The sequence below is a fragment of the Ovis canadensis genome, chromosome 3 (genome assembly GCF_042477335.2).
Source record: "Ovis canadensis isolate MfBH-ARS-UI-01 breed Bighorn chromosome 3, ARS-UI_OviCan_v2, whole genome shotgun sequence".
Taxonomy (NCBI): Eukaryota; Metazoa; Chordata; class Mammalia; order Artiodactyla; family Bovidae; genus Ovis; species Ovis canadensis.
The window spans coordinates 113,447,834-113,508,781 of NC_091247.1; the positions used below are offsets into that span (position 1 = coordinate 113,447,834).

At 40.2% G+C, this 60,948-nt stretch overlaps 1 protein-coding gene across 1 annotated transcript; it reads left to right on the forward strand.

Annotated features, from left to right (window-relative positions):
* The first annotated feature begins 22,842 nt into the window (after positions 1-22,842).
* RAB21 (RAB21, member RAS oncogene family) lies at positions 22,843-53,132 on the forward strand. Its single transcript, XM_069584017.1, has 7 exons — positions 22,843-23,283; positions 36,261-36,320; positions 37,087-37,194; positions 40,627-40,690; positions 48,076-48,130; positions 48,633-48,721; positions 51,499-53,132. The coding sequence occupies exons 1-7, from the start codon at positions 23,134-23,136 to the stop codon at positions 51,639-51,641; spliced, it is 669 nt and encodes a 222-aa protein (XP_069440118.1). The 5' UTR covers positions 22,843-23,133; the 3' UTR covers positions 51,642-53,132.
* Positions 53,133-60,948: the final 7,816 nt, after the last annotated feature.

The following is a 60,948-nucleotide window of genomic DNA, read 5'->3' on the forward strand; positions in this document are numbered from 1 at the left end:
TTCCATTTTTTTAAGTTATTGTTTATATAAGAAATTTTTCAATTTATTTTAGGACATGAGAATAAATTTTAAATATATTATTTTATGGAGGAAAAACTATAGTCTTATCTCACAACTACAAATGTATAATTCTCTTCCAAAATTTAGTAAATAGAATCTATCTATCTATCAATCTATATATATATATATCAAAAAAATAAAAATTAGGTTCAAACAAGATTTGTTTCAGGAATGCAATGTGTCTGAACATCAGGAAATGTACCAATATAATTCATTACTATGACAATTAAAGAGTGCCTAAGAGATCCAGTGAAATATTTATTAATTAATTTAAGTAATTAATTATTTTATTTTATTCAAAATAATAAAATTAAGCGATAATTTATTTAAGTAATAAAATAATACTTATTTTATTAACCAATAAAATACTAATAAATTATACTATTAGTCAGAGAAGTTAGTAAGGTGGCTACATATCAAGACAATATATTAAATTAATTAGGCTTTTAATTTTTGGTAACAAGCATGTAGGAATGAAGAATGAGAAAAATATTCCACATTTTATTCATAATAGTTGAAAAACTATAGAATTCTTAGAAATAAATTGGTCAAAAATATGAAAAGAAATTTATAAAGTAATATAAAAACGTTAGACCTAAAGAAGTGGGAAATATACTATATTTGTTGATGGCAAAAATTAGCATAAAAATAGTATTTCTCCCCCAATTAATATATTATTATCATTCCAACCATGTTTATTATATAACTGGGTAAACTGCTCCTAACATTTATATGAAAGAGTAAATGCTATTGGGGAGCCAAGAAAATTATAAGAAATAAGAACAATAAAGTCATTAAAATTTGACTATTTAATATAAATATGCTATCAAATCAATGTGATGTAATAGGAAAAGACAAAAAGGTCACTGAACTAGAATAGAGACAATACTTTATATATATTGAATTTAAGAGTCACAGAGATGATAGATTACCTGGAGTGAGTATAGATTTTGTACCGTTTTACATTCCCACCAAAAGTGCACAAGAGTCATCCTTTTAGAGTACTGATTTTGTTCAATCTACTTGAGGATCAACTTGATCCTTGTGAGGCTTAGTATTAAGCAGGGGATTCAGAGAAGACTTTGCTCTGGGCTGTTTATTCTCACTCCTGGGGCCTGACTCTCTTGAGGCTGTACCTAATGCCCTGTATATGACAAGGTCTGTGACTGGCGTGAGCACAAACTTCTCTGCCCTGTGTGCACGCCAGGAATTGTTTTGCTTACTCCTTCTCCGTGGCAGTTTCTAAGACTCCTCTCACTCGTGTGCATATCAGTACTCAGGTATTTGAGGAGACCCCTCTACAGTTCTCCAGACATCTCTCTGTGCCATGCCCTACTCTCAAGTTCTATCTCAGAAATTCTAGCAGCTTCTACCTCCCCAAACTCCCATATCTGCCTCCCCAACTTTTAAAATTATATTCCTTTAAAAGTTTTACAGTATTTCTTGATGAGTGTTAGATTTTGTTCTGGCAGGAAGTAAAGTTACTTCGAGGTCAACTTCATCTTTTTAAAAAAATATATTTATTTATGTATTTATTTGGCTGCACCGTGTCTTAGTTGCCCTACACCAGATCGGCAGTCTTCGTTGCCACATGGAGGTCTTTAGTTGCAGCATGTGGGATCTAGTTTTCTGACCAGGGATCGAACCCAGGCCCCCTGCATTGGGAGCAGGGACTCTTAGCCACTGGACCACCAGGGAAGTCCTCAACCTCATTTTTTGAGGTTTGAATTTAAGTGTGTTTTAGGTATGTGTGTGTGTGTGTGTAGCCTCTCCAATACTTTTGGCCACCTGATGCAAAGAGCTGACTCATTAGAAAAGACCCTGATGCTGGGAAAGATTGAGGGCAGGAGGAGACAGGGGCGACAGAGGATGAGACAGTTGGATGGGATCACTGACTCAACGGACATGAGTTTGGGTGAACTCCGGGAGTTGGTGATGAACAGGGAGGCCTGGCGTGCTGCAGTTCATGGGGTCGCAAAGAGTCTGACACGACTGGGTAACTGAACTGAACTGAAACCTTTATTTAGAACCAGTTTAGCTCCACTGCTAAGACGGAACCTCTGAGATCTCTGCTTAATGACCCATTTATTCAATGAGGTCTCTTCACTCTGTCTGATGGGCACTACAATCATCTCAAGGCTTGGGCAAACTCTAGGAATTGTCTTGCATTACAGAGCCTCTGTAAACATTCTCTGCTCAGCAGTGTTTTGCCCAATCTCATGGAGTTTTCCTTTTCATACACAAGACTAGAATTCAGTGTAAAAGAATCAAGGGAGGGACATCTGTGAACATTTCTGGGGTTCTCTTTCTAGTACCTTCCTCTCTGAGTCACCGTCCTGCATATTCTAGCTATCTTCAGTTCAGTTCACTCGCTCAGTCGTGTCCGACTCTTTAGCTATCTTGGCCTCCCTGGACTTTAATCTCTGTCTTCTCATTTTAATGAGGCTTTCTGGCACCGTGATGAAAACTGTCCTTAGGGAGAAAGTCAGGGCCTTCCTCGTGCTCACTTAGTTTGTTTCCCTTTGCTGAAGGATCACAGTCCTCCGCCAACTGTTGCCTAGTTGTTTCCTATTTCCCCTACTTCCCCTGCTACTTTTTCTAGTTGTTTCAGTTAGGAGAAGGGGAGTTCCAGAACAGCAGAAAGACAGCCTTGACTTAGTAACCAGATTCTTTGTAACAGTCCCTGATGTTCTTAAAACTTAACAGTTACAACATTTGAAAACAGTTGATAAAAGTTCCTTTGTTCCTAAATGTGAAAAAAGCACACAAGGATGGAAGAAGTAAAGATTCTATCACTGATATCAAGTCCACAGCTTACTTCTAGTTGTTTTCTGAATGAAAACCACACTGGGGTCAATTATAGGTACATGAAAAAGACAGATCTTTTTAGGATGTCTTCAGAGCATCTTAAGGGATCCCATTGAAAAAGAGAATGGTTAACTTTGAGCCAAGATTCACCTCCTTCTTATTCAATCATAATAACTAATGTAGCTCATAAAATCTGTGCCTGTGAAAGATTTTTGACTCCCTGTGAAGAGGTGAAACAAACAATATACTCATTATCAGTAAATGGTTTTCAATTATTTGTTGATTTAACAAGATAGTTTTAAATGCCTACAGTGTGCCAGGCACTATCATAGTCACTGGGCGTACAAAAATAAATAAGAAACAGCCTCTGATGTCAGGAGGCTTATGGGATAGTGAGGAGACAAGCTCCTGAGCATTTAATTACGGTGCCTTCAGTTCAGTTCCGTTCAGTCACTCAGTCGTGTCCGACTCTTTGCCACCCCATGAATCACAGCACACCAGGCCTCCCTGTCCATCACCAACTCCTGGAGTTCACTCAAACTCATGTCCATCAAGTCGGTGATGCCATCCAGCCATCTCATCCTCTGTCGTCCCCTTCTCCTGCCCCCAATCCCACCCAGCATCAGAGTCTTTTCCAATGAGTCAGCTCTTCACATCAGGTGGCCAAAGTATTGGAGTTTCAGCTTCAGCATCAGTCCTTCCAATGAACATCCAGGACTGGTCTCCTTCAGGATGGACTGGTTGGATCTCCTTGCAGTCCAAGGGACTCGCAAGAGTCTTCTCCAACATCACAGTTCAAAAGCATCAATTCTTCGGTGCTCAGCTTTCTTCACAGTCCAACTCTCACATCCATACATGACCACTGGAAAAACTATAGCCTTGACTAGGTGGACCTTTGTTGGCAAAATAATATCTCTGCTTTTGAATATGCTATCTAGGTTGGTCATAACTTTTCTTCTAAGGAGTAAGCGTCTTTTAATTTCATGGCTGCAGTCACCATCTGCAGTGATTTTGGAGCCTCCCAAAATAAAGTCTGACACTGTTTCCACTGTTTCCCCATCTATTTGCCATTAAGTGATGGGACCAGATGCCATGATCTTCGTTTTCTGAATGTTGAGCTTTACTCCAACTTTTTCACTCTCCTCTTTCACTTTCATCAAGAGGCTTTTTAGTTCCTCTTCACTTTCTACCATAAGGGTAGTGTCATCTGCATATCTAAGGTTATTGATAGTTCTCGTGGCAATCTTGATTCCAGCTTGTGCTTCTTCCAGCCTAGCATTTCTCATGATGTACTCTGCATATAATTTAAATAAGCAGGGTGACAATATACAACCTTGATGTACTCCTTTTCCTATTTGGAACCAGTTCCAGCCCACTGTATCTCATGATGTACTCTGCATATAAGTTAAGTAAGCAGGGTGACGATATACAGCCTTGACATACTCCTTTCCTATTTAGTCTGTTGTTCCATGTCCAGTTCTAACTGTTGCTTCCTGACCTGCATATAGGTTTCTTAAGAGGCAGGTCAAGTGGTCTGGCATTCCCATCTCTTTCAGAATTTTCCACAGTTTCTTGTGATCCACACAGTCAAAGGCTTTGGCATGGTCAATAAAGCAGAAATAGATGTTTTTCTGGAACTCTCTTGCTTTTTCCATGATCCAGTGGATGTTGGCAATTTGATCTCTGGTTCCTCTGCCTTTTCTAAAACCAGCTTGAACATCCGGAAGTTCATGGATCATGTATTGCTGAAGCCTGGCTTGGAGAATTTTGAGCATTACTTTACTAGCATGTGAGATGAGTGCACTTGTGCAGTAGTTTGAGCATTCTTTGCCATTGCCTCTCCTTGGGATTGGAATGAAAAGTGACCTTTTCCAGTCCTGTGGCCACTGCTGAGTTTTCCAAATTTGCTTGCGTATTGAATGCAGCATTTTCACAGCATCATCTTTCAGGATTTGAAATAGCTCAACTGGAATTCTATCACTTCCACTAGCTTTGTTCGTAGTGATACTTTCTAAGGCCCACTTGACTTCACATTCCAGGGTATCTAGCTCTAGATGAGTGATCACATCATTGTGATTATCTGGGTCGTGAATAATACAGTTCTTCTGTGTATTCTTGCCACCTCTTCTTAATATCTTCTGCTTCTGTTAGGTTCATACCTTATATAACCACAAAATTAGGAATGTAAACAGAGCACCACGGGAGCATGGAGAGGAGGTACTGGATGCATTCCCTGATTCTTGATCCCCCTTCCTACATCTTAAAGCTGGTAGTGGTGGGTCATATCAGTCTGATCTTGTTTTTCTCATCACATCTCCTTTTCTGCTTCCTGTTTCCACTTCTAAGAATTGTTGTGGTTACAGTTTTAAGAATTTAAGAAGTTTTTAGGAACTGTGGTTACAGGGCTCCCCTGGTGGCTCAGACAGTAAAGAATCCACCTGTCATGCGGGACACCTGGGTTCGATTCCTGGTTTGGGAAGATCCCCTGGAGAAGGGCAGGCAACCCACTCCAGTATTCTTGCCTAGGAAATCCCATGGACAGAGGAGCCTACAGTCTGTTGGGTCACAAAGAGGTGGACACAACTGAGTGACTAAGCACAGCACAGTGGTTACACTGGGCCTCCCTGGATAATTCAGAATAATCTCATTATTTTAAGCAACCTTAGTTCCATCTGCAACTTTAATTCCCTTGTCATGTAACCTAAGATATTCACAGGATCCAGAAATTAGGATAGAGACATCTCAGAGGTTGGGGACAGGGAGAGGTTGGACATTATTCTGCCTTCCACAATAGCCTATGAATCAAAGAGGAAATCTCACGAGGGGAAAAAAAATTATATATATATATATAATTGTATATATATGATTTTTTTTATGTGGCTTCCCTGGTAGCTCAGCTGGTAAAGAATCTGCCTGCAATGTGGGAGACCTGGGTTCAATCCTTGAGTTGGGAAGATCCCCTGGAGGAGGGCATGGCAACCCACTCCAGTATTCTTGCCTGGAGAATCCCATGGACAGAGGAGCCTGGTGGGCTACAGTCCATGAGGTCGAAAAAGAGACAGACACACCTGAGCGACTAAGCACAGCACAGCATATATTTTAACAGAGTGAAAGTGAAAATATATGGTGTTAAAATTTGTGAATGTGGCTATAACAAATACTTAGAAAAGAATAAAGAGATTTTTCTGGTGGTCCGGTGGTTAAGAATCCACCTTGCAGTACAGGGAACGTGAGTTCAATCCCTGGTCAGGGAGCTAGTAAGTTCCCACATACCTTGGGACAAGTAAACTCGAGCTCCTCAACTAGAGGAGTCCGTATACCACAAAGAAGACCTAGCACAACCAAAATTCTGAAAAATAAATAAATAAAGATCTTAAATCAGTAATCTAAGCTTCTACCTTAAGAAACTGGAGAAAAAAGAGCAAATTAAGCAGAAGGCAGGAAATAACAAAGATTCGAATTCAGTACAATTAAGAACTGAAAAATAACTGAGAAAAATCAATGAAATCAAAACTGATTCTTAAAAAGATAAATAAATAATTAGTACATTTCTTGCCAGACTGACCAAGAAAAAAAAAAAACATAGAATATACAATAACCAGTATCAGGAATAAAAGAAGAGAGATCACTATGTATCCACTAACACTAAAAAGATATTAAGGAGATACTGTGGGCAATTTAAATTGAAGCCAGAGGTAGCCTGAGCAGAGTTTGCAACAGCAGTAAAAGAGGATGGGAAGACGCTGAATCCAGAAAAGCAAAGAAACTGACAGGTAGCCCAAGATGAACTTGATGCCTATGGTTTTATATTAATGCACAAAGTCTAGGTGGCTCAGAAAATTTTCCTAGAAGTTAACTTGAAGGTTGGTGTTCTATGATGATGCAGTGGAAATACTGAGTTGGCCAAAAAGTTCTTCCATGTTTTTTGTGAGATGTTACGGAAGACTCGAACGAACTTCTTTGCCAACCCAAAATAAGGATATAAGAGATATCAACCCAAAATAAGGATATAAGAGATATCAACCCAAAATAAGGATATAAGAGAACCAAGAATGCTGGTCACAGAGAATCTAGATGCTCAAAGAGAAGTCCAAACGTATTGGAGGAGTCTGGGGATATGAGGGAGCTAGATAAGGGGATGAAGAGACCAAGATCAGGCCGACAGACAGATGGCAGGGATGAGGGTGAGTTTTTCTGCAGTACAGCTTCTCTTCCCTCCTCAGCAGTTGTTCTTTGCCCTCTCTCATGGAATTCTACCCTTCACCCACATGATTGGAATTTGATCTAAAAGATTTAAGAGAGAGACCTCTACGCAAATGGAGGTTGGGGGCTGGCAGCAGACAGAGGTTCAAGGAGTTGGAGGTTTGTGCAAATGCAAAAAATATATATATTGAAAAGGAAGGCCTGAGAGAGTTGGTCTTTGGGAGATTTGGTCAGGTTTTCTTCGTATCTCTCATGTTCCAGGCATTAATCTGGTCACAAAAGATAGTAGAGAGCAAGGCAGACAGGTATTTCCTATCATAGAGCTTACCGCTTAAGAGCTGATAGGTAAATGGGCAACTGTGATCTTCAATGATACACACTAGGAGGCATTTAGAAATGGTGTGGAGGAATGATGAAATTTTAAATGAGCCCATACAAAGCAGGAATGAATGGCCAAGAGGAGAAAACACTCAAGCAAGTAGTGCTGAGTGCTATAATCCTCAGTATACATCTGTACTACTTACAAACTTCCTATTAGACAGTCCACAGCTATCAAAAAGCTCTCCAAACTCAACAACACAAATCTCCCATAAGAACTCTCAGCCAAATTGTTTCACCAGGACAAAACACTTTCTCTAAGAGGCTTTTCTATCTCTACACTGATTTATTTCTCAAGATAGAATAGTCATTCAGTCCTAGTTCAAGTGGACAAATCTCTAGAATTTCCAGTTCCATTTAACTACTGATATTTAGTTTTAAAAAGTGAGACTGACTCAAACTGCTACCATTCTAACTGAATCTTTTCAGTTAGATACCTTTGTACACATTGCTAGAACATAGTCCTATTGCCAAGTATGTTGAACACGAATTTCCATTTGATACAACGTCATGCTCTGTTTGGAGAAGGCAATGGCACCCCACTCCAGTACTCTTGCCTAGAAAATCCCATGGACGGAGCAGCTTGGTGGGCTGCAGTCCATGGGGTCGCTAAGAGTCAGACATGACTGAGCGACTTCACTTTCACGTTTCACTTTCATGCATTGGAGAAGGAAATGGCAACCCACTCCAGTGTTCTTGCCTGGAGAATCCCAGGGACGGGGGAGCTGATGGGCTGCCATCTATGGGGTCGCACAGAGTCGGACACGACTGAAGCGACTTAGCAGCAGCAGCAGCAGCATGCTCTGTTTATTTCAAAATACATTTAGAATTTATAAATGGAAAAATAAAAAGCACATTACTTTTAAATTGTTTGGCTTCTTTGTTTGCTCTCCCTTTTTCACTATTGAGATTATATATTTTTATATATAATATATATATTTTATATATATTCTGAGAATCTGCAAGTTTTGGTTTAAATTCCTTCTTTGACAGGAATATGTAAAATTTCTTGACACTTTTACTCACCATTGGCATCTGAGGGATAAATGGCTTGGAAACTGTTTCTTCTCGCTCCCCTAGCCCGTATGTCCCTTGGAATTTTCTTGTTTTCTACAACTCAGGAGAAAATTGACTTCAAAATCGGTTTTGACAGGACTTGGCCAACCTGGTAAATCTCACTGAGCTGCTAGTGCCCCCTTGTGCCCAGTGCTTACAGTTATAGCTCAGTTTCTGTTTGCTAGGAAGAGGCATGTGAATTGCTGCTTCACATGCGTAACTATGGCCTCTAAAAGCTAGAAAGAACCGTAGAGAAAGGAGATGAGGACCAACTAGAAGCTAGAGACACAGGGGCTGCACAGGAGAGAGCGGATACAAGAGCAAGGAACAGACTCTCATTAAAAGGAGAAGAAAGTGTGAAGGCCGAGTTGGCCCCTACACTTTATGGTAGTTTTCTGTGTTGCCTGCCACACATACAAGCGCTATGAAGGCAAAAGTGCTTGCCTGGCATTCAGCAAAGGTTGTTTAATGGCTGAGCAAGGAGAGAAACAAAAGCGTTTAATTCACAGAAATTTCACGGTAGATGATAGCTATTTTTCTTTGTATGATTAATTATTCTTTGTTGTTTTTGTTTAGTCGCTAAGTCCCATCCAACTCTTTGTGAACCTATGGACTGTAGCCTGCCAGGCTCCTCTGTCCATGGGATTTCCCAGGCAAGAATACTAGAGTGAGTTGCCATTTCCTTCTCCAGAGGATCTTCCTGACCCAGGCATTGAACTGGTTTCTCCTGCATGGCAGGTAGATTCTTTACTGCTGAGCCATCAGGTAAGCCCTGCTTATTCTTAGCAGATTCTTAAAATGAAAAATTTTTTGACAGTTTTATTTAACAAATCCCCATATGTCCAAGAGCATTTCCCAACCTCAGTATTTTATAAGCTTAGCTTTTTTTATTCACTTGTTTTAATTAGTAAATATGAATTAAGCACTACATTCCAGGATCTGGAGATAAAAAATGTGATAAACACAATTCTAGCCCCTAGAGGAGAGGACATCAGACGGTTATATTGAAAATCCCTATGTTGCTGCCACGCTCCAAATTTCAGCTCCCTCAGCTCTGGCAGCTGCAGGAATAATATCTCTACTTTGTTTCCTCCATTTCTTTATTTTCTAATTGTATTCCTGTTTTCTCTCCACTTTATCTCCTCATACTCAACTTATTCTTTGTCAAATGATTGCACAATAAACTCAGATTTTTTGCACTTGTAGAAATTCAGCTATACAGAAACATGCATCTATACCAGAATTTCTATAATCGGTTATAAAGGTGCGTTTGAATTCCCTTTTTGTCCCTAAGGAGAAACCTCATTAGAATAAGAATGTAGTCCCTGTAACACTTGCTTAAAGGGAAATATGTTCATGGAGGATTACAAATACCTTGGGTATATAAGATGATTCTACATGAAGAAATGGAGCTGAGAAAACACTTAAATGATGATTTTAAAGACAATAGATAATAGTGGCAACATTGGAAAGAGTTTTCTGAACTCTTGAGTTTCTCTCTCTTTTCTTTTTCTTTCTTTGTTTTGTTTTTGTTTTTGTTTTTTTTGGCCACAGGGCATTTGGGAACTCAGTTTGCTGACCAGGGATTGAAGCCTTGCCCCCTGCACTGTAAGCGCACAGTCTTAACCACTGGATCACTAGGGAAGTCCCGAGTTTCTCATCCTTTTACTGCTTGTTCAGGAATGCTGTGTTTGCCTCAATAATATTAATACACCCAGCGTTCATGCATGTGTGTGTGCTCAGTTGCGTCCGACTGTTTGTGACCCTGAGGACTGTAGCCCACCAGGCTCTGTCCATGGAATTTTCTGGGCAAGGATACTGGAGCGGGTTGCCATTTCCTACTCCAGAGGACCTTCCAGACCCAGGGACTGAACCTGCATCTCCTACATTGGCAGGTGGATTCTTTATGACTAGCGCCACCTAGGAAGTCCCTGATACACCCAGGAGATTTCTAATTATGATAGGCCACAAAAGTATATAGACTTTATTAGGCTAAAGCAGGGTTTCTCGACCTTTGGCATTCTTATAATTATCCTGCCAATTAACCTTGGCAGGATAATTCTTCATTGGGACAGGGAAGGGGAGTTGTGCTGTGCATTTTAGAAGCTTTAGTCTCATTTCTAGCCTCTTCTCACTAAATATCAGTAGTGAAAATGTCACCAGATGTTGCCAGTGTCCCCTGGAGAGCATAATGACCTCTGGTTGAGAACTGCTGAACTACGTCCACCATTTTTAGTTCGTTCCTGAGCATTACAAGTTTAATTCAACCCCTACCATTCTACTGAAACTGTTAAACCAAGACCTCTAATTGCTACCTTGGAGCTAGTGACTGAGAGAGCACACATACACACACGCACAGAAACCAGTGGACATTTGCATGTCCTTATTTAACTTGAATTCTCCAAAGCATTTAAAGATTCTTTCTTTCTTAAGACAGTCTCTTCTCCTTAACATTGATTCCTAGTTTGCCTTTACTCCTTTGGCTATCCCTTGAGGCTCCTCTTTGTTGTTGTTTAGTTGCTGAGTAATGTCTGACTCTTTGTGACCCCATGGACTGTAGCCTGCCAGGCTCCTCTGTCCATGGGATTCTCCGGGCGAGAACACTGGAGTGGGTTGCCATTTCCTTTTCCAGGGGATCTTCCGACCCAGGGATCAAACCTGTGTCTCCTGAACTGCAGGCTGATTTTTTACCACTAAGCCACCTGGGAAGCCCTTTGCCCACCCCTTAAAAGTCAATACTTTTAGGGCTTCCCAGTGGCGCTAGTGGTAAAGAACCTGCCTGCCAGTGCAGAAGAAGTAAGAGACATGGGATCGATCCCTGGGTTGGGAAGATCCTCTGAAGGAGGGCATGGCAACCCACTCCATTCTTGCCTGGAGAATCCCATGGACAGAGGAGCCCGGCGGGCTACAGTTCATGGAGTTGCACAGAGTAGGACATGACTGAAGTGACTTAGCATACACACACACCAGGAAGATCCCACATGCTATGGGGCAACTAAGCTTGTGTATCACAACTACTGAGCCCAAGCTCTAAAAAAAAAAAAAGTCAATACTTTCAGGACTTTCCCAGTGGTCCAGTGGTTCAGAATCTTCCTGCCAATGCAGCGGACATGGGTTCAACCCCTGGTCCGGGAAGATTCCACGTGCAACTAAGCCCTATGTGCCACACCTGCTGAAGTCTGTGTGCCCCAAAGCTCATGCTCTGTACCATGAGAAGCCACTGCAATGAGAGGCCTGAGTACCGCAACTAGAGAGTAACCTCCATTCGTTGCAGCTAGAGACAGCTCGTGCGCAGCAATGAAGACCCAGTGCAGCCAAAAATAAGTCTGATTTCAGGGTTTGGTCCTAGGCCCTGGGGCTGCTGATTTTTACACACTCCCCCTGCAGGATCTCATTCACTCCGGTGGTCAATTTCCCTGTTTATATTGATGACTCTCTCATCCTTGCCTCAGGCCCAGATCTCTCTCCTCTGCTAGCAGGTAGGGGTATTTCTATTTGGGAACTTCTCAAGCCTTCAAAATAAAAATGCCCCGAACCAAAAGAATATGACATTTTTTTCTTCTAGTATGTTCCTTATTTCGGTGAAAGGTATCACCATTTTCCAATTGCCTAAGCCAGAGATACAAGACTTCAATCGCTTCTTGTCTCTCTCACTTTGCTTAACCTTGTCTCCTAAAATCAGTGCTGTATAAACTTTAGTGTGAATAAGAATCACAAGGAGGATTTGTTAAAACTCAGATTCCCCCAGAAATTCTGAATTAATGGAGGTTGGGGGTGGGAGTGAGCGATGGTTTAGCATGCTCTGGGCTTCCAACTGATAGCTCAGTTGGTAAAGAATCGGCCTGCAATGCAGGAGACCCTGGTTCAATCCCTGGGTCAGGAAGATCCCCTGGAGAAGGGATAGGCTACCCACTCCAGTATTCTTGGACTTCCATTGTGGCTCAGCTGGTAAAGAATTCGCCTGCAATGCAGGAGAGCTGGATTTGATCCCTGGGTTGGGAGGATCCCCTGGAGAAGGGAAAGGCTACCCACTCCAATATTCTGGCCTGGAGGATTCCATGGACTGTACAGTCCATGGGGTTGCAAAAGTGGGGACTGAAAATCTGAGAATCTGCCTTTCTAACAGGCTCCCAGATGACCCTGATGGTCTGCAGACTACATTTTGTGTCACATTGTCCTAAAGAACTTCTCAGTGTTTTTTATTATAAAGCCCCACATTTTTAGCATGAAGTTCCAGGTTCTATATGATTTTATTTAGTTCTTTACATTCATTTCTCACCGTGCTCATCTGATTCCTGGTACTTGTTTAATGGCATGCTGTGTCTTGAAATCTGAATATTTATTTCATTCCTTGGCTGATTCTTACTCCTCTCTCAGTATTCAGATTACTCATTTATTCTACGGAGGGTACAAAGTTTTTGCCCACAAACAAGAAATTTTATTTTTCTAAAATTGAACTTACTTGTTGGACTTCTAGATAATAGAAATGGAATATCACTATTAGTAATCTTTATCAATTCAGACTGTCCCTCACATTCTGCCTGGGTTGCCTGGGTTGTATCAGTATTTGAGGGGACCTATTTTTACCAAATTCATTGACTGGGCCAATACTGGGGACCTAGCCCAGGTTGAGGCCCATTGTCTCAGCTTTTTTCCACTCAGATTTGTAGTCAGATTTGACTGTGGCTCAGATCTGAACTCATTATTGCCAAATTCAGATTTAAATTGAAGAAAGTAGGGAAAACCACTAGGCTATTAAGGTATGGCCTAAACCAAATCCCTTGCAATTATACAGGGATTGACAAATAGATTCAAGTGACAAATAGATTCAAAGAATTAGATCTGATAGAGTGCCTGAAGAACTATGGGTGGAGATTCATAACACTGTACAGGAGGTGGATCAAAACCATCCCCAAGAAAAAGAAATGCAAAAAGGTAAAAAGGTTGTCTGAGAAGGCCTTATAAATATCTGAGAAGAGAAGCTAAAGGCAAAGAAGAAAAGGAAAGATGTACCCATCTGAATGCAGAGTTCCAAAGAATAGCAAGGAAAGATAAGAAAGCCTTCCTAAGTGATCAGTTCAAAGAAATAGAGGAAAATAATAGAATGGGAAAGATTAGAGATGTCTTCAAGAAAATTAGAGATACCAAGGGAACATTCCATGCAAAGACGGGCACAATAAAGGACAGAAACGGTATGGACCTAACAGAAGAAGATATTAAGAAGAGGTGGTAAGAATACACAGAAGAACTATACAAAAAGATCTGAATAACCCAGATAACCACAATGGTTTGATCACTCACCTAGAGCCAGACATCCTGGAGTGCAAAGTCAAGGGGCCTTAGGAAGCATCACTACGAACAAAGCTAGTGGAGGTGATGGAATTCCAGTGGAGCTATTTCAAATCCTGAAAGATGATGCTGTGACAGTGCTGCACTCAATATGCCAGCACATTTGGAAAACTCAGCAGTGGCCACAGGACTGGAAAAGGTCAAAGAAAGGCAATGCCAAAGAATGCTCAAACTACCACATGGTTGTACTCATCTCACACACTAGTAAAGTAATGCTCAAAATTCTCCAAGCCAGACTTCAACAGTATGTGAACCGTGAACTTCTAGATGTTCAAACTGGATTTAGACAAGGCAGAGGAGCCAGAGATCAAATTGCCAACATCCGTTGGATCATAGAAAAGGCAAAAGAATTCCAGAAAAACATCTACTTCTGCTTCATTGACTACATTAAAGCCTTTGGCTGCGTGGATCACAGCAAAGTGTGAAAAATTCTTAGAGATGGGAATACCAGACCACTCAACCTGCCTCCTGTGAAACTTCTATGCACGTCACGAAGCAACAGTTAGAATCGGACATGGAGCAACAGATGGTTCCAAACAGGGAAAGGAGTGTGTCAAGGCTGTATATTGTCACCCTGTTTATTTAACGTATTTGCAGGGTACATCATGTGAAGTTCTAGGCTGGATGAAGCACAAGCTAGAATCAAGATTGCAGGGAGATACATATCAATAACCTCAGATATGCAGATGACACCACCCTTATGGCAGAAAGCAAAGAGGAACTGAAGAGCCTCTTGATGAAAGTGAAAGAGGAGAGTGAAAAAGCTGGCTTAAGACCCAACATTCAGAAAACTAAGTTCATGGCATTCATCACTTCATTGCAAATTGCTGGGGAAACAATGGAAACAGTGACAGACTTTATTTTCTTGGGCTCCAAAATCAAAGCAGATAGTGACTGCAGCCATGAAATTAAGCACTTGCTCCTTGGAAGAAAATTTTTGACAAACCTGGACAGCATGTTAAAAAGCAGAAACATTACTTTGTCAACAAAGGTCCATATATAGTCAAAGCTATGGTTTTTCCAGTAGTCATGTGAGAGTTGGACCATAAAGAAGGCTGAGTGCCAAAGAATTGATGCTTTTGAACTGTGGTGTTGGAGAAGACTCTTGAGAGTCCCTTGGACTGCAAGGAGATCCTACCAGTCCATCCTAAAGATCAGTCCTGAATATTCATTGGAAGGACTGATGCTGAAGCTGATACTCTGATACTTTGGCTAATTTATGCAAAGAACTGACTCATTTGAAAAGACCCTGATGCTGGGTAAGATTGAAGGTGGGAGAAGGGGACGACAGAGGATGAGATGGTTGGATGACATCACCGGCTCAATGGACATGAGTTTGAGCAAGTTCCAGGAGTTGGTGCTGGACAGGGAGGCCTGGTGTGCTGTAGTCCACGGGGTTGCAAAGAGTTGGACTCGACTGAGTGACTGAACAACAACAAACCCAAGCTGAGAGCCACTGTCTCGGCTTCTTTTTCTGCTCGGGTTTGCATAGCCAACAAAGAAACTGATGCTGAAATACAGAAAGTCTGTGCATAGCAACAAAGACCCAGTCCAGCCAAAATAAAAAACTGATGCTGAGACTGGAGCAGCAGAAGCTTTATGCTATAGCCAAAGAACGGAGAAGCAGGAACTTAGTTTGCAAATCAACTTCTCAACACAATGTGGGCAGAGACACCATCTGTACAGGAGAGTCGAGGTAAAAGGGAGTGTATTGGAAAGAGAGGGAGGAATATTCATGCCTTATCCGTGAACACAGGTGTGGTTGGAATCTGGAACTGGTGCAACACTCCTTTTCAGTCTTTGGACTTTTCTGGTTATCGTTATGACAATTGTCAACTGTCATGGTGCTGGTGGGTGTGTCACTTAGCATGCTATTACAGTGAGTGTACAATGAAGATCAAGGTCTACCGGAAGTCAAATCTTCTGTCATTGGTTGCAACCAATCCTTGTTTTTCTTTTTGTAGGCTCCTCCTGACATTTAGGTAAGAGTAATTGGTTTCCATTCAAGGGAGGGGCAAGGTACGGTTCTGGGGCAACAGCTTCGGTAACACTATGAACTCCGGAGATGCTGGGCATCAGGGTCTCAGTTATTATCAGCCAGACATGCAGCCATTTGTCACCCGTCCGCATTCTCATAGTCACTTGGCCCTCAAGTGCTGCTGTGTCCTCCTTGTCTTAGCCACAGGATATCTTCAAGTAGGGTGACCAACCATTCCAGTTGGTCCAGGAATAAGGGGTTTCCCAGGATGTGGGACTCTCGGTGCTTAAATCAGGAGAATCTGGGGCAAACTGGGATGACCAATCACCCTGTCTCCAAGTCCAATTCTTTGTCAATTTTTCTCTGTAGCTCATAGAAACATTTGAAGACTCTCTTAACACTGGCATTAAGGAAACTATACGTCTATTTCAGGCTTTCTGTCTAGACACTGGATACAACCACCTCTATTCTACAGCTCCTGGTCCATCCTAGACACAGGTGAACTTTAAAAAGCTTGTTACCTTCTTGCCTTTTTTTAGGAAGGGAGAAATTTGTTTTCTTTGCTCTTGGATTTCCCAAAACTCTTTGGGATGCTATCCTTATGAATATATTGAGTCACAAATAATAATCATACCACAGTGGATTATATAAATTACGTATTTGTCTTCTTCAAGAAGAAGTCCAGAGATAGGAAATTCAAGATCAGAATGCTTATTCAAGACTCTTTCTAACTTACTGCTCTGCAATTTTTAGTATATTATTTTGAGTCTCATAGGTGTAGTATAACTATTATAACTCAAAGACTATCAATTCAAGTGTTTCTCTTTTATATCTGTAGTAGAGGAAGGCAAGACAGAAGGGGTTGGGATATTTGAGAAACATCAGTATCTGCCACAGGAATACTCACCAATGTCTAACTCCCTTGCTTTTCCTCTGATTGTCCTTGACTAATAATTACTAATCAAGCCATTACTCTGGGCTTCCCTGGTAGCTCAGCTAGTAAAGAATCTACCTGTAATGCAGGAGACCCTGGTTTGATTCCTTGGTTAGGGAGATCTCCTGGAGAAGGGATAGGCTATCCTCTCCAACATTCCTGGCTTTCCCTGGTGACTCAGGCAGTAAAGAATCTGCCTGCAGTGTGGGAGACCTGGGTTCAGTCCCTGGGTTGGGAAGATCCCCTGGAGGAGGACATGGCGACCCATTCTAGTATTCTTTTTTTTCCCCATTCCAGTATTCTCGCCTGGACAATCCCCATGGACAGAGGAGTTGGTGGGCTGGAATCCATGGGGTTGCAAATAGTTGGACACAACTAAGCAACGAACACAAGCAGTTACTCTAATTGCTTATATATTCTACTAAAAAAGATCTCTTTAAATAACAGTGGCTTGGTCTTCTGAAAATCAAAATCTAAAAATGAAAACCAGAGTTCCCTGGTGATACGGTAGATAAGAATCCACCCGTAATGCAGGGCACACATGCCTATGCTTTACAACAAGAGAGGCCACTACAATGAGAAGCCCTCACACCACAAAGAAGAGTAGACCCCACCCACCGCACCTAGAGAAAGCCTGCATGCAGCAATGAAAACTCAACACAGCCGAAAATAATCAAATAAATAAATGATTTTTAAGATTAAAATCTTTGTTGTACTATGTTCTGCTGTCTATATCTTTCCTTGGTACCTAGGATGCCTCATGGCTCCTGGAAATACTAGAGGGAAATTCCCACAGATTAAAGTATCACAATTTTATCCTACCTCAATTCATGCAGCGAATGTTTATTGAGTGACTGTTACGTTCTGGGCATAGTGCTAGGCCCTAGAGACTCAGTGGTGTGCCAACCATCAACGTATCTGTTCTCATGGAGCTTATAAACATGGACACAAATAAATGTTAGGAGTGTGACAAAAGTACTGAAGCTGAGCAGTGTGGTCCTCTCGGGTGCAGATCCTTTCTGTGTCCCCTGTTTCTTATTTGCAGGAAAAAAGGCTTCAGCCTCCTAGACCTTCTTTGAGTTCCAAAGCAGATTCAAACAGTTACTGGTGAGAGAAGTGAGGGAACGCAGGAGCAAAAAAGAAGCTGTCAACCAAAAAAAAAAAAAAATGCGGGATGGTCAGGGTCGTGGTTCCTCATCAAGGGATATGTGTATATATATATATATATATATATATATATATATATATAGTATACACAGACACACACACGCACACACACACAGACACATGCTGCTAAGTCGCTTCAGTCGTGTCTCTGTGTGACCCCATAGACGGCAGCCCACCAGGCTCCCCCGTCCTTGGGATTCTCCAGGCGAGAACACTGGAGTAGGTTGCCATTTCCTTCTCCAATGCATGAAAGTGAAACGTGAAAGTGAAGTCACTCAGTCCTGTCCGACTCTTAGCAACCCCGTGGACCGTAGCCTACCAGACTCTGCCGTCCATGGGATTTTCCAGGCAAGAGTACTGGAGTGGGGTGCCATACATGTATATATCTTTGAGTTCTTTTGCCAGAACTAAGGGCTTCCCAGGTGGCGCTACCGGTAAAGAACCAGGAACTAAGGCTCCCACCCAGGTGGAGGATGGCACCTTTTGGCTCAGGACAAGATTCCTGGAGTAGTGCCCTGCTACCTCGTCAACCAATCAGAAGAAAGTCACACATCCTGCAGCCCTTACTCCAAATTTGCCTATAAACACTTCCCTGAAAACCACTGGGAAGTTTGGGGGTTTTTGACCATGAGTCAACCATTCTCCTTGCTCAGCCCTGCAATAAATCTTTCTCTGCTCCAAACGAGAACCTGGAGGCAGATGAGGACTAGGCCTGTAAGATCAGAATGGAAGCACTTGAGACCCTCCTACTATAATGATAGGAAGAGAAGATGGTATGAGATGAAGGTGGAAAGTCAGGCAACATCCTGATCACGTGGGGACTTTATAAGTCATGGTAAAGAATTTGAGTCTGTTTATTTTTAAGTTGTGTAAGTTTTATTTTTCAGTCAAGGGCGGTTTTTGTTTATTTTTGTGTTCGCATTTTGGCTGCACTGGGTCTCCGTTGCTGCACGCAGGCTCTCTCCAGCTGCGGCGCGCGGGGCTGCTCTCTGGTTGCAGTACGAGGACTTCTCATCGCAGCGGCTTCTCTCGTGGAGCACAGGCTCTAGGGGCACGGGGTGTAGCAGCCGCAGCACGTGTGCTCCCGAGCACAGACCCTGTAGTGCGGCACACAGGCTTAGCTGCACAGGCCTGTGGAGTCTCCCCAGACCAGGCACTGGACCCTTGTCCCCTGAACTGGCAGGTGGACTCTTCTCCACTGTGCCCCTAGGGAAGTCTCAGTTTATTGCTTAAATTACTCCGGCAGCTGTTTGAAGAATATATTGCAGTGGGCAACAGGGCAAAAAGCAGTGGCAGGGAGGGGCTTCCTTGGTGGCTCAGTGCTAAGCAAACCACCTGCCAATGCAGGAGCTGTGGGTTTGATCCCTGGGTTGGGAAGATCCCCTGGAGAAGGAAATGTCAGCCCACTCCAGTATTCCTGCTTGGGAAATCTCATGGACAGAGGAGGCTGGCATGCTACAGTCCATGAGGTCGAACACACTAAACAACAACCAAAAGCAGGGAGACATGTTAGAGGGCTATTGTAGTAGTCACACACACACAAAATGAGTTGATTGTCGGTTTCACTAGGGTGGTAGAGATGGAGAATTGATGAATGCAAGATCTGTTTCACACAGGGAGCCCGGCCAGATGCTCTAAGATGACCTAGAGGGGTGGGATAGGGAGGAAGGCTCTAGAGGGAGCCTATATATATATAGGCTGATTCATGTTGTTGCATGGCAGAAACCAATACAACATTATAAAGAAATTATCCTCCAATTTAAAAAAAAAAAGAAGCAAAAAATCTGTTTTTCGAGGTACAGTGGATGGATGTGAAGATTAAGAGAAAACAGAAAGATATTAGCTAGCTTTTAGCTGTAGTAAATAAAATTATTTACCAAGACAGGAAAAACCAGGGAAGAAACAACTTTTGGAGAGAAATTGAGGGATCTATTTTAAACATATGGTGTTTGATATGTCTATTTGACATTTGAGTGACGATGTTAAATGGGAGTTGCCTATATACATGTCAAGCACACAAGGGAGTGATCAGGAGTGATAGATGTACATGGAAGAGTAATGAATATGCAGTGGACATTTCAAGCCGAAGGACCGGGTGAGGCCACTAGAGAGAGAGTTTTACTGGCGAGAACTGAGTCTGGAAGCCCACTAACACTTGGAGACGGGCACAGAGACTCAGACGCACTGAAGCGACAGAGCAAGCACTCACGCATAGGTGGAGAAGCAAGCAAAAGGATGGAAAAGATGCAGCTACAGCTAATCGAGCAGGGGGAAACTGGAAGATTGTGATAACCTGGAAAACACCGGGGGCACAAACGCCACAAAAAAGAGAGTGGCCAGCTGAGTCAAAGTTCCGAAATACTGAGAAAACTGAGGATAAAGGATGTGCCCGTTTGATCTGACTTATCTGTGGAGCAGCTGGGTTAGTCGATGTTCCTATGGTTCCATAGCTCCATGCGCTTGTCCCATAGAGCACTTACCAAAGTTTACTGTAACTGTTTCAGTTATTTGTGGTTCCCAGTAGGCTGTAAACTCGATGAGGGCAGAAGTCATGTCTTACTGGATTACATTTGTAGCACCTGACAATGTCCAAACAAGGTAACATTTCCAGGCACAAGGTATTCAAACCTGATATCTTCGAAGGGCCATGACCAACCTGCCACAATTTACATCTATATTTCCCTACTCTGTGCTCAAAATTGTGCCAAACTGACTTATTGCAATCTGGGAACATTCCTTAAACCCCACTGTAAGCTAAAACTGGCAAATTATTTTAATTTTAGACAAATTATTTCACAATAAAGTTTTCATTGTTTTTCAGTGATGAACACAAACTACTGTGTTTAGATTCCAAGATGATTAAGCTATTAAATGATATGCGATCCATATTATTTGAACAGTGGTTGAAACGATTGGCTATACTGAAAAGAGAAGGCTTAAAGGAAGATCATACAACTTTCTTCACATGTATTAATATAAGATGTTTCACAGAGAATAGATACATGTTGTGTAGGTTGAATGAGGAACAATTTATTGTAGGCAGTGAGAGGTGAATTTCAATTCAATATTAAAAATTCAGAATGTACAATGGAATCGGTCCCTTGAAAATGAAGTCTCTTCCAAATTCTGGAACAACTCATGAATATCCAAAGACTCTGAGAGCAGGAATGTGGAGAGAAGTAGAGAATACATCCTTAGAGGCAAGGATGAGGATATTTTATAAAAACATAAGGTTTCTTTATTGGCTGATTCAACATAAATTGAAGCAGTATTATCTTTCTCCAATCCATTTTTCAAATTATAGCCAGAGAGATCCTTTAAACATCAAATCTGATTATATCAACCTCTTTAATTAAAACCCTTCATTTGCTGAAAGGTCCTTTCAGTATTGATTCTTGGCTTCCGTACTAGTCTCCTCTGAAGTTATCTGCATTCTTATCTTACTTGTTTTTCATCTCTACCTCAAGGCTGTAGGTCATGCTATTCTTTCTGCTTGCAGAGCTCGCCTCCCTTCTTAACACAGATTACACCTTTCCAAAGGTAGCAGCTTTCCATAGTAGGCTAAACCAGTTGGGTCCCCATCATTTGTGGTGTGCTCAGTCGTGTCCAACTCTTTGCAGCCCACCAGGCTGCTCTGCCCATGGAATTTTCCAGGCAAGAATACTGGAGTGGGATGCCAGTTCACACTCCAGGGTATCTTCCCCACCCAGGGATCTAACCGGCATTTCTAGCCTCTCCCGCATTGGCAGGCAGTTTCTTTACCACTAGCGCCACCTGGAAACCCCCTGGGTCCCCATATACATTTGCAAATACTCAGAACTGCTTTATAAAGATGAAACCATTCAATTGAATAATGACCGTTTCCGTTTTTCCTGCTAAACAGTAAGTTCTTAAAGACAAGGCATTGTATCTTATTCAACACAGTGCCTGGCATATGGACGGCACCTTCCAATATTTATATTGACTCAATGAATGGATTTATCTGGTTTGAACTGGAAGAGGAGTCTCATGAAAAAGAATGTTTGATGACATCAGGTTTCTGGTTGCAAACTTTTAGAAACACTGGTATGGTATCTCGGAAGAACTTATTTCATGAAAGAAAGGGGAGGCACAGGAGGAAATCATCAAATCAGACAGGTTTGTCAAGGCGGAGTTAACACGGAATGTCAGTTTCATGGGGGAAAAAGCTTCATGAAAGACAGGAAAAAATGGGAAACCAAGGCATAACGTCCTAAGAAGTATCATTTATTCATTCCTTCCCAAATATTTGTAGAATACTAGTAATGTGTCTGGCACCTGGGGTCAAAAACTCAGGGGTGGGCAAGTTTCACACAGTTCTTGCCTTTAAGAAGTCTATAGCCTAATAAGGAAAGACAAATACTGAACATAGTAATTTCCACGAAGTATGGTAAGCTGAGCTAGAGAAGATACACCGGTGGGGAGAGAGATGAAATGACAGGGGAAAAGATAGGTGGTCCGGGAAACCTTCTGGTTTAAGGTGAGACACTGAAATTTAAGAAGGAGTCCAGGTGGTCTGGGGAACTGAAAGACATTCAATAGTTAGGATTTGGGATCCCGCAGAGAAAGACTGTCAAGATACTGAGGGGGCACCTTGGCAAAATCGTTTTACCGGGACCTCCGGAAGGATGAGGTCATTAGCCTCGTGAACATCCCTGGGCAAGAACGAGAATATTGTGTACTTGAACATTTCACCTGAGCTGGGCTCGCCTCAAATTCCTCATTCCTCATTGCACGCAGGCTCCCACGAACTGCAGAGAGGTGGCGACCCGCAGACAGCCGGCGGCCTGCAGACAGCCGAGCTCCGCAGGAGCTGGCCCGCGGGGTCCTGCTGGGGCCCGCAGGCCCCGCCCACACCCAGGCGCGCTCCGGGGCCCGCCCCCGCCGCGGCCGTCACGTGACCCGACGTGTGACGTAGGAGGAAGGAGACGCCATTAGAGGGAGGCGGAGAGCGGGCGCTCCTAACCTCTCCCCAGGTTCCTGACGTGGTGCCCGGGGCCCTTCACTATCGGACTTTCCCCTCGGCGCTTCCAGGCCTCGCCCGGAGGCGGCAGTGGGGACGGCGCCCGGGGCGGGGGGCGCCGGTGCGGAGTAGCTGCGCGGGCCGCGGCTGTGAAGGTGCCGCGGCGGCTGTGGGGACCTCGGCGCGGCGCTAGGGCTCGGGCGGCGGGGACGCGACGGGATGGCTGCGGCCGGCGGCGGCGGGGCGGCGGCGGGCCGAGCCTACTCCTTCAAGGTGGTGCTGCTGGGGGAAGGCTGCGTGGGGAAGACGTCGCTGGTGCTGCGCTACTGCGAGAACAAGTTCAACGACAAGCACATCACCACCCTGCAGGTGCGGGCCGCGGGGCGCGGGGGGGCGGCGCTTCTGGGGCCCGGCGCCTCCGCGCCTCAGGAGACTTTGCTACCGCGGTCCTTGGGTCGGGGCGCCCAGATCCCAGGCCTGTCCCCTCCGCCTGCGCATTGCCTTTGCGATCTCGCCCTGGGAACACGCGTCGTCGGGGCAGCCCGGAGACGGGACAGGCCCTCGGGAGAGAAGTGGAAGGGCCCTGAAAAGTCCCCGGGGTCCCCAGAGTGGCTGCGCATGTGGTGGGGCCCCCGTCGGGGGGCTAGTGTTTCCTCTCTGACTCGCTTCCGCTTGAGCCCTAGGTGCCCTCACTCTGCGGTCAGTCAACCGGGCGTCAGCCCTTTTTCTTTCTTTCGGAATTAGGAACTTAGCTGCCGGTTTGATTTTGCGAACTAGGTGATGTGTAACTTAAGCACTTACTGATGACTAAGTGTTTGGGCAACTTCCATTTTGTCCTGTCTTCGAACAAGGTGCCGATTAGCAAGACTTTTCGCTCTGGAGGGATTTTGAAACGACCGCTTGCTGGTGAGGGTTACGCAGTTCCATTGCAGCCTGCGTGGGTCTGACTTGTGGGTCACTTATATTCACCGATGCAGGTCGACCCATATTCACATGGAAACGTCATATGAATACTGGGCAACAATTGGTCCTCAAGCTAACAGCTTTACTGCTGCTATTTATTTTCTTTGCTTGTAATTGTAGGGCCAGCTTTCATTTGCAGATACATCATTGTTAGAAAAGTGTTAAAATGTAATCATTAATTGGGCGTGAAATCAGTTTGCACGTGTTAGAACAGAAATACCCAATGAGTTCGCCCTGATCTGTCTTCACCTCTATTCGTTTAACTAGCTGTGATTTGGGGCAAGTTAATTAACCTATCTGTGCCCGTGTTTCTAGATCTGCTGAAATGGCCATAATAATAGTATATATAGTTCGTACCGTTGTCAGGACAAATACACATAACACACGTAGGACCTGGCCCAGTGTAAGCTCTCCATCTTTATAATTACTACCCCACAATAGATCTTAATTAGTGATTGTGTAGTGTGTAAGTCCATGGACACTATTTGATAGAATGCAGTTTTTTAATTATTGTGACTTTAGATGTTTGATACTATTATTAAACTACTGACTCTACAATTTCCAAAGATGCTCTGATCCCATGTTCTATTTTTACTCCTCTGTTTTTACTTCTTTATAAAGCATACGATCTGAAAAAGTGAATGTCAGGAACCTGGGTGGGTTTTTGCTTTTTTTCCCTTGCATTTTTGTACAAGATCACTTAACACAATTTTAATAATTATGGTTGAGTGTTACTAGAGAGATAAAGGAAATTTGTAGGGTAAATACCTGTGATCAGTTGGAAATTTAAAAATTTACTAAGGTAAAGTAATAATAATAGCTAACATTTAGTGAGTTCTTACTGTGCTGAGTATTTTACTTTTCTTCTATTCTTATAACAGCCTGTGAGGTGGATAGTTTTATTAGCCTCATTATACAGATGCTGAAACAGGCATGGTTAAGTTGAGTAACGTGTTGGTCATCATATTGCTACAAGTTTTGGTTCTCAAGCTGAAATTTGAATCCAGTTTAGATTTAAAATTTTGGAGCACTGTTTCTGGATGTTGGTAAACCACCCCTTAGTGATTTCTTTTGTGCTGCAGATCTTAGAGAAAAGAGAAGACCATTTTAATTGAGCTCTTAATTTTTTAAAAAGATAATTTAGCCCTTCAGCCTAAAAATTACACTTACATTATACATTCCAAAGATATCCTCAAAGCTCTTAGCTGGGTAAAGATTTTTAAATATCTGAGAGGAAACCTCTGCAATCTACATAGATCTCTAGTATCAAAAGCATAGCATGTAATTCTTATCACAAACATTATCTGGATTATGTTCTAGAATTGAGGCTTTTGCTGTGTACCAACATATGGAAACAGCATTATATACAGTCTCCTTCTCTTGGATATCAGTTCATCTTTTTAAACAATCTTTTCAGAGAAATTTTATTTCAATGAGACCCATAGAGATTCTTGTATGCCTTGCATTCCAAATGGAGAGGAACTAATGCATCATAAGATGTGAGAGAAAGAATTTCCCCTTTTACTTAGCAAAAGGAACTACCTACTACTTATCTTTGTAAAATACTTTGTGTTTTGCTTGCAAAGTACACTCTCGAACATTCCTGTTTTAAAGACTGAAAGGAACCTAAGATAGTTCATGGTTTACTATTCCAGTCTTTCGTTTAATATTTCAGTCAAGTGATTTTCTACTTCAGTCTGAACAGCTTGGAAGTGAGATGAACTGATACAGAAGGTAGAAAACAATGTATCCTGAGATAAGCGTGTTTCATTTTTGGACAGATTACTTTCCTGCGTTTTCCTGTGTCTAGAGACAAAATCTGTTTCCCTGCTCTCTGAATCTTAGTCATACATGGCATCCCTTCTGATAGTTGAAGATGGCTATACATCCCCTTGAGTTTTGTCTTCTCTTGGTAAACAGTTCTGGTTCCTTTTACTAGATCTCCTCTAAGTCATATCATTATTTTGACATCTCTTCTGGATACTTGGTATTTAATCATTCCCTTCTCTTCTTAAAATTTGATAGCTTAAGCTGTAGAAATTACTCTTAGTGTGGTTTGAACTGTGCAAAGAAGTGCAGGCTATCACCTCCCCTGTGGAGAATCCTTTTCTAACTCTGAAGTTGAAAAGATCCTATGAGTTTTGGGGCTGCCACACTGGTTAATATTGGGCCTGCTGTCTTAGTTTTGTTTGCCTAAAGGAAGGAAGAGAGATACAGGGAGAGAGTGAGGAAGGAAGACTACATAACTCAAATTCATTTTACTTTCATTGTGTAGTTCCCTTCCTCGCCAGCCTCCAATGTATCTGACCCATTAAAGTCGGCTTTGATAGGTTTGCTCCAGTGCTTAATGCCTGTTAATATGCTTTTGAATTTTGATTCTATAGCTCAAGAAACATTGATGGAGCTACTGTGGGTCAGGCACTAGATTGGGTCCTGGCCATGCCCATAAAAATAAGGCATGATCTCTACTACTGTATTAGGCACCCATTTTAACTTTTCACCTGAAGATTTGGTAAGACTGTCTTCAGTGTTCTCATCAGTCATTAATAGACTGAAAGAAAAGGGTGAGCCGGGGCCAAGCACAAAGCCTTTCACAAGTCTCTGTAATCTAGTGACACAGGGCCAGAGGTGGGTTTCTCTTAGACTCGCAGTCTAGTTCAGGTCAGTCGCTCAGTCGTGTCCAACTCTGAGCGTTTGGGACCCCATGAATCACAGCACCCCGGGCCTCCCTGTCCATCACCAACTCCTGGAATTCGCCCAAACTCATGTCCATCGAGTCGGTGATGCTATCCAGCCATCTCATCCTCTGTCATCCCCTTCTCCTCCTGCCCCCAATTCCTCCCAGCATCAAGGTCTTTTCCAAGGAGTCAACTCTTCGTATGAGGTGGCCAAAGTATTGGAGTTTCAGCTTCAACATCAGTCCTTCCAATGAACACCAGGACTGATCTCCTTTAGGATGGACTGGTTGGATCTCCTTGCAGTCCAAGGGACTCTCAAGAGTCTTCTCCAACACTACAGTTCAAAAGGATCAGTTCTTCAGCACTCAACTTTCTTCACAGCCCAACTCTCACATCCATACATAACCACTGGAAAAACCATAGCCTTGACTAAATGGACCTTTGTTGGCAAAGTAATGTCTCTGCTTTAAGGGTGGGGCTTTTCCCAGACCAAACACAGACCACAGCCTTCTTTCCTTGTGACTGCGAAACAGTCTCAAATGGAGTGTTAATACATACTAATGATGATGGAAACAGAAAACAAGACTGACTGCTATGGGCTACTGCCTAGCGGACATGAAACTTTCAATGAAAATGGCTATTCTAGCATTACAACTCTTTTTTTTTTTCCTCTTGCTACATCAGTCTTGCTTGTAGGGGATATCATGAGATACTTTGTCAAATGCTTGCAGAAGACAAGATGCTTTTTTTTTTTCTGCAGTAGGACACTATCTGATATGGTAAAAAGGAACAGGACTTTGAAGTTAGTTTGAAGTTTTGGCTTCTGCCTTTTAGCTATCATGATTTTGGCAGGGTATTCTAATGTTTGTAAGCTAGGTCTTTATCCATGAAATTGTAGAATCTCAACGATAAGATTTTTATATGGGTTAGAGAACCATAGTATGTAAACCTCCTGGCACAGTGTTTAATGCATGTTAGCTGTTGAGTGAATTGTGTGTGTGTGTGCTCGGTTGCTCAGTCATGTCGGACTCTTTGTGACCCCATGGGCTGTGGCCCACAAGGGTCTTCTGCCCATGGAATTTTTAAGGCAAGAATACTGGAGTGGGTTGCCATTTTCCTCCTCCAGGGGATCTTCCCCACCCATGGATTGAACTTGGTGTCTGTTGTGCCTCCTTCACTGCGACGCAGATTCTTTACCACTGGCAACACCTGGGAATGAATAAATGGTGCTTAATTTCTGTTGGTTTCTTTCAGGGTAACGCAGACAGAAAGGTAATGGGATTAATTTGACATGAATTATTTTGAGAACTCATGCAGTCTGAGGGACTGCTCGCTTTTATATTTTTATACATACATATATATTTGTTTATTATCCATTCTGGTGTTTGTTTAGGCTTGACATTTCTGGAAGGTCACTTTTTTTATTTTAAAAAATTGTAACATTTGCCGTGCTTTGGTGTTTTTAGTACTGTTCCTTTTTTGCAAACCTCCTCCTCAGTTCAGTTGCTCAGTTGTGTACGACTCTTTGCGACCCCATGAATTGCAGCACCCCAGGCCTCCTTGTCCATCACCAACTCCCAGAGTTTACTCAAACTCATGTCCATCGAGTCGGTGATGCCATCCAGCCATCTCATCCTCTGTCATCCTCTTCTCCTCCTGCCCCCAATCCCTCCCAGCATCAAGGTCTTTTCCAGTGAGCCAGCTCTTCACATGAGAAGGCCAAAATATTGGAGTTTCAGCTTCAGCATCAGTCCTTCCAGTGAACACCCAGGACTGATCTTTAGGATGGACTGGTTGGATTGCAGTCCAAGGGACTCGCAAGAGTCTTCTCCAACACCACAGTTCAAAAGCATCAATTCTTCGGCGCTCAGCTTTGTTCACAGTCCAACTCTCACATCCATACGTGACCACTGGAAAAACCACAGCCTTGACTAGACAGACATTTGTTGGCAAAGTAATATCTCTGCTTTTGAATATGCTATCTAGGTTGGTCATAACTTTCCTTCCAAGGAGCAAGCGTCTTTTAATTTCATGACTGCAGTCACCATCTGCAGTGATTTTGGAGCCCCCCCCCCCCAAAATAAAGTCTGACACTGTTTCCACTGTTTCCCCATCTATTTCCCATGAAGGGATGGGACCAGATGCCATGATCTTCATTTTCTGAATGTTGAGCTGTAAACCAACTTTTTCACTCTCCTCTTTCACTTTCATCAAGAGGCTTTTTAGTTCCTCTTCACTTTCTGCCATAAGGGTGGTGTCATCTGCGTATCTGAGGTTATTGATATTTTTCCCGGCAATCTTGATTCCAGCTTGTGCTTCTTCCAGCCCAGCATTTCTCATGATGTACTCTGCGTATAAGTTAAATAAGCAGGGTGACAATATACAGCCTTGACGTACTCCTTTTCCTATTTGGAACCAGTCTGTTGTTCCATGTCCAGTTCTAACTGTTGCTTCCTGACCTGCATATAGGTTTCTCAGGAGGCAGGTCAGGTAGTCTGGTATTCCCATCTCTTGAAGAATTTTCCACAGTTTATTGTGATCTATACAAATAGAGGTCAAAGACCTCCTCCTAGGTTATTGATAATTATGAAGTAATGTTGTAGGTAAGCTCTCCGAGGACTCAAGATCCTTTAGCTGGCTTACCAAGAAAGCTTGAGATTATATAAAGTCCCCAAGCGTCCTTCTGTGATTTCTTCATTGTTTTGGGCTGTGTTAAACTTGACATAGACAAGAAAGACAGTTGGAGTGAGGGACTTATTGCTTTGTCTCTGGAATTGTTGAACCTAAGCAGTTAAATTCAAGAATTGTTATTTCATACCTGTTACATGTCATTGTGCCAGCTGGGGAAAGTAAAGATGAGAAAGATATTTTGATCATCTATTAACTTTCTTTATTCTTAAATGGTTGTGTGATTTCAGTTGTCTTTGTTTCTCTCTGTACTTGTGCTCTTGGGTAGTCACTTCTTTTCTTCAGCTGAAACTCCCTTTTCCCCTTATTGTAAGACTGTGCACTCTGACTTAAATGCCTTTTACCACTTTGAACTAGTCTTGTGTGTAAAAAGTAACATTTTTCATAATCAGAACCATCCATCATCTTTCCTTTTAGAACTCTAACTGGAATTCCACCTGTCTGCCTCCTGAAGTCTCGGGAGGTGCCTGCCATTTGATTAGCAAAGCAGTGCTGTAAGTGAGAAAACGAACGTGTAGGTTAGATTTCTGAGGTCCTATGTATAGTGATAGTGTACTGTTTTTTTCTTAAGCTAAGTCAGCTACTTTTTAAAAAATTATTCATACACCTTAACCTCCAGAGCAACACTTGGCGTTCAGATTCTAGTAGTTAGCTTTATACTCAGCTAGGAATCTTAATTTCCTTGTTTATAAGATTAATGTTTCAAATGTCTGAAAGACCTTCTAAGGTAGTACTGGAAACCAGTTAGAAGATTCAGCCAATTTGTTTACAATATCTTTATAAAATACCATAGTAGAAATCTTTCCTTTTTCCCCTCAGTATTTTACTAGATAATATGTGGGCTATGGAAGGGTGGATGATTTTTTTTTTTTTTAAAGAAGAGTTTTTCTGAATTGTTGCTTTGAATGTCTAACATATAGCTATTTTATATCTAACTTTTATTTTCTGCTGTTATGTTTTGAGCTAATCCTTAGAAGTGACTTTTTGACTCTTCAAAGTATTTACTTGGACTCTAAACTGATTATAATATCTCTTTATAGAAGCTAAAGATAAATGAGATATTCAAGAACCCAGCTTAGTTTTCTTTCTTTCTTTAAATTAAAAATATTTGATATATAGCATTTTATAAACTTAAGTTGTAAAATATGTTGATTTGTTACCTTTATATGCTGTAACATGATTTTGACCTTGTAGAAATTCATCTTGTTCTTCTGGTAGCTCATTTTTATTGCCTTGCTACAGAGGACTCATTTTATGAGTTATCTGACTGAACCCTTTCATCTCCTTGGCTTCAGTTGAAAGTAGTCAGTGGATTAGCCCCGCCCCTCCCAGCCCCACTTGCATAATCTTAGTCCCTGATCAGGGAAGGACCGTGGCAATGAAAGCACCAAGTCTTAACCCCTGGACCACTAGGGAACTCCCAATAGACACTTTAAATCCTTAAGCTGGAAACAGTGTTTGTAACTGTAGCAAAAGTAATGCAACTGGAAAGTCTATTGAATTTAGATAAAGACAGTTGAGTATTTGTCTACAGTTGTTACTGTACTGCACTAGGTATTTTGTTTTGTCAAAAGAACAAGTAGTTTGGCCAACAAAAACAAAAAAACATGAAAACTTCGATGAAACCAGTTATGGAAAGACTTTCATTTGGAAAATGCAATTTATTCTTATTATATCTCACCTATAAGCATTTTTTTAAAATACAGATTAAAAAAATACCCACCGTGACTTCAAATAAAATGCTGGGTAAATAAGCATCAGGTGCGAATGACAGATGTCTAATAAGATTGATAAGTCTCTTAATGCACCGAAAATATGGAAGATGAAATCTTTGGAATTAGAAGCAATAGTGATGCTGTAACTCAGGGTTTTCAGGTGGTGCACTGGTAAAGAATCCACCTGCCAGTGCAGAAAGTGCAAGAGAGGTGGGTTTGATCTCAGGGTCTGGAAGAGCCCCTGGAGTAGGAAATGACAGCCTGCTCCAGTATTCTTGTTGGTGACAATTCTGTAGCCAGAGGACCCTGGCAGGCTGCAGTCCATGGGGTCGCAAAGTCGGACATGACTGAGCAGCTGAGCACGCTGAGCGCACGCACACACACAAACACATACAACTCAGAGTTTGCAGGATTGAAGTGAGAAATGTACCATTGCTTTGATTCTCATTGTTTGTGGCTACCCTGAGAGTATTTTGGGAGATGAGTTGGTGTCTAGGAGTACTTAGTCCGAGTGGAGGAAAGCCAGGTTAAGAACGTGTTTGTGTTCTAGAATAGACAGCTTTGTGCAGTGGGAAAAGCACTATGGAGTCAGCCAGCCTTCCGCCCACTGCGGTACCTGACTCAGTTGTCTGACCTTGGGTGAGTCACTGTATTTCTTTAAGTCGAGGATTCACACCTGTAAAATAGGGCTAATTGCCTACTTCACAGGGTTGTTATTAATACAAAGATAAAATGAGAAAGATGAATCGTGGTGACACATGGTATATACTATTTTTTTTCTTCCCATATTTCTCGAAACCTTTGAATTGACATTATTTATGCCACTCTCCCCTTCTCTTTCTCAATGGGGTTCTTTCACTGAGATGTTGCCAGGGCTTTATCCCTTAGGAAAGTGTGTGAAAAAAAATTTTTTTTTTTATATTTTGATAAGTGCATATAAACAGTTTTCTTGAGTGTTGAGTGGGTTCATGGCTTTTATCTGATTCTGAAAGCAGTCCATGATTATACCTCCCTCCCATTTTTACTACCATGTAACAGAATTAAGAACCTCTGCCCCAGAGTGTTATATAACCACGAGTGGTATCTCAGTAGCTTGACCAAATTAAGTATGCCTCATGGAGGTAGTTGGGGGGAGAAAAAAGAGGTTTCAACCTTCTGATCGTTTGCTGCTATCTTGATGTCATGTAAAATATTTCAGCTTTATTCTCACCTACCTATAATTGTTTTTAAAACAGAAGATGTTTGTTCTTTAAGAAAATATCTATGAAATATTAAGAATTTAGGATTTATATAAAATGAGATGATTTGTATTACAGAAGGACTCTTTCCATAGAGAGGGATTTAAGTTTTTTTGTTATGAAGGCAGAAAAAAAAGATTTAGCGAGTACTGTATTATAATTTGCTTTGCTGGTGCATCACATATTGGAGTTAAAATAATTTGGTTTATAAGGAAACTTTTCGAAACATATCTTTTATGTAAATTGAATTCTACCAGGCAGAGTGTAGATGAATTTATCTCCAGTAACAACATTTGCAAGTCTGCTGTGGGCAGCACTGTGCTTCCCCCTGCCCCCTCTGTTAGAGAAGTGTTCCTTCACCTCCCAGTCTGAGAGGCACCACAGCACAGTGAGTATGAGTCATGTCTGGAGCCAGACCGCCTAGATTGCAAATCCTGCTCTGTCGCTTGTGACCTTGAACAAGATACTTAACATTCCTTTGTCTCTGTTTCCACTTCTATAATATTTGGATAATAACCATATCTAATCACAGAGTTTTACGAGAAGTGAATTAATATTGAAAAGTATTTAAAACACTGCCCATTTCATTGTAAGCACTGTGAAAGTGTTAAATAAATAAAAATACGTAATCTAGTTAACAGAATACTTATACCCATGAAAAGATAACTTTTATGAGGTGGTATGTGCTGTATATTGTAAGATTAGGTTCCCTAAAGTTCTGCTGCATGGAGAAATCCAGTGTGGGCTGTATGGCTGGTATGAGACAATTTAAAAATTCAAAGAAGATTATAGGTCTATGAACTGGTCTTGGAGAGATGAGATTAAGATAGAGAATAAAAGAATAGGCCCAAGATAGAGAGGAATTTTATGAACAAACAGGATTGGAGGGAATATATAGTATAGACTCTATGAATACTGGAAGCTTTCTAGAAAGATAGGTATGGACAAGTGGTGGAGGTCCTTGGATACAAAGATAAGGGTTTGAGATTTTTATTTCTGTAATAGGGCTCCCTGACTTTCATAAAGGAGAAGCTTACGAATGACTGTAAAAAGTGCATTGCACGGTACTTGGTGAAAAGCAAGCATTCACTGTCAGCTGGTGTTAGCAATAGCACTAGAAGTGACTGTGTAGGCTCTCACCATATCGATGGGGTACATGTGTATATTTTTTAAAGAATTGCCTAGTGATGGACACTTAGGTTATTTCTTTCCATTTTCTTTCTTTTTGTAAAGAATCAATGCTCTGATGAGCACTCTTTCCATAAAATTGTTCTATACATACGTTTCCTTAGGAGAGACTTAGCACTGTCGCTCAACTCACTGTGGAAAGTGATGGTAAGTTTCAGAAGGAATGGTAGAAAGGAAATGATGGAGCTTTCCCAGCTATAATTCACTCCCCACTGCGGAGAAATCCCCACAAAACTCTTGACAAAAGGCTTTTATGGTATTAGCTGCCAGCAGGATATAGTTCAAGTATACTAATGTAAAGTGATAACTATTGGAGAACTCAGGTGTGGATGTGGTAAGGGCTTTTTGTTTTTGTTTGTTTGTTTGCTTGTTTTTATTTTTAATAGAATATTTAGGGTTTGAGGAAGATAATGTGGCATGTAGACTAGAGAACCAGAGTGTGAAGTGAGACCAAAGGTATTCATATTATGACTTAATATGAGACTGGTGGTCATAGAACTCCAGAGGAAATATGAAGACAAGATTTGATCAGTTTTTTGGATTATGGGATGACAGGGAAGGAAGAATATTCAGTGATGATATTCCTGAGATGCTAAACCTCAGTGACTTGGAGAATGTGATCAAAATACTAATGTTACAATGGAAAGCCAATTTTGGAGGGAAGATCAGTTTAACTTTAAATAGGTTTGAAAGTAGAGAGAGAGGCATTTAAGTTTACTTTAAACATTTGTATAGGAGTCAGATTTTGAGTTTCTTTATATAACATTGATAGTGAAATAGGGCAGATGGTTGAGTTCAAATAAGTTACACAACTGATAAGTGGCAAAGCTGAGATTCAAATCCTAAGTTCTGCTTCAAAGTTGATATTTTTAACCCTTAAGCTATGAGTGGGAAATATTCCTTCATTCATATTTATTGTATATAACATGTATTTGGTCTTCTCATTTTCTAAGTTATTTCCTTTGTTGTTTTGCCATTGAATTAAATATTATGCCCTTTTCTATATAACCTCTGTTTTATTTAATAAAATATCTTGAAGGTAGACATTCCTGGATTTGACCTCTGCTGTTTGTGATTCCTTTGTATCTGGATTCCTTAGTTAATCATTCAATCTAGTGGCCTTTTCTTAGTTTTTAATTTTCCTTGGCATATATACAGTAGAAAGTCCTTCCTGAAATCTAGGTTCTTTCTCCTTCAGTAATATCGAGAATTCACCATCCTAGCCTTTTTATCTGTTTTACTTTCCATCTCTGCACTTTCTTTTGTATTGATACACTTAAATGTGATCATCTCTGCATAGCTTTGAACTTGGCTCTTTGTTCCTTTTTTAAACATGTCAACCGGCTCAGGTTTCTGATTATATTCCCTCTTCAATTAGTCTTGATTTTATCCTCTTTTCTATCTTCATGCATTTAATTCAGGCCCTTTATGCCTTTCTTTCCAGCTTTAAAATAGCCTCCTGTCTTCCAAGTGTAGTCCTGTCTTTCTTCCTATCATAGTCATTCTCTTAAAAATACAGATTTTATATGTTCTCACTGCTTAAAAACCCTTCATTGATTGTTCATTGTCAACAATATTATTTCCTAACATTTACTTCTTTGGATGAGTTAGGTGTTTCTTTAGGGAAAAAGAAGTCAAATGAGTTTGGGAAATACTTGTATAAATACAATTAGCCAGTCTTTCTTTTGGCGGACTCTTTAGTGTGCACTGTGAACACACAAAGGGGATACAGAGCAATACACTGCTGCTGCTGCTGCTGCTGCTAAGTTGCTTCAGTCAACTCTGTGCGACCCCATAGACAGCAGCCCACCAGGCTCCGCTGTCCTTGGGATTCTCCAGGCAAGAACACTGGAGTGGGTTGCCATTTCCTTCTCCAGTGCATGAAAGTGAAAAGTGAAAGTGAAATTACTCAGTCATGTGCAACTCTTAGCGACCCCATGGACGGCAGCCCACCAGGCTCCTCCGTCCATGGGATTTTCCAGGCAAGAGCACTGGAGTGGGGTGCCAGTCTTGAAACAGCTTTTATTGAGATCCACAAGGTTAAGTCCATACCTTTAGATACGGAGTTTCAGGTTTTTTTGATTCAACCTTTTCCTAACTTTAGAGCTTCATCTCTGGCATACACCAGACCAACTTGGAGTTTCCTGTGGCGTGGGGAGTTAACATATTTCAGGCTTCAGTGGTTTCACTTGTCTGTCACGAAAAACCCTTACTACTCATAAAGAGGAGCTCATTACTTTCTTTCTGAAGCCTTCTGTGACTTATCCAGGCAAGCTTTACACTCCTTTCTCAGCATTTTCTTTATAGTGTACTTAGCAAGACCCTCCATTTTAACCATTATCTTTACATTTTAATATTTGCAGTGGAACTATAAGCTCTTTGAAAGCTGGAACTGTTCTCTTTCATTTCTGTGATAGTACCTGCTACAGTTATTAGCTTTAGTTTAAATAACTGAATTGCAAAATAATGGCAGGAACCTTTCCAGTAGTAATGGTATTCATACAGCTAAGTAAACACCAGTAAATATTTCTTTTATCTCATCTTAGAAGTCTTAGACTCTTTCTATAATGAGTAGGTTAAGTGGCATCAAATTAAATGCTAAGAAAATGTTTTAATGAGGGGAAAAAAACCAAGAAAACATTTAATTACCAGCTCTTGGGTACTTTTTATAACTTGTGTTCATAAAACAAAATATCTTTTTCTTAGAATAAAAATAATGTTCTGTTTTCAGTGGAAACAGTGTTTAGTTATTAATAATAACTCAATGATTACTTTTTCTCCCAGATAACTTGTTTCATATGATGTGATTCATTCCTCTATATTTTTTAGGATAATTTTTATGTGAAACATCATTTAATGTATATCTCTTTTCTTAGGCATCATTCTTAACAAAGAAGTTAAATATTGGTGGGAAGAGAGTAAATCTTGCTATTTGGGTAAGTTAACATTTTCAGCTGTATGAGTGAAGGCCTTTATCTATTCTTCATACTCTAATAACTAATTGGCTTAAGAAATAGGAATTTGAATTTCTGGATTTTTATTTTTTTAGTTAACTCAGGGTTAGCCAAAATCTTTTTTTTTTTTTTTAAATTAAACATCTTTCCCCCTAAAATCTGGCTAAGAATTTTATCTTGAATACACTTGTTACACATGAATAGTGCTGTCATAACTTTTCAACTGGAGAAGGGTGAACTCAAGGGATTCCATTTCAGAAAAAGAGGTGGACAGGCTGTCTGGCCTTTATCCCCCCATCTCTATGTCCCAATCTTCCAAGGGAGTGGCGGGTGGAGACTAGGGCAAGGATAATGCAGTAAGGCATCACTGCCAGGTGGTCCTGGTGCTCGTTCTTTCTCCTTGTCTCCTCTCTCTGTGGAGAACTTAAATTCAGGGCCAAGCCTGTTCCTAGGTTATAAAGCCGTTGTGGTCATTCCAGCCCTTTGGCAACTGAACTGGCTTTTTAATGAGGGTGGGAAAGATTGCTGAGGAGGAGGGTTGGGGAGAGGAGAAGTAACCTTTACAAAACAGTAAAACATTAAATATTAATTACAACTTAAAAATTTTTATAGCTTGTTTCTTTTAACAGTGTTTTGGGGTTATCTATAACTTTATACCCTAGTTTATAATTAATCAGAAGCTCACTGTAGTTTAAATAATAGATATATTTTTTCTTCTGGTCTAATAAACGTTTGTTGCTTTATTTAGGATACAGCAGGTCAAGAGAGATTCCACGCATTGGGTCCAATTTACTACAGAGATTCAAATGGAGCTATTTTAGTTTATGATATAACAGATGAAGATTCTTTCCAGAAGGTATCTTGCTCACTTATGGGTGAATGTCTTAATAGAACAATAGTGATTGGTCAGGTCTGCATTAACATGTCTGTGATTAGCCTTGGCTTTAAAAGTATACTGCTGCTACTGCTAAGTCACTTCAGTCGTGTCTGACTCTGTGCGACACCATAGACGGCAGCCCACCAGGCTCCCCCGTCCCTGGGATTCTACAGGCAGGAACACCGGAGTGGGTTGCCATTTCCTTCTCCAATGCATGAAAGTGAAAAGTGAAAGTCAAGTCGCTCAGTCGTCTCTGACTCTTAGCGACCTCATGAACTGCAGCCTACCAGGCTCCTCCGTCCATGGATTTTCTAGTTTGTGCATAAATGATGACCAGTCATAATTTTTAATGGCATATTTAATTCATAGTAACAATATGGATATCATCTATTAATAGTTTATTATATGGCTTTCTCAGATATTAGGAAAGGGAAATAATCTGAACTAAAGCTTCAGAAAAATATAGACGCCTTTTTTTTCTCCTTATTAAAGAAAAATCACAAACTTTTTTTTCTGTACACACTGGGCACCTGAAAACTTGGTATGGCTGCACAGGTGGGTTCCATAATTATGGGGAGGTAAAAGAGGAACTAAATCAAGTTTAAGCTCTTTTCTCCTCACTAGGTATCCTGGAGTATTCAGTGCAGATTTTAAAAGGAAAATCTACGCAGTGTTTATTTTAAAGCACTTCCATTTTTATAAAGTTTTTGGGACCAAAAACGAGTGACCATTAAACTTACCTCTGAATTCTCATCACAGTTAGGATTGTGACAGTTTACTTATTTGATCTTTTGAAAGCCTTTCTGGGAATAAGAAAGGATATGTAACTCAAGGGGGTAATTTCAAGGCGAAGCTTTTCTTGCCTTGAGTTACAGGTGTGTACTTCTTGAAATTACTTGCCCTTTTTGTTTCTTTATTTTTATTTATTTCCTAGCATTTAATGGATGAAGCAGATATACAAGTTAGCCTTTGGGTTATTAATACCATGTTGCAAAAGTTAGGCCAAGGAGTAGAAAAATGAAAATAGGTAGCTTTCAGATTTAATGATATTTTACAATGTTTTATCTTTGGGATGCTGTTTGTTATCCCTTCTTGCCTTTTTTGCATGAAAAGAAATGGTTTAAGTATTTTATTGATTAAAAGAAAATGGAGTCATTTAGGTTGAAAAGTGACCAGTTATCTCTTGCTGCATAACAAAACACCCCAAATTTGATGGCTTAAAACAACCTATTATTTCCCACGGTTTTGAGGGTTGCCTGAGCTTCCCTGATAGTTGGTAAAGAATCTGCCTGCAATGCAGGAGACCCTGCTTCAATTCCTGGGTCAGGAAAATCCCCTGGAGAAGAGATAGGCTACCCATTCCAGTATTCTTGGGCTTCCCTTGTGGCTCAGTTGGTAAGGAATCTACCTGCAATGCAGGAGACCTGGGTTCAATCCCTGGGTTGGTAAGATCCCCTGGAGAAGGGAGAGGCTACCCACTCCAGTATTCTGGCCTGGAGAAGTCCGTGGACTGTGTAGTCCATGGGGTCGCAAAGAGTCGGACAGGACTGAGTGATTTTTACTCTCTTTCTTTTCTGGACAAATCCTTCGCTCCATGTGGTGTCAGTGGAGTCACTCAGACAGCGGCAGGAGCTGGGGGTTGGCTGGGTGGGGGCCTGGATCTCCTCTGTGTGCCTTCTCGCTCCATTTGGTGTCTTGTTCTCCGGTACTCTGTCCACATGCTCTCGTTATTCTGTGTTCCAGCCAAACCTTATATGACAACCAGATCCCAAGAGAGAGCTGCCAGACCTTCCTAAGGCTTTAGTCCAGAATTGGCATGGCGTTAGTGCTGCCACCTTCTCTTGGTCAAAGCAAGAGACTAGGCTAGAACAGAGTCAGAGAGAGGAGAAATAGACTCTTGGCAGAGAATTTCTGACCCTCTTTAACTCATCACAGAGTGTTTGGGTTAATCAATAGAATACCTGTGGAGGGGAATCTGACTGCAGATGAATAACAGTTAAAAAGAATATTGGTTAGATTTAGGGATTCCCTTGCAGTCCAGTGGTTATCCATGGGTGATAGCGATCTCTAGAGGCATCCTTGGTTGTCGCACCTGGCAGTGGCACTGGGTCTAGTCGGTGGGAGGCCAGGGGTGCCACCAAACAGCATTCACTGCACAGGACAGCCCCTCCCGGCAGAGGGCTGTCGAGGCCCAGATACCAGAGGTGCCGAGAGTGAAGAAACCTACCACACACCAAAGGATAAAACTTAATTTGCCCTTTTTCTACTCCTGTACGTTTTGTTTTTCCTCTAAATGTTTGTCACAGAAGCTCCCGTGCCCTCTCTTTTGGAACCAACTGGGGTATAAAAGAATTAAGCTCGTGTATGTGTGTGTTTTTTAGTTTTTTTTTTTTTTTTGGTCGCATCTTGTGACTTGTGGGATCTTAGTTTCCTGACCAGGGATTGAACCCTGGCCCTGAGAGTAAAGCACTGAATTCTAGCCACTGGACCACTAGGGAATTCCCAAGCCCATATTTTCTTCAATCCAATGTGATTCTATACAAGCATCTATTATTAGACGCTGGAGTTGACATGCTTTTGCTCTGGTGAACAGCTTTGCTTAGATTTGTGGATGATTTATGAAGATTGTAATTAGAGGTGCTTCTCTTTATACTTATATGTAGATGGAGAGAGAAATCTTTCTTGTGTGTGTGTGTGTGTGTGTGTGTGAGTGTGTGAGTGTGATTTGCAATATAAATGATCCTGTATAGTCAATCTAATCACACTAGGACCACAGCCTTGTCTAACTCAATGAAACTAAGCCATGCCCACAGGGCAACCCAAGACGGGTGGGTCATGGTGGAGAGGGCTGACAGAATATGGTCCACTGGAGAAGGGAATGGCAAACCACTTCCATATTGTTGCCTTGAGAACCCCATGAATAGTATGAAAAGGCAAAATGATAGGATACTGAAAGAGGAACTCCCCAGGTCAGTAGGAGCCCAATAGGCTATTGGAGGTCAGTGGAGAAATAAATCCAGAAAGAATGAAGGGATGGAGCCAAAGCAAAAATAATACCCAGCTGTGGACTCATTGAAAAAGACTCTGATGCTGGGAGGGATTGGGGGTAGGAGAAGAAGGGGACGACCGAGGATGAGAAGGCTGGATGGCATCGCTGACTCGATGGACGCAAGTCTGAGTGAACTCTGGGAGTTGGTGATGGACAGGGAGGCCTGGCATTCTGCGATTCATGGGGTCGAAAAGAGTCGGACACGACTGAGGGACTGAACTGATAGTGAATCATTCCTAATAACTAAATATGTGGACCATTAGACAGAATTTTGAGGTACTTTCACAACATTGCATTTTGGGGTATTGTAATTGTAGTCATTGTAACAGGATTTGTTTTAATATTTATGCTTGTATACACAGGTTAAAAACTGGGTGAAAGAATTACGGAAAATGTTGGGAAATGAGATCTGTTTATGTATAGTAGGTAAGTGTCATTAATTTTTTAAAATGTCCTTTGTTTCTTTAATACTTTATTAAAAATAGTAAATGAATAATTTTCATTTTAAAGTTACATGAGAAAAGAATGGTATTTTAGTATTTAATATTTTAGAGTAATTTAGAATTTGGAAGGGATCTTTCAGGAGATTCAAACATCTGTAATTCAAGGAATGCCCTTGGGCAGCAGCTGGGAAACCCTGAACATGTAGGGCTTTTGAATCTCCCAGCCTTCCTTCAACTTGACCTTTAGTTTTTCATCATAAGATTATTTTAGAAAATAAAAGAGTTTGGCAACTACAGTGTAATTAAAATCAGTGACTTAAGCTGTGTTTTTGTCATATTGTTGTTGTTCAGTCGCCAAGCAACTTTACAACCCCATGAACTGCAGCACGCCAGTCTCTTCTGTTCTCCACTGTCTCCCAGAGTTTGCTCAAATTCATGTCCATTAAATGGGTGATGCTATCTAATCGTCTCATTCTCTGCCACTCCCTTCCCCTTTTGCCTTCAGTCTTTCCCAGCATCAGGGGCTTTGCCAGCGAGTCGGCTTTTCACTCAGTTGGCTAAAGTATTAGAGTGTCAGTTTCAGCATCAGTCCTTCCAATGAATATTCAGGGTTGATTTATTTTAGGATTGACTAGTTTGATCTTGCTATCCAAGGGACTCTGAAAAGTCTTGAAGAGCACAAGTCAAAAGCATCAATTGTTCAGCAGTCTGCCTTCCATACCTGACTACTGGAAAAACCATAGCTTTGACTACATAGATCTTTGTCAGCAAATTGATGTCACTAGTTTTTAATACACTGTCTAGGTTTGTCATTGCTTACCTTCCAAGGAAGTGTCTTTTTACTTTGTGGTGGCAGTCACTATCCACAGTGATTTTGGAGCCCAGCAAAAGAAAATCTGTCAGTTTTTCTACCTTTCCCCCATCTATTTGCCATGAAGTGATGGGGCCAGATGCTATGATTTTAGTTTTTTGAATGTTGAGTTTTAAACCAACGTTTTTACTCTTTTTCACCCTAATCAAGAGGTTCTTTAGTTCCTCTTCACTTTTTGCTATTAGAGGGGTATTATCTGCATATCTGAGGTTGTTGATATTTCCTCCCAGCAATCTTGATTCCAGCTTGTGCTTCATTCAGCCTGGCATTTTGCATGATTTACTCTGCATATAAGTTAAAAGCAGGGTGACAGAATACAGCCTTGTCGTACTCCTTTTCCAATTTGGAACCAGTCTATTGTTCCATGTCCGGCTCTGTTGCTTCTTGACCTGCAGACAGGTTTCTCAGGAGACGGGTAAGGTGGTCTGCTAGTCCCATCTCTAAGAATTTTCCACAGTTTCTTGTGATCCACCCAGTCAAAAGCTTTAGCATAGTCAATGAAGCAGAAGTAGGTGTTTTTCTGGAACTTCCTTGCTTTCTCCATCATTCAACAAATGTTGGCAGTTTGCTCTGGCTTCCTCTGCCTCTTCGAAACCCACCTTGCACACCTGGAAGTTAGCGGTTCACGTACGATTGAAGCCTGTCTTGAAGGATTTTGAGCATTACCTTACTAGCATGTGAAATGAGTGCAATTGTGCAGTAGTTTGAACATTCTTTGACATTGCCTTTCTTTGGGATTGGAATGAAAACTGACCTTTTCCAGTCCTGTGGCCAGTGCTGGATTTTCCAAATTTATAGACATACTGAGTGCAGCAGTTTAACAGCATCATCTATTAGGGTTTTAAATAGCTAAGCTGGAATTCCGTCACCTCCACTAGCTTTGCTCATAGTCATGCTTCTGAAAGCCCACTTGACTTAACACTCCAGGATGTCCAGTTCTAGTTATCGGGGTCATTAAGACCTTTTTTGTACAGTTTTTGTGTGTATTCTTGCCACCTCTTCTTAGTCTCTTCTGCTTCTGTTAGGTCTTTACCATTTATGTCCTTTGTCGTGCCCATTCTTTTATGAGATGTTTCCTTGATAGCTCCAGTTTTCTTGAAGTGATCTCTAGTCTTTCCTATTCTATTGTTTTCCTCTATTTCTTTGCCTTGTTCATTTAAGAAGGCCGCCTTATCTCTCTTTGCTATTCTGTGGAACTCTGCATTCATTTGGGTTTATCTTTCCCTTTCTTCCTTGCCTTTTGCTTCTTTTCTTTCCCCGGCTATTTGTAAATTCTCCTCAGACAACCGCTTTGCCTTCTTGCATTTCTTTTTCTTTGGGATGATTTTGGTTACTGGTTCCTGTACAGTGTTACAAACCTACATCCATAGTTCTTCAGACATTCTGTCTACTAGATCTAATCCCTTGAATCTATTCTTGTTACATTTAACTATACATATTTTTGAGTTAAGGACTCCAAAGGTAACTTTTGACTCCAAAGATGAAAGTAGACCATGATTCACTAGAGTGGAGGAATATTCTTAATGGGTAAAGTAAAAGAACTCTAGAACTCTCTCTGTGGACTTCTGGCATTTCTTTTTGGTTCCTTTTTTCTTTAGATTATTATCTCTAAGATTGCATATGCTTTTTAGCAGTCATGTCAGCTTAATTTGTCTTTTACATAGATTATAACAAAAATCAGAATTCCGTTTTTATAAGTATTTCTCTTCTGTTAGGCTTTCCCTATCTTCCTGCATAACTGTTATATAAACCTAAGTGTAAGAATTTCAACTTGCCATATGTTTCTGAATGTTTATGTTTGACGTATTTATAATCTACTAGCTTTTTCCATGTGTAAGAAGCTTCTCGGTCCTTATCTAAACCACTGATAATATGTAAATCAGAAATAGAGAACTCCATACTTTGCTAGTAGAGACTTCTCCCTCTAGTTTTAGTTAATCCATTGATCAGCACTCTTGGCTGTGGTTGCTCTATTTAATAGAATATGTTGTCAATAGTCTGTTCTCAACATTTGTATGTTTGTTAAACATATATTTGTTAATAACTACTTACCACTTATTGAGTGCCAGGTACTGTTCTAAGAACTACATCCTTATTATTTCATGTAAGCCTCCTGACAACACTGCAAGAAGGTATTGTTGCCATTGCCATTTTACACATGAGAAAATGGACCTAGAGAGCGTGACACTTCCCAGACTACATAGTACTTAGAGATAGGCCTGGGATTTTAATTCAGGCCTGTCTGTTGCTTCAGGCCCATATCCTTAACCAGGAGTATGTGTTACTTGCTGCCATGTACCATGCTTTGAGAGTAATACAGTGAATAAGTTAAAAAATAGATACAGTCCTTGTAGTCCCAGAGCTTATCATGTAGGGTGAGAGAGGAAAAACAAGCTCTTATTGTATATTATGGTAAAAGCTGTGAAGAGGTAAGGAGAGGGTGCTGGGATAACGCAAAAGGAAACCTAACTAAATTGGGGGGTGGGATGGGTAAAGGATTTCCTAAGCCAGTCAGGATTGTGATAAGATATATTAATTATCATGGGCTTTAAGTCTCTCATAACTCTTAATTTTTCACTTGATCATTCACTGATGGATATGGCTGATTTTAATAACTACTCTCCATCGCATGTGTACTATTTACTAGGCCTTTTACATTATATCTTATTTTCACATTAACCTTGGAAAGTTTATTAGCTACATTTGTACAAAGTGAAACTAAGAGGGGTGAAGTAATATGCCTCAAATCATATAGTTTTGAAATGAGCCAGAAGTTAAAGCAAATTTTATCAGATTTAAGTTTCCACTACGCCACATTCCATCCAGTCTAAGCAAAATAAAATTCTCTTTATTGCTATTAGCCATCTGCTCTTAGTAATGGGTATATCCCTTCCATGTTCTTTATTAAAATAGGTATTTTAAAAGAAGAAAAAGTTTTTAGTGTTCTTAGCAGGATAGCCTTTTCCTCTCCAGTGGCTTCAGCCCTCAGAAAGTATATAGTGCTTTCAAGTAGGTGCTTATTTTGGTGGTTATTCTTGTTTTCAGGTGTTTTAAGCCTATTGGAAAGTTCCCAATGTGGCCACAGAATAGTATTGAAACAGAAGTGAAGTGAAGTTGCTTAGTCGTGTCTGACTCTTTGCGACCCCGCGGACTGTAGCCTGTCAGGTTCCTCCATCCATGGGATTCTCCAGGCAAGAATACTGGAGTGGGTTGCCGTTTCCTTCTCTAGGGGATCTTCCTGACCCGGGGATCGAACCTGGGTGTCCAGCACTGCAGACAGACTCTTTATCATCTGAGCTACCAGGGAAATAAGCCTCAAAACTGCTAACTTTAGCTCTCTTGCCTTCAAAAGAATGTAGGAGCTACAAAGATCTTGAACTTATCAGTCACTGACAGGCAGTCTTGTGACTTAGCCTGTGCTGTTAATCCATCATGAGCACTTAACTGTTCAGAGAAACAGTAGTTATTTAGTAGAAGGATTTTTTTTGTTTAAAATATTAATTGTGTTATTAAAATAGTTAGCAGTTATAATAGTAACCGATTTTAGGGAATTCCCTGGTGGCCCAGTGTTTAGGGCTTGGCGCTTTGCCTGCTGTGGCCCAGGTTCAGTCTCTGGCTGGGTAACCAAGATACTTCAAGCCACGGTGGCGAGGCAGAAAATTTAAAAAGAAAATAACTGGCTTTATTAAAGTTGGTTAAGTCTAAATGTTATTAAATAATAAAGCAGTGTCTCAGTTTTCCCCGAATATTCATTTGAGGCAATAAGGTGATTGTCTACTTTTTCCCTAGCCTCATTTTTAAAAAGTAGATATTAGTAATTCTGGCAGATTTTGGGGAAAAAAAAAAAAGACATTTAAGCTCTATCAAACCAACTGAGAGGGTTTTCATTAATTTCAACAAAAGTCTCCTTTTTCTATAGGAGACTGTTTACCTTTTTCAGTTCAGTTCAGTTCAGTCGCTCAGTCGTGTCCGACTCTTTGCGACCCCATGAATTGCAGCACGCCAGGCCTCCCTGTCCATCACCAACTCCCGGAGTTCACTCAAACTCAACATCCATCTAAGTCAGTGATGCCATCCAGCCACTTCATCCTCTGTCATCCCCTTCTCCTCCTGCCCCCAATCCCTCCCAGCATCAGAGTCTTTTCCAATGTGTCAATTCTTTGCATGAGGTGGCCAAAGTACTGGAGTTTCAGCTTTAGCATCATTCCTTCCAAAGAACACCCAGGACTGATCTCCTTTAGAATGGACTGGTTGGATCTTCTTGTAGTCAATGGGACTCTCAAGAGTCTTCTCCAATACCACAGTTCAAAAGCATCAATTCACCGGCGCTCAACTTTCTTCACAGTCCAACTCTCACATCCATACATGACCGCAGGAAAAACCATAGCCTTGACTAGACGGACCTTTGTTGGCCAAGTAATGTCTCTGCTTTTTAATATGCTATCTAGTTTGGTCATAACTTTCCTTCCGAGGAGTAAGCATCTTTTAATTTCATGGCTGCAATCACCATCTGCAGTGATTTTGGAGCCCCCCCAAAATAAAGTCTGACACTGTTTTCACTGTTTCCCCATCTATTTCCCATGAAGTGATGGGACCAGATGCCATGATCTTCGTTTTCTGAATGTTGAGCTTTAAGCCAACTTTACCTTTTTTCTGTGGCAGAATCTTGTTGCTGTTTGTTGGAACCATCTGCCACTAGGTGGTGCCTTTTGCATTCTTCATGGCATAGAACAGCTTACTCTGCTGGTGATTGTGGGATGTATTGGCTGTAATATTTATCAGCTTAAAAATTTATTGACAGAATAATGTCGGAGATCAGAACTAATACGTGTTTTCTTGCTGAGATAGACTGATAACTGTTCAAAGAAGGAAGAGTTCAGTACTGAATTTGTTAGGACCTTTTGAGCTTTAGCATATGTGCTTCCCTCTCAGCCTTAGGCTACCATGTCAGATGTCGCTTGAGGCTGCACATAATTAGCTGCTCAGATTATTTGAGGTCTTCTATATACAAAACCTCTGGGCCTGTACCTCTCAGTTCTAAGCATTGCATCTTTCATTGGGAGCTTAGTTCAGTGCTTTATCTGAAATTGTCTTCTTGATGCTCTAAAGTTCCAAGAAAAAAAATGACCTTATTTACAGGATTTCCCTTTTTACCTCTGCTGCTAAGTCACTTCAGTCATGTCCGACTCTGTGTGACCCCACAGAGGGCAGCCCACTGGGCTCCCCCGTCCCTAGGATTCTCCAGGCGAGAACACTGGAATGGGTTGCTGTTTCCTTCTGCAGTGAATGAAAGTGAAAGTGAAGTCGCTCAGTCGTGTCCGACCCTCAGTGACCCCATGGACTGCAGCCTTCCAGGCTTCTCTGTCCATGGGATTTTCCAGGCAGGAGTACTGGAATGGGGTGCCATTGCCCTCTCCGATTTTTTTACCTCTATAGGTCATAATAGAAATGAAAATATTTCTTTAACGTGTCCTTTCTTAATGTATTTCTCCCTTTCCTGTCTGTTATTTCCCTTGCCTTTAGCACTCAGTCCAGCCTTCTTACCTTCATCTCTAGCCTGTATATAATAAGGAATCTGCATTTTGAAGTTTCTTCACTTTTGTTCTGGTTGCTTTGTAGCATAGTTTGAGTTTGGTTCCATTGCTTAAGGAAAGCCAAACTTATTTTCAGTAATTTAAAATCTGCATGGTGTTCATATACTAAGTTCTCTGACGGTTTTAAAACAAACAGTACAGTTTGTTCCCTTGCACTGATGAAGTACTTCAAAAGCCATACATTTTAATGCTTTCTTTAATCAGTTCATATCATCCAGAAAACCAAAGTATTCTTAGGATCCAAAAGGCTAGCCTAATATATTTTCATGAGCAATAAGGTGGCCTTATTTAATTACTGAGCATCTCTGAGTTGATTGGGGACCACTTAGACTTGGGGCTTCCCTGCTGGCTCAGAGGTTAAAGCGTCTGCCTGCAATGCAGGAGATCTGGGTTTGATCCCTGGGTTGGGAAGATCCCCTGGAGAAGGAAATGGCAACCAACTCCAGTATTCTTGCCTGGAGAATCCCATGGACGGAGGAGCCTGGTAGGCTACAGTCCACGGGGTTCCAAAAAGTCATACACGACTGAGCGACTTTACTTAGACTTGGATAGAAATCATAGATTTTTTTCTTAGAGTTCCCTAGTAAATCTTAATCCCGTTTATACTCTAAATCAAAAAGAATGCTCATCTCCTTGGGCGAGGTCTTTTCTCTCCAAGGCCGCAGCTTCAGGAGGGATATGCATTGAGCCATCTGAGGGAGGTTGAGGCATTCACCTTAACAGTCAAGATCAACCCTCATATCATAGGAGTTCACTTGATAGTTTCAAGACACTGAGAAGTCTGGTGGGGATTTGCATTATTTTTCTATGGGATCAAAATAGAATTTGTATGTTTAGAATTAGCTTAGTTTCATTATAAAAATGAATCAGTGTTAAACACTGGCATTTACTTTTTCCAATTAGGTAATAAAGTAGACTTGGAGAAGGAGAGACATGTTTCCATTCAAGAAGCAGAATCGTAAGTGTTTTCTTTCTCTTCCTTCCATCAGTCACTCTCTGTAAGAAGTCTTCATCCTTGCACCATGTTCTTTACCATTTAGTTATTACTCAAACCTTTTAATATAGATTGAGCTATTGGATTCAATGAAGTGTGTTTACATTGGCAGTGTCTAGACTTTTCGTGACATTTAAAGATATTTCACTTTCAATTCTTTTTCTGGTTTCAGTAAAAAGTATAAAAGTGATGCAAAATAGCCAAATAGCGAGTCACAAAAACTAAAATATTTGGGTTGCAAATTAATTTATAAAAATTTCAAGTCTTGCAATATATTCTTATTTAAAAGTTGATTCAATATATAGAGATATTAACCAGTATATAATTTTAATTTCACTAAACCTGAGTTAATTGGTAATAAGTCACCAAAAGTGCTACTGTAAAAAAAAGAAGTTCAAATAGCAGTTGTGTCAAAAACTTGAAACATTTTTTTACAGCAATTACTGATGTTGCTTTTCTTTTTAAGGTATGCAGAATCTGTGGGAGCAAAACATTATCACACTTCAGCCAAACAGAACAAAGGAATTGAGGAACTCTTTCTTGACCTTTGTAAAAGTAGGTGTATGGATGTGTTGTGTTTGCTAAACATATTAAAATAAATGCAATACCATTAAAAATAAAAATGGAAGGGGAATATACAGAGTAAAAGATTTAAGAGATGTAACAACGTGTTGCAGTGGATGGACCTTATTTGTATCCTAATTTGACAAACTAGTGAAAAAGAACATTTATGAAATGATTGGGACTATATGAACATTCACTGGATATTGATGATCTTAAATATTGTGAATTTTGTTAGGCATAATTATGGTGTTGTGATTATGCCTGAAAATAATTTTTATTTTTTTAAAGGTTTTATCTTTAGAAATCATAATTTATGAATGAAATGTATATGTCTGGCACATAAATTTGATTTAAAAATAATGGTAGTGATGATTGCCAAGTATGGATGAAAGTGTGTGATGGACATACAGATTTTCATTATGTTTTTCTTTTATGTATGTTTATGCTTTTTCATATTAAAAAAAGAGAGAGAAAGGAAAATGTTTATCATATACAACCTGAAAGTCATTTCTCATATCACCAATAGAACACATACTATACTTAGGAAAACCCTAGTCTGTAGAATAATGTCTTGAGATGATTTTGTCAAATTACATTCCTTGAAATCACAGACTCTTTTGAGAACATGATGAAATGATGGTTTTCTCTCTAGAAAAATGTACATATATACAAACTTTGGAGTAAATACTAGTATTATGTAAACCTGAAGATCATTCGTAGTTCACCTGGGAGAGTAATTCTCTAAATGTAGTCTCCGAGTTAGCAGCATTAGCATCATTTGAGAATGTATTAGAAGTGCGAATTCTTGGGCTTTACCCCAAACCTACTGAATCGAAATTCTAGGAGGTGGTTCTCCAAACGTGTGTTTTAATCATTCCTCCTTAGGATTCTGATTTATACTAAAATATGAGAACCACTGCTGTACATATCAGTCACTAGGAGATCTTGTTACAATTGTAATTTGATAAAGCTGGTCTCATGTAGGCCTGAACTTCTGTTTTCTAACAGACATCCAAGGATTAATGACACTTGTCCACAGACCATACTTTGAGTACTGAGGTTCTAGATCAGTGGCTTGTAAATGTTGTATATGACATCTTTATATAAAAAGATTGAATGTTCTCCATATGTTATTTTAAAATTATAGAACATATACAAGTGCTTATGTATTTTGTATATAGTCAAACATATTAAAAAAATAGAAATTTTGAAAGGTTGGGGAAAACTGTTTTCTAATTTCATCTCAATGAATTGTCCCATATACCTCGATTTGGAAACCATTGTTCAAGATTGGTCTCTGGACCCAAGTTTAGAACCCTTATTCTGTTCTAAGGACTCTCTTTTCTTTGCTCATCTTTTCAGATATGTATTTTGCAACTATTTACTCCTAGTCTGTGTCTTGTATTCTCATTTTTCTTAACTGTTTCTCAAAGAGCAAAAGATCTAAATTTTAATGAGGTCTGATTTGTCAGTTTTTCTTTATGAGTCATTTTTTGTGTGTCTTACATGAGAAATCTTTGCTAACTCAAAGTCATAAAGATTTTCTTCTACAGAGATTCCCTCCTATTTTTTCCTTTTTTTAAATTAGTTAATTTATTTTTGGCCGTGCTGGCTCTTCACTGGGTGTGGGCTTTTCTTCAGCTGCGGAGAGCAGAGGCCACTCTCTAGTTGGGCTCTTCGGGCTTCCCACGGCAGTGGCTCCCCGCGTTGTGGAGCACCGGCTCAGGGGCCCGCAGGCTTCAGTAGCTGTGGCTCCCAGGCTTTATGGAGTCCAGGCTCGGTAGTTGTGCTGCGTGGCCTCAGTTGCTCTGAGTCGTGCGGGATCCTCCTGGATCGAGGATTGATCTCCTGCGTTGGGATTTACTTCTTTACCAGTGAGCCACCAGGGAAGCCCCTCCTGCTGTGTTTTGTTTTACGTTTAGATCTGAAATTAATTTCTTACTAATGTTCACATATGGTGGGAGATACAGATTGAACTTTTCATTTTTTTACATGTAAATGTCCAGTTCTAGTACTGTTTCTTGAAAAGATGATTGTTTTCATTCAGTAAACTTGGCACATGTGTTAAAAATCAAGTGACCATATGTATGGGAGTCTGTTTCTGGACCTGTTTTGTTGACTCTGTATTTCTTTTTTCACCAGTATCTCATTGTCATCATTAGAGTAACTTTCTATTGTATCTTTAAACCAGATAGTGTGAGTCCTCCAGCTTTCTTCTTCCTCCTTCATCCTAAACTCTGGTTCTTTCAAATGTTATTTGCTTAAAAGTTTTACATTAATTGAAGAATAATCTTGTACCCTAAATATTGCTTGTACTTGGAACAATTTGACCTTCTTTGACATATTTTGAAGGCGGGAAGAGGGGACAACAGAGGATGAGATGGTTGGATGGCATCACCAACTCAGTGGAAGTGTGTTTGAATAAACTCTGGGAGTTGGTGATGGACAGGGAGGCCTGGTGTGCTGCAGTCCATGGGGTGGCAAAGAGTCAGACATGACTAGGCGACTGAACTGAACTGAGCTGACATATTTCTAAGTATACTTGGAAAATCTTAAGGATGGCCCTTGTATACAGTCATTTGTTCGGATCAAAAACTTGTTTTCTCTGGTGATGTCACTGTGGCTGTGATGCAGCTGGACAAATACCCTTGCTATTACTTAGTTTCCTTGTTGGTTGAAAGTCCGCTATCATGATAGTAAACGGAAATTAGAGAAACAGAAGACTCCGGTTGTGGTCCTAACTGATGTCTGCTTTCTCCCTCTCTTAGGAATGATAGAAACTGCACAAATGGATGAGAGGGCAAAAGGCAATGGCTCCAGTCAGCCGGGAGCTGCAAGGCGAGGTGTTCAGATCATTGATGATGAACCTCAAGCCCAGAGCGTTGGCGGAGGGTGCTGTTCTTCTGGATAACTGTTCACCCCTAAGAAAGTAAAAAAAAACAAACTGTGGATCATTGCCCTCAACATGAAGACTGCCATATTCCAAGTCACATTATTTTACTGATGGAGTTACAGAATTAACAGTATTTTAAATTACGTTTATAACTGCAGAGACCTTAAGTGCTAAACCTAGTGGAGTTTGTGACCAGAGAATTGGCATTTTCTACAAATGTTAACAAAGCAATTACCAATGGCCTTTTTACATATTTTTTTCTTTAATAAGAAATAATATGCATGTAGAAAAGACCTACTTAAAGGCTTCATTTATATTCTTTTAAATCAAATCTTTATTTAATAACTTATATATGTTGTTGGAATGGTATACATTTTTGCAGTCCTTTGTATTTTGTGGTAGTTTGAATTGTATCCCTTCTAAATGGCAAAATGTCTTTTGTTTTCTTCTTCTTTTTTTTTTTTTAATTAGCAGATACCTGAAGTACTATTTTTGCAGGGTTTGCACAGGCCCCTAACTGTCTACTACACTTTGATATAATCTATATACATCCTGTATGCTGAGCTGGTAAAATACAATGTAAATTACATATTAAATATTTTATCTGCTTTTACAAGTGCAAGGTGCAAAAATATATACAATAGTCTCATTGATGACTGTAAAGTGAATTAACATTTGGTGATAATGCCTAAGCTTTTTGACTCTGATAAAAAGATCATAGCTCCCCTTCACTTCTGTCTTAACTTGAAAGTGGCGTGTTTAAATTTTCTCATATACTTTACTTGAATTATTGCTGTTGTCATGTTTTTTGCCTCTAAATCCATGTGATGATTGATTGAGCAACAGCATTTGCCTTTGGGTTTTGGGTTGTTTTGTTCTTTTGGGGGTTTGTTTTTTGGGAGGCAGGGATAAAAGAGATGACTTCTGCCGTTTTTGCTTTAGAGTGGTTACCTTAGAAGTATTTGGGTGGAGCATGCTGAGTTTCACTTCTGCAAAGCTTTAGTTTTCTCTTATGCTTTATATGAAATGGATTCACTGGTATGAGAAGAGAGGAAGAAGTCCCAGATAGTAGCCACTCACCAAGACTCCTTTATACAGCAGCATGTTAGTGGTAGTTTCTGCTCCGGAGGCAGCAGTTCTAGATCTTTCCTAAGCAAATTGTATTTGTTCATTGCTTGCCAGAGATGAACACGGAAAGTTTTGTTTCATTTTGTAAGCGCTATCCGTCTGAGTTTCTTTGAAGGGAAACATTTCATGTAACGTAGTTATAGCAAACACTGGAAAGATTTATAAAATTATATTCTTGTATACTTTGTAAATGAGTCTCACTAAGTTTTTTTTTTTTTCCTTAAGCATAAGACTAAACTTAAATTTGTTAATTTTAATAAAATCAGGCACAGGAAGAACACAAATTATGTAAATTAACAAAAATTGTTCTTGTTCTAATATATATATTTTTCCATTTCTGTCATGCTTGGAAAACTAGTAAATGATATGTCTAAGATAAAATGGAATGGTCCCTGGATTTACTTCTTATAAGAAGCAGTAGTATACAATAAAGTTGTTAGCTTGAACAGTTAAGAGAATGTAAAGAAGTTATAGTTACAAAAAAAGTAACTTTCCCAAATGGGTTAAAGTTGAATGAATTACCATCTTGATGTTATGATATTGCAATTTTAACTTAGTATTAAGTATTCTATAAGTCTGCATTTTTACCCTCTTTAATTACTGTCTCTGTCGAACTCAACACACTGCTGCTCTGTTGTGTGTTCCCTCCCGGGTGGGATGGAAAGAGTTTCCTGGAAGATAAGCTAAAGTCGTCTTCTTTTATGGGATGATCGTTCTCTGTGCAGTTTCTTGGTTTCCTGGAGGGAGGCAGCGGGGATTCTGAGTACAGATACTGGAACAAATAGTTTTTGCCTTCCTGTCTTTTTTCTATAGAGAAAGCCTTGTTGTAGATGTAGATGGGAAATAAGCTCCTCTCCATTGGAGTGAAGTATATTTTTAAAACTAATTAGAGATGAAATTGAGGTTTATTTTAAAGAGTAAAATCAAAAGTCATAATGGAGAGCTGAACTCTCTGATTTTCAGCCCTATATTAATGATATAAAGTCCAGATAGAAACCTCTTCTCCAGAATTGCCAGATAATTATTGGTGAGGTACAACCACTCTCTCTGTTTCTTTACTCTTCCTTGGTTTCTGTGTCTCTTCCTTGGTTTTCTATGTATCTTCCTTAACATCAAGCATTTCATTATTTTTTTTCACCTGTAATTTAATTCAGTAGCAACAATAGATAATATGGTATACCTGACCTTGCTCCAAAGCTCAAAAGTTTTAGGTAGGAATAGAGTGAAAGGGTAGTGAAAGAGGACAAATCAGTTGCAATGTGTATTCAAAGGAAAGATAAAAAAAGATAAACCAAGGCTAAGAAAGTTTTTCCGGTACTTTACCTCCCTAAAACAGATTTTGTGTTCCTGTCCTTATAATTGTGTTACTAGGAAGAAGACACAAACTATCATGTTGTGTATTAAAAGTAGTAGGTAGGTAGAATCAATGTATTTTTCAACTAATAAGTGTATACTCTTGGTATATATAAATTAAAAGTTGGTTTAAGATAGTCATTAAAAAGATACCCAAATATTTAAAGTATATAATCATAGTTTCTGTAATGACAGTGGGTATTCTGCTAGTTTTGCATTGTGATTATAGAGCAAGATTATTGTTTTTAAAAATACGCATTTCACAATTTGGGGCTAAACAGTAATCTGAAAAGAAGCATCACATTATCATATGAAATATCTGAATTTCTTTGGTTCTGGGGGTATCTTCTGAAAGTAGCCTAAAGCTATGGCTGTAACGGAGAAGGCAATGGCAACCCACTCCAGTACTCTTGCCTGGAAAATCCCAGGGACGGCAGAGCCTGGTGGGCTGCCGTCTGTGAGTTCACACAGAGTTGGGTACGACTGAAGCGACTTAGCACCATGGCTGTAATAGCTAAATTAAAATCTTTTTAAAAATATTAGCTTGTATAGTATTAGTAATTACTTTTTATTTGGCATTAAAATAAAAGCAGAATATTTCATTTTTAGATTTTCAGTGAGAAAAGAAATAGAGAAGGAAGGTAGTAAGAAGTAGAATGAAAATCAGGTAGATAGGAAATTGTACAACCTGACAGTTTTAAAATCATTTAAAAAATTACAGTACTTTTAACAAATAGTTTCTAAAGCAAATTATGCATTGTGCCAAATATTTAGAACATTAAAAATGAGTTGTTATACTGTTTATTTCTTTTAATCCATAATTTGCAATTTTCTGTATTACAGATGCTACCAGGGGTCTAGATCATTGATCTTATATTAACTTCAGATGATATAACTTACATTCTAGAAGGGTTTGATCGTGCCTTTGACTTTCGAAATTTACCTTTGACTTCTGTTTGCCATTATAGTTTTTTAAAGTAGATACTTTAAAAGTATCTAAAAGTATCTATATGTTTAAAAGATAGATGTTTTTAAAGTAGACACAGTGTAACAGAGGGAATACTTAATTTGTGACCATTTAAAATGTTCATATTGTCTAGAAAGTGGGGTAGATAGTAATGACCAGCAAGAACCTTACAATAATTTCTAAAGATACAGAAACTAAATAGATCCTTAAGTGTTCTTTTCTAAATTATAAATTGTATTATGTAGATTTTAATAATTAAAAGCTGGGATTCATTAAACTTGTACATTTACTTGATTTCATAATAGTCATTGATTCCAGTAAGCTGCTGTTCTATAATTTTTTGTCAGCTAAAACAGTAAGAATATATTTGGTGTTGTGGGCTAAAATTCATGCTACACATATGTCTGACTTTGATAGCTTTTCCCTTTTCAAGAAAACTATAATTTTCAGCAAACTTTCCTACATGTTAAGTATTTTAGTATTAATCACAGGTAATGAAAAAATGTAGAAAAACTCTTAAAGGTTTGCAATTTTAAGCAAAAATGCTTTGCTTCTAAACAAATACCACTTTGGCAGATCTTTAGCACTGCTTGGGCTATCTTGGATTTATATATAATCTCTCTTCTAAGGAAGCTGAGTGTGCTTTTTGGGTGTTAATCTTTCTACTGCAGTATTTTTTCTGCAGTAAATAATGAACATGGCATGGTACATGGCACACCCAGAAAGATTAAAGCATCTTGTCTTCTCTAAAATGATGCACGTATTTCCAAGTGCATTGGATTAAAGCCAAAGGATGAGGCCACCTACTTAAATGATCTTCATTGTCACGATACCAGTTCTCTATTATGAGTTTGGTACTTCTGGCGACTGAATCATTTCTTCATTATCAAATACTCAATAAAAAGCTTATGTAATTTCCTTAGATTTGATCTTGTGTGGAGCAATGAGAGAAAGGTGTGGGGGTAGCAGGGGTAAAGGATGATGGTGATGAAAAACAGACGACAGTCCTATTTGGTAAACTATACCTTCAGTGGTGGGTTTCTCTGGTGGCTTAGTGGTAAAGAATCCGCCTGCCAATGCAGGAGATGCGGATTTGATTTCTGGGTCAGGAAGATCCCCTTGAGAAGGAAATGGCAACCCACTCCAGTATTCTTGCCTGGGAAATGCAATGGACAGAGGAGCCTAGCCTGCTGCAGTCCATGAGCTCACAAAGAGTTGGACACGACTTAGTGACTAAATAACTCAAGAATCTTAAGTGGTAGCAAGCTATTTTAAGGAAACCATCGTATGAAGTACTTCCTAGAAGTATAAAAAGTTCCTTGTTTTGTATTTAATTACATATGACTATATTCTAGGAAAATTAAAAAAGCAGATACTATAGAAGTGCCACTGGGGTACCCTCTCCAAAATGGTAACTGTTGCTCTAGAGTGTATACTCTTCAATCACCTTTTCTTTATGCATTTATATACATAACATGTTCACCTGTAGAAATACATAATTTTATGCATTTAAAATTTTTACATATTGTGTCTTACTATGCATATGTTTTGAAACTTGCTTTTTTTCCTAACAAAATGTCTAGGAGATTTTATGTCAATATATACAGATTTTCATTTTCTTCCAAATCTCTTTGGGTGTGTTTTTCCTTTTTATATAACTCCTGACTCTCCATAAAACCTTCTGCAGGGACTTCCCTGGCAGTCCGATGAGTAGGATTCCTTACTCTCAATGCAGGGGGCACGTGTTAGGTCACTGGTGTAGTCAGGGAACTGGAACTTTCCCTAAAAGTCAGGGAACTTTTAGGCCGCATGGCCTAAAAGAAAACAAAAAAATCTTGCCCAGAGGAATCTGGCCACTTAGGTGGATTTCATTAGAATCATAGAACTTAAATGCAAGGCAGGACTTAACTTAGAATCGGGGTCTCTTAAGCATGTGAATCAAGAAATTAGACATCTGCCTACAATTCATTTGAAGTGTTTTACTTTTGGCCTACTTTTGACTGATTAATATATAGAATTCAGGAGTTAACTTTAGCAGGTTTTTTCTTTATTCAGAATAACTTTTTATTTGAGGAAAGAAGGAAGAAAGGGAAGGTATAGTTGATAGGAAAAAGAGGACAAACTAAAAACGAGTCTTTATACAGCTTTGAGCATTACATAACACAAGACTTCATGCTACCAAAAACTGAAAACTTGGTTAATTTGTGCCATTAATACAGAATGAAAAATGAAAATCTTTCTTCCGGTCTCCCCCTCCCCCACCATCCCTCTTTAGAGGTAACTGTTGTAAACAACTTGGTACGTGTCTGTATCTAATACATAAATGTTTTAGTTTATCTTTGGCCTTTATAAATGTTCAGTTCCCTGAAAGCAATTTCTTGTTGAGTTGCTAAGTCGTGTCTGACTCTATGACCCCATAAACTGCAGCACATCAGGCTTCCCTGCCCTTCACTGTCTCGCAGAGTTCACTGAAACTCCTGTCCATTGACTCAGTGATGCCATCCAACCATCTCATTCTGTCACCCCCTTCTATAGTCCATGGGGTCCCAAAGAGTTGGACACGACTGAAAGTGTTAGTTGCTGAGTCGAAAGCAATTTCTACCCTATGTCAAATTCTGCCCTTGATCAATTGACCAACTGTGCAAGAAGAAATCAGAATCATACCTTTTAAAAGAAAGTTAAATCAGTGATGACAGTTCTTGAAATAGAAGTTAAGTACCTGACTCTTAAGATGTTGTATATTTCCTTTAGGAGTAACTAGCATTCTGGGAAGAAGGCAATGGCAACCCACTCCAGTACTCTTGCCTGGAAAATCCCATGGACAGAGGAGCCTGGTAGACTGCAATCCATGGGGTCGTGAAGAGTCAAACACGACTGAGCAACTTCACTTTTCACTTTCATGCATTGGAGAAGGAAATGGCAACCCACTCCAGTGTTCTTGCCTGGAGAATCCCAGGGACGGCAGAGCCTGGTGGGCTGCCATCTATGGGGTCGCACAGAGTCAGACACAACTGAAGCGACTTAGCAGCAGTAGCAGCAGCAGCATTCTGGGGAAGTCCATAAAATTGTTGGTTTTGCCCCCGATGGAAATAGGACTGGGAAAAAGGGGTGAGGGAGTCCAAAGTCCTTGATACCAGTGTAACTTTTGGCATATTTTCCTGCTTGGGAAGCATTGTAATATCCCCAACAATTACTTCATGAGTATTTCTTTACACTGTCAAGGTTATAGCTAAGCGTGTGTGCTGAGACATAAATATGTGTGCTCCAGAAGAACAGATTTATTCATATTTGACTTTTAGTGAAAACAATTCAGACAGCAAGTTAAGCACAAGTTTACATGGTTTTGTTAATTGTTTCCATATGGTATTTTTAAAAATTTAAAACATGTTCTCTGTTCATTATGACTATCAATTTCATTCATTCATTGAGTGCCCAGAGCATGCACAGGGGAACCAGACTGACTTTATAGTTAGAGCTTGGTGATGGGGAACTGATTACCATTGCCCACAGTTCAGTTCAGTTCAGTTGCTCAGTCATGTCCAACTCTTTGCAACCCCATGAATTGCAGCACGCCGGGCCTCCCTGTCCATCACCAACACTCGGAGTTCACTCAAATGCACGTCCATCTAGTTGGTGATGCCATCCAACCATGTCATCCTCTGTCGTCCCCTTTTCTTCCTACCCCCAATCCCTCTCAGCATCAGAGACTTTCCCAACGAGTCAACTCTTCGCGTGAGGTGGCCAAAGTACCGGAGTTTCAGCTTTAGCATCATTCCTTCCAAAGAACACTCAGGACTGATCCCCTTGGTCTAGGATATAAATGATTTATTTGTGGATATGAGGTCAACCAAGCACATGTTAACACTGTTTGATCACATAGATAGGTACTGGCTAAACTTGTGAGGTGCAGTAATTAGAGTGACAGTAGTTGGTGAGTGAATTTGCGGTAAAGCGGGACAGAATTTTGGGTCTTGCAAACTACATTTTCTAGCCAGATTAAAATAGAATAAGTTTTCTAGCCTTAAGTGGCAATTAAGTCCTCAAGTTCTTACTGCTTTTCCAGATTTTGTGGTCACACTGAAGAAACATGTCTTTTGCTTGTTTACACAGTTTTTTTTTTAATCTGGAAAAAATATATATTTAAAAAAGCAGTTGTTTTCTTTGCCTTTGACAGATGCTCCCTTGTCAGATAGTAATCCAGGACGCAGTCCATTCCCGAGTGATAGTAAACCCCTTTGGGGAGGGTACTATGGCGTGCTATGTACAGCACGTACTATACACGTGCTATGGCGTGTGTTCTTCTGGCTGTGTTGGGCCTTCACTGATGCGCATGGTACTGTGGCTGTGGTGCACAGGCTGCTCATCGCAGGGGCTTCTCTTGGTGTGGAGCACAGGCTCTACGGGGCATGGAATGCAGCAGTTGTGGCTCAGGCTCTAAAGTGCTGGGTCAGTAGCTGTGGCACACAGGCTTAGTTCTGTGGCATGTGGGATCACCCTGGGCCAGGGATCAAACCTGTGTCCCCTACGATGGCTGGCAGATTCTTGACCACCAGGGAACTCCATAACATCTATTTCTAAAGGCACTTTCCAATTTAGGAGCATGGGTTGCCTTTTTCCTTCCCGAAATTGAAGATACAGGCCAGAAAGACAGCTTAATGAATACCAGGATTTCCTAATACTTTTTCCAGTGCCTTTTAAGAATATTTTTGATATTGTGGTGTGTTATTAAAGTTATCTATGTCTCTTCTTGATCCTCTTGGGGAGAAAACAAAGTCAAATCATTGACATTTGTTTTTAAGAAAAACTATTCCATGAACCAGTTATCAAGAAGTAACTTCTTTTCATCTGCATTAATTCATCTACACTAGTTCACAAAACGTAAATACTTTTAGTAATGTAGTGACAGCTCTTCAAAACGTAAGAAGCCTGTAAAGGAAAAACTGTAAGAACAAGAGGCTTTGAGACTTCTGGCTGTCTCCTGGGTAACAAAGTTATTCCTCTTATCCAAATACTATGCAGTATAAGCTCCTTGCTCCCCATTTTGAGGATACCGTGTTGGTAATAGCCATGTTTGGTATTACGAAACCTGAAAACGTACTTTAGCTGACGAAATGGCGTTGAGTATTTCCTCTCTGTCAAAGGTCAGCAGTAGTGGCACAAGAAATTTATTAAGGATATAACCCAGGATGAACTTTATTGAAGATTGCCAGGTATAGCATTCTTCATTTACTGAGAACTTAATCTTTAGTATGTTGCCTTGAGGTTGCCATGTGACAGTTCTAGTTCCTCAGCATTTGATTCACTGCTTTGCCAGAACTACAGCTGTGCCACTTCCAAAACAATTTTTTTAAATTATTAACTGCATGTAGAATTATTTACAAAATAATCAACATACATGAGCAGTTCTCATCTATGAAAGGTTTAACAAAATATGATTTTAATACATGGGGGCGGAAAGGGGGAATTATCTTAAATACAGAACTAAACGCTAAAGTTCAAGAGTTGTGTTGATCAAGAGCTTCATTCAGTCTGGTAAGTGACTTGTCTTTTTCTGTGAACAGTCAATCTAGGAATATAGGTGAGTTTCATTAGAGAAATAAAATTTGGCAAGATTTGTGATTCAGAGTATTAAAAGCCAAGAATGCAGAAATAGCCACTTGAAAACATACCATCAAAGAATCAGAATATTTGTGGCAGTGCTGAAAAAGGAAGTAAGGGAAGGAGCTCTAAGTTAAGCTCTGCTTTTTTTCTTTATAAAGAAAAAAAAAGCTTGCATTTAATAATGATAGAGACATTTGAGTATGTCCCTTGCCTAATAATAACTTCTACTAACTATTTAAAGTCAATTTTAATATTGTTAGGGACGACTGAGATAAG

Bases quoted from the DNA above. Each gene is read 5' to 3' on its own strand.
- RAB21 (XM_069584017.1), top strand. From the start codon at position 23,134: ATGGCTGCGGCCGGCGGCGGCGGGGCGGCGGCGGGCCGAGCCTACTCC. The intron at 23,284-36,260 runs GTGCGGGCCGCG...CTCTTTTCTTAG, and splicing joins AGCACATCACCACCCTGCAG to GCATCATTCTTAACAAAGAA. The intron at 37,195-40,626 runs GTATCTTGCTCA...TTGTATACACAG, and splicing joins ATGAAGATTCTTTCCAGAAG to GTTAAAAACTGGGTGAAAGA.